Source organism: Manis pentadactyla, chromosome X, assembly GCF_030020395.1.
Source record: "Manis pentadactyla isolate mManPen7 chromosome X, mManPen7.hap1, whole genome shotgun sequence".
NCBI lineage: Eukaryota > Metazoa > Chordata > Mammalia > Pholidota > Manidae > Manis > Manis pentadactyla.
Genome location: NC_080038.1, coordinates 84,051,879 through 84,123,967, shown reverse-complemented (window position 1 = coordinate 84,123,967; position 72,089 = coordinate 84,051,879).

Here is a 72,089-nt window from a genome sequence, read left to right as displayed (position 1 = left end):
ATATCCTTTTTTCTTCATAGAAAATAGGTTTATTACTTTTCATGCATTCTGAGGACTATTGTTAGGATATTAATAAAGTCTAGACACATGACCACCACACACTAATTTTTTTGTTTGTTTCCAAACACTTATTTTATTAAACAGGGACTGAGGAGATAAAGTGTTTTAATAAAACCACAGCATGTTTTGTCAACTTACTCTTTTTTTTTCATTGTTTCTCTTTATACATTCTAACCTATGTAGCTTTCATTTGTGATGCTGTCTTCATTTAAATTATTTCTAAGGGAACATTTTTATTGTAGTAAAAATCATAAACTCAGTCAAAGATATGTAGATAGATTAAAATAAAAGGTATGGTCATAAAGAAGAGGGTAAATCTCATCAAGGTGTGTTTTTACAACATGGCAATCCTCTTTTAAGCAAACTAACTTTCAGTTTCAACTTCATGTTAATAATTATCTACACACAAACATCACAAAGTAAGGTAAAGTCTTCAAACTACAATATGCTACACAATGCATTCTCCTTGGCTTAGACATTATTATCTACATGTGTGGTTCAACAGGATATAACAGTTTATAGTTTTATGAAAAAGAGGTGTCCTTCTATGGGCTGCAAGAATGCATGAAGAAGAAATGTAAGATAGGTACTATCTTATTCCTATAGGATGAACTTTTCTACACCTTTTATAAGGCAAATTAGTATTTTAAGCCATCTTGCTGCATTTGATATATAAAAATAAAGTGGTTCTAATCTTTTGGGATATATATGATTGTGCTGATTTTTATAAATGAGTAAGAATATATGTATCAGTTATCTACAAGTGTTTATTAAGCAATGCTTGTGAGCTACCATAGTAGTGGTTACCACACAAAAGTTTCAATTTATTCTCCTAACTGAACTTTCAGTAATATTGAAGAACAACTCAGTGACAAGTTTCTAAAATTATACAGACACACACACACACATACACATATATAAAGGTATATGTATATATATGTATACTATTAAGCTGCCTCATATAATTCTGCTGTTCAAGCATTTAAAATGTCTTGTTTAAAGTACTATTTTAAATATCCAGAACTCAGCTATTTTTCAAAGATATCTAATTGGAACAAAAATGAGAATTTAAAAACAAGAAATAAACACAATAAAAGAGAATAACATGAAATACATCATTGAACAACAAAAAATTATGTTGCAAAGTCTAAAACTCATACACTTTGATTATAGAAGGTTTCTTCTATAATAGAGCATGATTTTTCTCTCAACCATTTGATAAGTTTTAAATTTGCATTGTGTGGAACTTACTTGAATCTTGATTAGACAATACAATTTGTAATAATAGAAGAAATCAAATATTATCCAGGTCTGAGATAATGTTCAAAATTTTTCTTAATGTTGTGGAGCTTGGTATGTGACTTTTTAATCTTATCTATTAGAAATATAGTGCAAATTTATGGTTGAAATGATACATCCATAACTGTCTTGGTTTGCTTAAATTTGATTAAATAAATAAAGTTAATCAAATAAGACTAAATTTATTCCAAAGTATTTGTTTGAAGGTATTCTAAGTGGGATTATTTTTCTTTATTTGCTTTTTGTATTGTTCATTTCTGTATATGAAAATGCAACTGATTTTTGTATCTTAATTTTGTATCATGAAACTTTTCTGAATTTTCCTATTATCTTTTATAGATATTTTGGAGATTCTTTGAGATTATATACATATGCATGTATATATAGTTTATATCTGCTGAAAAGGCATACAAAAAAGACTAAGCCAGGAATATTGAGCATCTCTAGTATCCAGATTATAGCCTTGAAATACAATTTTTCATTAGATGAAAGCAGGACTTTTTTTTGAGAAATGACTGAAACAAGGGCTTGGATGGGATATATATGATATTCTTAGAATATCTAGTCTAAAGACATAATGAGTGATAGGTATATACAAAAGAATGAAGTTGGACTCTTACCTTGCCATATATCAAATTAAACTCAAAATGAAATAAAGGGTTAAATGTAAGAGCTAAAATTTACAATACTTAGAAGAAAACAGGATTTTTGGTTTTCAAATGATTCCTAGATATGACACCAAAAGCACAAGTAATAAAAGAGGAAGCAGAAATATTACACTTCATCAAAATTTAAAACTTTTGTGCTTCAAAAATCACTATAGAAGAGGTGAAAAGACAATGCATATTTGCATTGCAAATCATCTATTTGTAAGAAATATTTGCAAATTTTAGATTTAAAAAGTGACTTGTATATAGAATATATAAAAGAACTCTTACAACTTAATAATAAAAAGAAAAATGACTCAGTTTTAAAAAATGGACAAAGGACCTGAATAGATATTTCTCTAAAATGATCAGTGTACCCATGAACAATGTTCAACATCATTGGTCATCAATAAAATGCAAATCAAAATCACAATGAGATACAATTTCACTTGCATTATAATGCAGACAATTAAAAAAATAACAACACCCAAAACCAAAAATAACAAGTGTGCTTAAAGATCTGAAGAAATTGGCACACTTATACACTGCTGGTGGGAATGTAAAATGGTTCAACTGCTGTGAAAAACACTTTAAGTGGATGAATTTTCTGACATGTAAATCATATCTCAATAAAGCTGTTAAAACCAGATGATGAGAAAGCTATCAAAAACTTCTAGAATTATTTCAGACTCAGCATCAAATTTAGTCTCCCACTTGCCAAACATAAATAGATCATTAAGATAAAGTATTATAATATGATGGCTGGATATGTCAATACAAAAATAAATTCCATATTGAACATAGACTTAATCATGGAGGCTAACAGTGAATTACCTAGAAAATAATATAGGAGAAGATCTGGATTAACTAGTGATAGGAGAAGAACTATTTACATTACATGGGAAGCCCTAAATATAAGTGAAAAACATTGATAAATTGGAATGTATTGAAATTAAGATGCTCTAGTCATCACAGGACCCAAGAAAGTGAAAATGTAAACAAAGATATTTGCAGCATATATAACTGAAAAAGCCTAGAATTCAGTATATATATACATATATATGTCAAAGAAGTTTATGAATCTATAAAAAAAAGTAGTCCAACATAAAAAGGAGGAGGTATGAATAATCTCCTCATGAATGAGGATATTCCAATAAACATATGATGTATCATCAATTTCATTTAAATTAGAGAAATACAAAAGTACATTGAGATATTAGTTACAATGTGTTCCAGGACCCCCAGTGGGTGTCTGAAATCATGAATAGTACTAAACCCTATGTATACTTTGTTTTTCTTATACATGCATACATATGGCAAAGTTTAATTTATAAATTAGTACAGTGAAAGATTAGCAACAATAACAAAGTAGAACAATTATAGTAATATACTACAATAATGCTATGCTAATGTGGTCTTTTTCTTAAAGTATCTTATGGTACTGTACTCACCCTTCTTGTGATTATCTGAGATGATAAATAGTCTATGTGATAAGATGAAGTGTGGCGAATGACACAGGCATTGTGACGTACTGTTAGGCTACTGTTGACCATCTGATGATATGTCAGAAGGAGGATCATCTGCTTCCAGACAGCAGTTGATCATGGGTAATTGAAACCATGGAAAGTGAAACCACAGAAAAGTGGGGACCACTGTGTATACTTGCCATAACAGCTGAAATTAAAAAACAAAGAAGCTATCAGAGTATTGAAAATGTGGAGCAAAGAGAACTCTCATATACTGTGGTGAGAGTTTAAACTGATATAGACGTGTTGGGAAAGTTTATAATCACCTGCTAACATTGATGAGATCTAAGGTGTATGGCAGCAACTTCAATTGGCAGAAAGAGATGTACACTAGAATGTTCTTAGCGGCTTTTAATAATAACCAAAAATTGTAAAAAAACACCAAATATCCATAAACAAAAATTGTGGTATACACATGGATATAATTACTACACTTACAAGCAGAGGCATGATCAAAGCTCACATATAAAATATTGAGAGAAACAAATGAGATACTAATTACATGCTGTATGATTGCATTTGCATTAAGTATAAAACACAGTGAAAACTAAATCATATGTTGTAAAACAGATGCTTTGCTGTTAAGAGTAAGGATACTCAAAGATATATTCACCATAACAGGCAGGATTTTTATTTCATATGAAGTAATTTTTTCTGGCAGGAGGGAGCATAAGGATTGTGAGAAAACACAAGTGGGGCTTCTTAGTATTGGCAATGGTTTAATTTTCTGACTTATTTTGTGGTTTCACATGTATTAATGAAATAAGTCAGTGAACTATATATTATAGTTTTTAATGTGTTGTGTGTTATGTACTAATAGATTAAAATAAAACAATTAAGTACAAAACAAATAAAATACATGCAATATTTTTTCTTCAGGACTTTCTTTTAACATGACAGAGAAAAACATAGCTATTTGACCTAGTAATCAAATGTCTTTTTATAATATGTTGGCCATTAATAGAGCATTGGGATTGAAATGCCTACAAAAGTTTAGGGAAGAGGAATGACTACAGGGCAAAAATACAAATGATGCATCTAAATATCCAGGTACCTAAATGTCTCATAATACTTTGGATTCAAGAGTAATATATTAAAAATAAATATTTCTAATTAATGTCTGAAAAATTCTCTTTAATAGTAATATGATGTGAAATTCTGTAAACTGTCCTTTACAAGGAGATCAATTAAAATTAATTGTATGTTAATTTATAGAGGGTGAAAAATATGGGAGAAACATATTTAAACAGCAGTAGCTGATTCTGCAGTCTTTAATTTTCCCAGCAGCAGGTTAATAATTCTTCTTTCCCTTCTCATTGACAAGGATATACCAAATAATTCTTAGCATATGTGTTTAAAATTGAAACATTTCCAGAATATCTCACCTGGCTTTGGTACATCTGCATATTAACAGGTATTCAGAGGTGGAAAGAAGTGGGTTTTAGTTCATTTGCATCTTTCCACAGGGGTGGAGAAGTTCACCTCCATATCAATGGTTAATTACCTGGGCAACAGAGGGCCTATCTGTACCTGAGAGGTGAGGGGGAGGGTCGGTGTTGTGGCTGCTTGAGCAGAAGAGAGAGATGAGCTGGACAGCAGTTTTGTAAGCAGTGAACAAGTTTTAAACTTTATTTCTCCCTTTGAATGATTTTGGTTTTTAGAGGTATTTTGCCCCGGGATTTCCTTTCCCCGGACTTAACAATTGGCGTAGTATTGGCAGGATTCCTGTGAACCCGAAATCTGTCATAATGGGTGCGACCTTTAGGATGGCCGCCCCTAGAAATGATGGGGAGAAGTTGTGCTCACACCGAGGGACATGTGTCTACACTCGTGTGATCATGGAGGTGCCACCACTACTGCTGGCCACACCGACCCCGGCCCATGGCCTGAGCCTAAGGCTGTTGCTTCTGCCACTGCTGCTGCTCTTGTTGCTGGCCAGTGCCTGGCCACAATCATGAAAAAGAGCAGAGGTCCGGTTCACCTTGAAGCAACTGGCTTCTGTGTACCATGTCTTGCTGGCTACAGAGGCCATTGCCAGAACAGCTCCAACCATGGTAGTAACCTCCCATCCCATCGCAGGGTGGGTACGAGACTGGACCCAAAGGCCACAGAGTGGAGTGGCACAGACACCTCAAAAGACAATGTGGGCCCATCAGTGTGGCTTGACTTTCACCTTTGAAGAAGTCAGCCAAGGAGTGCCCTGCATGTTGTGCAGATCAGCAAACCACCAAGAGGAGCCTAGAGCATCTCTCTGCAGTCTATGGTCAGTCACCAGTTACTGAGAGCCATCGAGGTACTCACTTTATTGGACATGCATTGCAAGGATGGGTGCAGCAATTGCAATTAGGAGTAAAATGGATGCGGTCCTGGACATTTCAACACATGGATCAGCGATGGCTGGCTCTTCTGGCACCTTGGAGAAAAGGCCTGGAAGCTGGCCTTCTGTGCATTCCTGTAATATCAGCAAATTGGCCCCCAACAATCACAGTTATTTGCTTCTATGGTCTTTTGTCCTGGATGCAACCCCTGGCTGCAGCTGCCGTGTTATGGCTGGAATGGACAAGCTTTGGACTTAATCTGCATGGGACTTTGAACCTAGCTAAATCCTCTGGCTTGAGAATTATGATTGTGTTGCTGTTGTCAAGAAAATAAGGTTTGAAAAGAGGCTTGACTGTCTAATGTTTGGTAAAAGTCTTGTGAGCAATCTAGCATGACTGTTATGAATGAGTAAACAGGTGTAGAAATGTATTTTGTGCTTAGTGAGATATTGTGCTGTAAAATACGTTTACTTAATCTGCATAGGCTGAATCCTCTGGTTTGAGGATTATCAAGATTTTATTGCCTGTTGCTATTGCATGTTACTAGATTGGTCAAAGAGGGGGATTGAGTAAATTGTAAGGTGAGATTTCTGGAGGGGTGGATTGTGGGTAAAATTGAAACATTTCCAGAATATCTCACCTGGCTTTGGTACATCTGCATATCAACAGGCATCCAGAGGTGGAAAGAATTAGGCTTTAGTGCATCTTTCCTCAGGGGTGGAGAAGTTCGTCTTCATATCAATGGGAAATTACCTGGGCAACAGAGGGCCTATCTGTACGTGAGAGGTGAGGGGGAGGGCCGGTGTTGTGGCTGCTTGAGCAGGAGAGAGAGATGAGCCAGATGGCAGTTTTGTAAACAATAAACAAGTTTTAAACTTTATTTCTCCCTTTGACTGATTTTGGTTTTTAGAGGTATTTTGCCCTGGGATTTCCTTTCCCTGGACTTACACATATTAGTCAAAATTTACAAGAATTTACAAATCTTGTGCAAATGGATTTGATTTCAATGGCAAGAATGGTTGCCCTTAAAGGAAAGTGCTTCCACTACCACACACATGATTTCTTGGAGCGTTGATAATTACTTGCAGTACTCCTTCTCAAAATGTTAGTCCATTTTTTGTTGCAAGGAAGTCAAGATAACATATTTCAGGCTAGTAACCCTGAACTAAGCTCATATCTAGGATGACTAGGGATGTAGGCTTCTTATTCTATCCATCAGTGACTTCTTATATCTAGCCAAAGTTTCCCTCTCTTATTTAGACAGAAATCATCTAATCATATCATTGGATATATATATAAGTACTTATCATTAATTTGTTTTTCTTGGTGAATGCCTACTCTTTTCCTTGTTAAGTTACTGTATCTTTATGGACAGTTCAGGAAACAATCAAAAAAAGTATTTAGATGTCCTTTTTAGAAATACCAATAAAATTGAAGGGAACTATTATTATAATGGATTAAAACTCTGGAGTGAAGTATTTTCCAAAGAAATATCATTAAAAAAATTTGATGACAGCATCACAAAGAGCCAATTTATGAAAGGGAAACCAATACAGGGCAGTGTAGTACTTAAAAGATAACAGGAGCAAGAAGTAACTATTATTATTTGGCCTCATAGCTCATGCAAGTGAAAAGTTACTAGGAGTCACTGTGGATTGGCTGTGTGGAGGGGCCTTTCTGACATAAATTGTGGTCTTTGGAATGAAAATTAAGTAAATGGATATATAAAAATGGTAAAACAGTAGGAGGAATGAGCTCAGTCTTATTCTTTCAATTTCATGTTGCTGATTCCAATAGCCCAAATCAAAGCGAAGCTAGAAGTAATGAAACACTTTAATGCAGTGCCTACTTGTCATCCTACCAGGGCACAGAGAAAAGAGGATAATGGAGTGGTGTGTGCCTAAAGGGGAAATTTGAATTTATCCTATACAGAATGCATAACTGGATCTAAGAGATCACATGATGTCAGTAATTTCTTTCCATCTCTTGGTCTTCTCCTCTGCATAATTTTCAGGAAGATTATCTCTGTGTTGACAGAGTGATTTCTCACTAATTTTCTTCTACTAGTTTATCAATCGATGCAGTCAAAGAATGTCTTTTTCCAATATGCTACAAAAAAACCCTCAGAGAAGACTCTCATTGATTATGCTTTGATCCTGTGCACATTTCTCAAACAATCACTGTGATAAATGAAATATAGTGCCATGCCTTTACATCCAAACACTGTAACAAGATCATGGCTAGGGCTTAGAGGAATTGGGGTCAGGGTAACTCAAACAGAAATATGTACACTGAGACAGAAAGGAAATTCTTCAAAACAAAATACATGAGCTGTTAACAAATTAAGGGGAAAATGATGTAGAGTAGGCAAAAAGAAAAAATACAGGCGGAGAAACATGGTGGCATGAGTAGGACAGTGGGAATCTCCTCCCAAAAACATATATACTTTTGAAAATACAACAAACACAACTAGCCCTAAAAGAGAGACCAGAAGACGCAGGACAGTGGCCAGAATGCAGCTACACCAGCGAGAACCCAGTGACTGGTGAAAGGGGTAAGATACAAGCCCCGGGCCCAGCGGGACCCAAGCGCCCCTCCACCCAGCTCCCGGTGGGAGAACAATAGGCAGAGCTGGAGGGAGACGGAGCCCAGGACTGCTGAACAACCAGCCCCAGCCACCCCCACCAGAGCACAGACACAGTGCGTGGGCGGAGGGCCCTGCATACTGGGGGAAGAGGGCAGTAAGACCTCTGAGAGGGTGCAGAAGCTGATGCCCCTTTGACAAAGAAAAGCGGGGCTTTTTGAAAGTCTTAAAGGGACAGGGACTTAACAGCTTGACGGAAACAACCCAGGTCAGAGTACAGCAGCTGGAAATTACAGGGAAAACCAGGCGCACTAACCCCCTGGGCAACAGCTCTGAGACCCCTCAAGGAGATAAACAGTCAAGCAGCCCCCCCATCCATTACCCCACCGGGCACTGCGAAAGCAGACAAGCAGCCTAAGACAAACTCTGCCCACAGAAAGGGAAATTTCTCCCTTCCGGCCAGGCAAGACACAAAGACCCACTCTACACGCAATTACTCAAAACAAGCCACTAGGGGTCGCAATTGTCCCAGTAAAGAAAGGCCAGTAGCAAGTGAAAATTTTGGCCCTCCCAGCTGACAGTCAACAGCACCTGTCAACATGAAAAGTCAAAAAAATATCATCCAGACAAGACTAACCCGGACAGCTTCGGCTTCTGCTACATCTTCCCCTGAGAAGGAATCTGGGGAGATAGATTTAGCCAGTCTTCCTGAAAAAGAATTCAAAGCAAAAGTCATAACCATGCTGATGGACTTGCAGAGAAATATGCAAGAACTAAGGAAGGAGAATTCAGAAATAAAACAAGCTCTGGAAGGACTTCAAAACAGAATGGACGAGATGCAAGAGACCATTAATGGACTAGAAAACAGAGAACAGGAACGCAGAGAAGCTGATGCAGAGAGAGATAAAAGGATCTCCAGGAATGAAAGAATTTTAAGAGAGCTGAGTGACCAAATGAAAAGGAACAATATACGAATTATAGGTATTCCAGAAGAAGTAGAGAGAGAAAAGGGGATAGAGAATGTCTTTGAAGAAACAATTGCTGAAAACTTCCCCAAACCAGGGGAAGAAATGGCCTCTCAGGCCACAGAGGTACACAGAACTCCCATGACAAGGGATCCAAGGAGGGCAACACCAAGACATATAATAATTAAAATGGCAAAGATCAAAGACAAGGACAAAGTATTAAAGGCAGACAGAGAGAACAAAAAGGTTACCTACAAAGGAAAACCCATCAGGCTATCATCAGACTTCTCAACAGAAACCCTACAGGCCAGAAGCGAATGGCATGATATACTTAATGCAATGAAACAGAAGGGCCTCGAACCAAGACTACTGTATCCAGCACGAATATCATTTAAATATGAAGGAGGGATTAAACAATTCCCAGACAAGCAAAAGTTGAGGGAATTTGCCTCCCACAAACCACCTCTACAGGGCATCTTACAGGGACTGCTCTAGATGGGAGCACTCCTAAAAAGAGCACACAACAAAACACCCAACATATGTAGAAGGGAGGATAAAGAATAAGAAGGGAGAGAAACAAAGAATCATCAGACTGTGTTTATAATAGCTCAACAAGCGAGTTAAGTTAGACAATAAGATAGTAAAGAAGCTAACCCTAAACCTTTGGTAACCGCAAACTTAAAGCCTGCAATGGCAATAAATTCATAACTTTCAATAATCACCCTAAATGTAAATGGACTGAATGCACCAATCAAAAGATACAGAGTAATAGAATGGATAAAAAAGCAAGATCCATCCATAAGCTGCTTACAAGAGACTCACCTCAAACCCAAAGACACGCACATACTTAAAGTCAAGGATTGGAAAAAGATATTTCAAGCAAGCAACAGAGAGAAGAAAGCAGGTGTGGCAATTCAGGTATCAGACAAAACAGACTTCAAAATAAAGAAAGTAACAAAAGACAAAGAAAGACATTACCTAATGATAAAGGGCTCAGTCCAACAAGAGGATATAACCATTATAAATATATATGCACCCAATACAGGAGCACCAACATACCTGAAACAAATATTAACAGAACTAAAGGAGGAAATAGAATGCAATGCATTCATTCTAGGAGACTTCGACACACCACTCACACCAAAGGACAGATCCACCAGACAGAAAATAAGTAAGGACACAGAGGCACTGAACAACACACTAGAACAGATGGACCTAATAGACATCTACAGAACTCTACATCCAAAAGCAAAAGGATACACATTCTTCTCAAGTGCACATGGAACATTCTCCAGAATAGACCACATACTAGGACACAAAAAGAGCCTCAGTAAATTCCAAAAGATTGAAACCCTACCAACCAACTTTTCAGACCACAAAGGCATTAAACTAGAAATAAACTGTTCAAAGAAAGCAAAAAGGCTCACAAACACATGGAGGCTAAACAACACACTCCTAAATAATCAATGGATCAATGACCAGATCAAAATGGAGATCCAGCAATATATGGAAACAAATGACAACAACATCACTAAGCCCCAACTTCTGTGGGACACAGCAAAAGCAGTCTTAAGAGGAAAGTATAGAGCAATCCAAGCATATTTAAAAAAGAAGGAACAAGCCCAAATGAATGGTCTAATGTCACAATTATCGAAATTGGAAAAAGAAGAACAAATGAGGCCTAAGGTCAGCAGAAGGAGGGACATAATAAAGATCAGAAAAGAAATAAATAAAATTGAGAAGAATAAAACAATAGCAAAAATCAATGAAACCAAGAGCTGGTTCTTCGAGAAAATAAACAAAATAGATAAGCCTCTAGCCAGACTTATTAAGAAGAAAAGAGAGTCAACACAAATCAACAGTATCAGAAACGAGAAAGGAAAAATCACGAAGGACCCCGCAGAAATACAAAGAATTATTAGAGACTACTATGAAAACCTATATGCTATTAAGCTGGGAAACCTAGGAGAAGTGGACAAATTCCTAGAAAAATACAACCTTCCAAGACTGACCCAAAAAGAAACAGAAAATCTAAACAGACCAATTACAAGCAACAAAATTGAAGCGGTAATCAAAAAACTACCAAAGAACAAAACCCCCGGGCCAGATGGATTTACCTCAGAATTTTATCAGACATACAGGGATGAAATAATACCCATTCTCCTTAAAGTTTTCCAAGAAATAGAAGAGGAGGGGATACTCCCAAACTCTTTCTATGAAGCTAACATTACCCTAATACCAAAACCAGGCAAAGACACCACCAAAAAAGAAAACTACAGACCAATATCCCTGATGAACGTAAACGCAAAAATACTCAACAAAATTTTAGCAAACCGAATTCAAAAATACATCAAAAGATCGTACACCATGACCAAGTGGGATTCATTCCAGGGATGCAAGGATGGCACAACATTCAAAAGTCCATCAATATCATCCACCACATCAACAAAAAGAAAGACAAAACCACATAAGCATCTCCATAGATGCTGAAAAAGCATTTTGACAAAGTTCAACATCCATTCATGAAAAAAACTCTCAGCAAAATGGGAATAGAGGGCAAGTACCTCAACATAATAAAGGCCATCTATGAAAAACCCACAGCCAACATTATATTGAACAGCGAGAAGCTGAAAGCATTTCCACTGAGATTGGGAACTAGACAGGGATGCCCACTCTCCCCACTGTTATTTAACATAGTACTGGAGGTCCTAGCCACAGCAATCAGACAATACAAAAAAATACAAAGAATCCAGATTGGCAAAGAAGAAGTTAAACTGTCACTATATGCAGATGACATGATACTGTACATAAAAATCCCTAAAGACTCCACCCCAGAACTAATAGAATGGATATCGGAATACAGCAAAGTTGCAGGATACAAAATCAACACACAGAAATCTGTGCCTTTCCTATATACCAACAATGAACCAACAGAAAGAGAAATCAGGAAAACAACTCCATTCACAATTGCATCAAAAAAAATAAAATATCTAGGAATAAACCTAACCAAAGAAGTGAAAGACTTATATTCTGAAAACTACAAGTCACTCTTAAGAGAAATTAAAGGGGACACTAACAGATGGAAAGGAATCCCATGCCCATGGCTAGGAAGAATTAATATCGTCAAAATGGCCATCCTGCCCAAAGCAATATACAGATTTGATGCAATCCCTATGAAACTACCAGCAACATTCTTCAATAAACTGGAACAAATAATTCAAAAATTCATATGGAAACACCAAAGACCCCGAATAGCCAAAGCAATCCTGAGAAAGAAGAATAAAGTAGGGGGGATCTCACTCCCCAACTTCAAGCTCTGTTATAAAGCCATAGTAATCAAGACAATTTGGTACTGGCACAAGAACAGAGCCACAGACCAATGGAACAGACTAGAGAATCCAGACATTAACCCAGACATATATGGTCAATTAATATTTGATAAAGGAGCCATGGACATACAATGGCGAAATGACAGTCACTTCAACAGATGGTGCTGGCAAAACTGGACAGCTACATATAGGAGAATGAAACTGGACCATTATCTAACCCCATATACAAAAGTAAACTCAAAATGGATCAAAGACCTGAATGTAAGTCACGAAACCATTAAACTCTTGGAAGAAAACATAGGCAAAAACCTCTTAGACATAAACATGAGTGACCTCTTCTTGAACATATCTCCCCGGGCAAGGAAAACAACAGCAAAAATGAACAAGTGGGACTATATTAATCTGAAAAGCTTCTGTACAGCAAAAGACACCATCAATAGAACAAAAAGGAACCCTACAGTATGGGAGAATATACTTGAAAATGACACATCCGATAAAGGCTTGACATCCAGAATATATAAAGAGCTCACACGCCTCAACAAACAAAAAACAAATAACACAATTTAAAAAATGGGCAAAGGAACTGAACAGACGATTCTCCAATAAAGAAATACAGATGGCCAACAGACACATGAAAAGATGCTCCACATCACTAATTATCAGAGAAATGCAAATTAAAACTACAATGAGGTATCACCTCACACCAGTAAGGAGGGCTGCCATCCAAAAGACAAAACAACAACAAATGTTGGCGAGGCTGTGGAGAAAGGGGAACCCTCCTACACTGCTGGTGGGAATGTAAACTTGTTCAACCATTGTGGAAAGCAGTATGGAGGTACATCAAAATGCTCAAAACAGGCATACCATTTGACCCAGGAATTGTACTCCTAGGAATTTAACCTAAGAATGAAGCAATCAAGTATGAGAAAGACAAATGTACCCCTATGTTTATCGCAGCACTATTTACAATAGCCAAGAATTGGAAGCAACCTAAATGTCCATCTATAGATGAATGGATAAAGAAGAAGTTTTACATATACACAATGGAATACTACTCAGACATAAGAAAAGGGAAAATCCAACCATTTGCAGCAACATGGATGGACCTGGAGGTTATTATGCTCAGTGAAACAAGCCAAGCAGAGAAAGAGAAATACCAAATGATTTCACTCATCTGTGAAATATAAGAACAAAGGAAAAACTGAAGGAACAAAACAGCAGCAGAATCACAGAACTCAAGAATGGACTAACAGGTACCAAAGGGAAAGGGACTGGGGAGGATGGGTGGGTAGGGAGGGATAAGGGGGGGAGAAAAAGAGGGGTATTACGATTAGCATCCATAGTGGGGTGGGAGAAAGGTGAGGGCTGTACAACACAGAGAAGACAAGTAGTGATTCTACAACACTTTGCTACGCTGAAGGACAGTGACTGTAAAGGAGTATATAGGGGGGACCTGGTATAGGGGAGAGCCTAGTAAACAAAGTATTCATCATGTAAGTGTAGATTAATGATAGAAAAAAAAAAAGCAGTTCCTGTGTGGTGACCTCCAATGAGTTCTACACAATGATATAAAGGGCATATAAAAGTGTAGGCAAAGGGTCTGTTTGTGTTTATACAGAGGATCAAAGCCTAATTCGGCTACCCCGTAAATGAACTAAGATACGGTATGAAAAAGAACTTCCAACATCAGCACTCTCGGGAAGACTCATGACAGAAGATGATCAGAAAAAAAAAAAAAAACCCCAACAAAGATCCACGCACTGCCACAGGTGTAGATGCACTCATCCCACCAGTTCCTGGACTTGCCATGGGAATGATGAAGGAGATATCTAAGCGGCCCTGTGCATACAGTAAAACAACAAATTGGACTGAATCTATACTGTTGGAACTCAACCAAGAATTAGGAGAAGTGCAAATTGTAGCACTCCAAAATCTTACAACCACAGACTATTTACTGTTAAAAGAACATATGGGATGTGAACAGTCCCCAGGAATGGGTTGTTCTAATTTATCTGAATTCTCTCAGACTGATCAAGTTCAGTTGGACATTATCCACCATATCATAGATAAGTTTTTACAAATGCCTAAGGTACCTAACTGGTTTTCTTGGTTTCACTGGAGATGGCTGGTAATTACAGGTATGCTTTGGTTATGTAACTATATTCCTATTATGTTAATGTGTGTGCACAATTTAATTAGTAGTTTAAAACCTATCCATGTTGAAGTTACTCTACAAGAAGGTATGTCAAAGATATAATCAATCTTCCCAGGTTTTCTTCTGCCTGCTACTTCTATAGCTTTTCTTCTTTCTACCTAATCACAACCCTTAAATAGAACTCGTGCCACATGTCGAATTTACCAAGTATCATAATTCTTCCAAGTGGTAAAGACACCTCAAGACAAATGCTGGGCATAGAAGCCACAGGGCATAAATATGCAAAGAAGTAAAAAGCTAACCTTTTCAAACAATAAGGCTTCTCTCTCACTTACCAACTTAACATTTCCCTGTATGGCCCCGGAAGATGACTGGTTAGCCAGAGACAGGTAAGATTCCTCAAGGGAGGAACAACCTAAGATAGGCACAGTCGCAGGGGGCCATCTGGTGAGAAAATGGGGAGCAGCAGAGGTGAGGCTTAGAACCTCCCCCCTCATGTTCTGAGAGAAATCTTCTGCATACATGGATGTTTATTGCCCTTGTCTAGCTTGGATTAACACATAGTCTACAGGCACACACCTCATCATCTACATTTGCTCTCTTACAACACTAAACTCTGTTTACTACCTTTATCTCGTATCTAACTACCACTTCAGCATTTTATTAAAAATAATAATAATAGAGAAATGTGGTATCCACATATAAATCAAGTTTAAAAGTCAAATGAACACTCATATTTGAACTGACTGTTTATAGTTCATAATGCATGAACAAAACTGAAAGCTTCTGTGATGACTGCCCTTGCACTGTTCACCATGTAACTTATTCACTATGTAAGAATTTGTACTCCATGTAAGAACTTGTTCGTTATGCATCAGAAGATTGGAGACTGACGAAAATTAGGCTTGGGGTGGATTAATGATTGTGCATTGAGTATTGATCCCCTATACAGAAAATTATTGTTGTTAACAACTATTTGATCAATAAATATGAGAGATGCCCTCACACACACACACACAAAATATATATATATATATAAACACACTTCCAATTGTAAAATAAATAAGTAACCGGGATGTAATGTATAGCATAAGGAATATAGTCAAAATATTGTAACAACTTGGTATGGTGATAGCTGGTACCTAGAATTATCATGTATATAAATGTTGAATCACTGTGTTGTACACCTGAAACTAATGTAATGTAATACTGTGTGTCAACTACCCTTAAATTAAAAAAAAATTAAATTAAATAAAAAAAAAAAAGAAAAAATACATACTTTGTATCTTCTAGTTTTGCCAATCTTGTGCTCAGTGTGCCTCAAATAAATATTCTAGAAATAGTAAGATTAGTTTATATTTTTAATGGGGTTTGTACATTTTCAGTTTCTTATGAAAGTTTGTTTAAATGGTAATAATTTGAGGTGTAGTTTGAGAACCAGTAATATAGTTATTCACCCATGGAAATTTTAAAAAATAATTAAATTAGTGGAAGCCATATTTGTTCTTAATAATAAGCTACCCAGTTTCAATCCCAGCAAAATGTTCTCATAAGGAGATTACTCTTTCAACAAATAACCATGCTCATGCCCTAAGGTTAAAAAGTAACTATTAACACCTAATAAAGGGGCTGTAGTAGACGCTTTATAAAGTACAAGCCTATGAGGAGTACAGACCTGTTTGGAAATGTGGGTTTCAACATGACACACAGATTTTCTCAACTTCAGTTGTGATTGATTTCTTTCTATTTGAGTCTTTAGTTTTATTTAGCAAGTATATTTATTAAGTACTTACTAGTACAAGTTATTTTACTAGGTACTCTAAGGAGAATAATTAATAGCATATACATATACACATATGTACACAATAGATTTAATAAAAACATTGAGAGAACTAAGCAAAATTTAAGACTGATCAAAGGGGCTCCATCTTAAAGAAGTTAAAATACTCTTACCCCATGACTGAACTCTTACCCCATGACTGTACCCTTACCCTATGACTGTACTCTTACCCTATGACTGTACCTTTACCCTATGACTGTACCTTACCCCATGACTATACTCTTACCCCATAACTGTACCAAGTATCAGCTACTAAGAAAAACCATGTCCCGCTTCAACCAATCAGGCTCAGGCAGGAAAGAACCCTAGGAGCATTACAAAAACAGGAAAAGAGAACTTACCTTAACAATCCAATCAGCTTAGAACAAGTAAAAGGTAAACCAATTCCAGTTCTGCCTGAGAGGAAACCCCCTAACTGCCCCTCTTGAATGCATAAAAATCCTATTGTAACATTCACAGGGGCTCCTGAACTAAGTCCCACTGTGTCGGGCTGGTTGGGCGCCCAAGCTCGAGCTTGTTCTGCTTTAATAAAAGCTCTTTGTTTTTACATGCTATCTGAGTCCTCCAGTGGTTCTTGGGACTTGCCGCAATTCAGGCATAACAACATGGTATAGGGATGTTAGTGAAGCAGATATGAATTCTCCTGTACATATAGACAAAATAGACCTAATCTTGACATTGAGAGTGAGCTGGGAGATACATTTTATGAACATTAAAAAATAAAATGAAATAAAATAAAATAGAGTTGGAAGGCCACAAAGGAAATAAAATCTACGCACTGTCCTCTTCTCTGAAACTGATGCTCTTGGAAGAACATTGAACTTTGCATTCTGCCAAACCATAAACATTCTGGACAAGCTTCTGCTGCCTGCAACAAAGCAGACTTTTTGCCTAACTATAGCATATACAGAATGCAGCAATTATGTATAGCTAAATGTAAGTTATAATAGCTTTAGCTATTCATAATTCTTTCAAGTAATTCATGTAAGCCCTCTCAGACTTCACCTTTATGCCTTTAAAAGCACCTAGTCCTGGGATTGCAAACTGACATTCAAGATGGTGGCATGAGAGGTGAGATGGAGAATTCCTCCCAAAACCACAGATAGTATGAAAATGTAGGTAATGATACAACTAAACTTAAAACAACAACAAGAAAGAAGACTAAACCAAACTGCACACAGACCTCATGGATAGAGCAGACCTCATGAAACAGGGTAACATATGAAAGCCATAATCAGGCAGGACCCAAGCCCTTTCCCCACCCCAGCTGAATGGAACAGGGGAGGGGAGAGCTGGACAAGGTTGTCTGGGCACGCTTTGCCCAGCTGGTTGGGAACTTTGAGGAGCTTCAGGTGCCCCATCCCCCTGGCTGCATACTTAGCTCTGAGGCCCCCCCACTGTGACACACAGCCTGCTGTGCCTTCCTCCTAGCCTGCCAAAGCCAGTTCACAAACCTGCAGTCACTGCGCTGGCATCAGGCAGGCCAGAGGGAGGCCCCACCTACAACACCTAGAGACACAAAGCACAGAGGATTACACATGTGTGCTTGGACCACTGACTATGACACTGGAGACAGACACTGCAGATGGGAATCAGGAAACAGTTCTTTCCTCACCCCAGGCACCAGCTCTGTGCACCTATGAACCCCAACCTCACTCTAGGGACTGAGCACCTCCAGAATCTGGAGCTTATGGGCACTAGTGGGCACCACACAGAAATATGAAACATCAAAAGAATATGGTTCATACCAAAATCAAACAAACCCCAGAAAGAGGGTCAAATGAAACTGAACTCACCAATCTTCCTGAAAGAGAGCTCAAAATAAAAATCATAAACATGCTTATGGAGGTACAGAAAAATATTCAAGAACTCAGGAACAAATTTAAGTCAGAGATTCAATCACTAAAAAACTCTGTATCTGAAATGAAACACAATGGAGGGATTTAAAAGCAGATAAGATGTAGTAGAAGAGATGGTAAATGGAATAGAAATTAGAGAAGAGGAATACAGACAAGCTGAGGCACAAAGAGATAAAAAAAATCTCTAAGAATGAAAGAATATTGAGAGAATTGTGCGATGAATCCAAACGGAACAATATTTGTATTATAGGGGTACCAGAAGAAGAAGAAAGAGAAAAAAGGATAGAAAGCATCATTGAGTAGGTAATTGCTGAAAACTTCCCCAATCTGGGGAAGGAGATAGTCTCTCAATCCATGGAGGTACACAGATCTCCCAACACAAAGGACCCAAGGAAGACAACATCAAGACATATAATAATTAAAATGGCAAAGATCAAGGATAAAGACAGACTTTTAAAAGCAGCTAGAGAGACAAAAAAGATCACATACAAAGGAAAACTAATCAGGCGATCATCAGACTTCTCAACAGAAACCTTATGGGCAAGAAGGGAGTGGCAAGAAATATTTAAAGCAATGAAGCAGAAGGGCCTTGGACCAAGAATACTATACCTGGCAAGGTTATCATTTAAATTTGAAGGAAGGATTAAACAATTTTCAGATAACAGAAAGTTGAGATAATTTACCTCCCACACACCACCACTACAGTGCATTTTGGAGGGACTCATATAGATGAAAGTGTTCCTAAGGCTAAATCGATGTTACCCAAGGGATAGACAAAGAGTATGGAATATGATTCATAACATACAAAGAATCGAGGAGGAAGAAAAAGGAGGAAAAAAAAAGAACCATTAGGTTATGTTTGTAATAGCACACAAAGTGAGTTAAATTAGACTGTTAAATAGTAAGGGAATTACCCTTGTACCTTTGGTAACCATGAATCTAAAGCCTCCAATGGCAATAAGTACATACCTATTGATAATCACCCTAAATGTAAATGGTCTGAAAGCATCAATCAAAAGACATAGAGTCACTGAATGGATTAAAAAACAAGACCCATCTATATGCTGCCTACAAGACTCACTTCAAACTCAAAGACATACACAGACTGAAAGTAAAGGGATGGAAAAAGATATTTCATGCAACTAACAGGGAGCAAAAAGCAGGAGTTGCAGTACTTGTATCAGACAAAATAGACTTCAAAACAAAGAAAGTAACAAGAGAAAAAGAAGGACATTGCAGAATGATAAAGGGCTCAGTCCAACAAGAGGATATAACTGTTATAAATATCTATGCACCCAAAACAGGATCACCTACATATGTGAAACAAATACTAACATAATAAAGGGGGAAATAGAATGCAATACAGTCATTTTAGGAGACTTCAACATACCACTCACTCCAAAGGACAGATCAACCAGCCAGAAAATAAGTAAAGAGACAGAGGCACTGAGCAACGTACTAGAACAGATGGATCTAACAGACATTTAAAGAACACTCCATCCAAAAGCAACAGGATACACATTCTTCTCAAGTGCACATGGAACATTTACAAAAATAGATCACCTACTAGGCCACAAAAAGAACTTCAGTAAATTCAAAAAGATTAAAATTGTACCAACCAGCTTCTCAGATCTCAAAGGTATAAAATTAGAAATAAATTACACAAAGAAAATTAAAAAGCCCACAAACACGTGGAGGCTTAATAACATGCTTCTAAATAATCAATGGATGAATGACCAAATAAAAACAGAGATCAAGCAATATATGGAGACAAATGACAACAATGATTCAACAGCACAAAATCTGTGGGATGCAGCAAAGGCTGTGCTAAGAGGGAAATATATTCCAATACAGGCCTACCTCAGGAAAGAAGAACAATCCCAAATGAACAGTCTAAACTCACAATTAATGAAACTAGAAAAGGAAGAACAAAAGAGGCCCAAAGTCAGTAGAAAGAGGGACATAATACAGATTAAAACAGAAATAAACAAAATTGAGAAGAATAAAATAATAGAAAGAATAAATGAAAGCAGAAGCTTCTTCTTCAAGAAAATAAACAAAATAGATAAACCCCTAGCCAGACTTATCAAGAAAAAAAGAGAGTCTACACACATAAACAGAATCAGAAATGAGAAAGGAAAAATCACTACAGACACCACAGAAATACAAAGAATTATGAGAGAAAACTATGAAATATTCTATGGTAACTAACTGGATAACCTAGAAGAAATGGACAACTTTCTAGAAAAATACAACCTTCCAAGGATAACCCAGAAAGAAACAGAAAATCTGAATAGACAATTACCAGCAAAGAAATTGAATTGGTAATCAAAAAACTAACTGAGAAAAAAATGCCTGGACCAGATGGTTTCACAGCTGAATTTTATCAAACATTTAGTGAAGACCTAATATACATCCTTCTTAAAGTTTTCCAATGAGTAGAAAAAGAGGGTATACTCCCAAACTCATTCTATGAGGCCAACATCACTCTAATACCAAAACCAGGCAAAGACACCACTAAAAAAGAAAATTACAGACCAATATCCCTGATGAACATAAATGCAAAAATACTCAACAAAATATTAGCAAACTGAATTCAAAAATACATCAAAAAGATCATCCATAATGATTAAGTGGGATTCATCACAAGGATACAAGAATGGTACAACATTCGAAATTCCATCAACATCATCCACTGCATCAACAAAAAGAAGGACAAAAACCACATGATCACCTCCATAGGTGCTGAAAAAGCATTTGACAAAATTCAACATCCATTCATGGTAAAAACTCTCCACAAAATGGTTATAGAGGGCAAGTACCTCAACATAATAGGCCATATATGATAAACCCACAGCCAACATTATACTTAACAGTGAGAAGCTGAAAGCTATTCCTTTAAGATCTGGAACAAGATAAGGATGCCCACTCTCCCCATTTTTATTTAACATAGTTCTGGAGGTCCTAGCCACAGCAATTAGACAACACAAAGAAATAAAAGGTATCCAGATAGGCAAGGAAGAAGTCAAACTGTCCCTGTTTGCAGATTACATGATACTGTACATTAAAATCCTAAAGAATTCACTCCAAAAGTAATAGACCTAATATCTGAATTCAGCAAAGTTGCAGGATACAAAATTAATACACAGAAATCTGAAGCACTCCTATACACTAATGATGAACTAGCAGAAAGAGAAATCAGGAAAACAATTCCATTCACAACTGCATCAAAAAGAATAAAATACTTGGGAATAAACTTAACCAAGGAAGTGAAAGACCTTTACCCTGAAAACTACAGGACACTCTTAAGAAAAATTAAAGAGGACACTAATAAGTGGAAATTCATCCCATATTCTTGGTTAGGAAGAATTATTATTGTCAAAATGGCCACCCTGCCTAAAGCAATCTGTAGACTCAATGTTCCTACAGCAATCTTCAATGAACTAGAGCAAATAGTTCCAAAATTCATATGGAATGACAAAAGACCCCGAATAGCCAAAGCAATCCTGAGAAGGAAGAATAAAGCAGGTGAAATTACGCTTCCTGACTTCAAGCTCTACTACAAAGACACAGTAATCATGACAATTTGGTACTGTCACAATAACAGACCAATAGACCAGTAGAACAGAATAGAGAGTCCAGATATAAACTCAAGCATATATGGTCAGTTAATATATGATAAATGAGTCATAGATATACAATGGGGAAATGACAGCCTCTTCAACAGCTGATGTTGGAACAACTGGGCAGCTACATGTCAGAGAATGAAACTGGATTTCTGTCGAACCCCGTACACAAAAGTAAACTCAAAATGGATCAAAGACCTAAATTTAAGTCATGAAACCATAAAACTCTTAGAGAAAAATATAGGCAAAAATTTCTTGGACATAAACATGAGCAACTTCTTTATGAACATATCCCCCCCAGCAAGGGAAACGAAAGCAAAAATTAACAAGTGGGACTATCTCAAACTAAAAATGTTCTGTAAAGCAAAGGATACCATCAGTAGTACAAAAAGACATCCTAGTGTATGGGAGAATATATTCATAAATGACATATCTGATAAAGGGTTGACATCCAAATTGTACAAAGACCTCACATACCTCAACAAACAAAAAGCAAATAAGCCAATTAAAAAATGCGCAGAGGAGCTGAACAGACACTTCTCCAAAAAAGAAATTCAGATGGCCAACAGGCCCATGAAATGATGCTCCACATCGCTAATCATGAGAGAAATGCAAATTAAAACCACAATGAGATATCACTTCACTCCAGTTAAGATGGCCAACATCCAAAAGGCAAACAACAACAACTGTTGGCCAGGATGTGGAGAAAGGGGAAACCTTCTACACTGCTGGTGGGAATTTAAATTAGTTCAACCATTGTGGAAAGCAGTTTTTCTCAAAAAACTAGAAATAGAAATACCATTTGACCCATGAATTCCACTCCTAGGAATTTACCCTAAGAATGCAGCAGCCCAGTTTGAAAAAGTCATATGCACTCCTATGTTTATCACAGCACTATTTACAATAGCCAAGAAATGGAAGCAACCTAAGTGTCCATCAGTAGATGAATGGATAAAGAAGAGGTGGTACATATACACACTTGAATATTGTTCAGCCATAAGAAGAAAACAAATCCTATGATTTGGAACAACATGGATGAAGCTAGAGGGTATTATGTTCATTGAAATAAGCCAGGCAGAGAAAGACAAGTATCAAATGATTTCACTTATCTGTGGAGTAAGAACAAAGAAAAAACTGAAGGAACAAAACAGCAGCCAACTCACAGAACCCAAGAATGGACTAACAGTAACCAAGGGGAAAGGGACTGGGGATGGTGGGTGGGAAGGGAGGGCATTATGATTAGCACACACCATGTAGGCAGGGGACACGAGAAAGGCAGTATATACAGAGAAGACAGGTAATGATTCTACAGCATCTTACTACACTGATGGACAGTGACTGTAATGGGGTATGTGGTGGGGACTTGTTATTGGGGGGAGTCTAGTACCCATAATGTTCAAGTAATTGTACATTAATGATATGAAAATAAATAAATAAAAGCACCAAGCCCTTTGCCTTCTTTGGAGGATACATTTGGGTTTCTTTCTGAATCTTTGTTCCCAGATTGCAATCCCTAAAACCTCAAATAAACACAACTGATTGTTTCACAGCTTTGCCCTCTTTGGTTGACAGCTATAAATTGAACCTCTGAGATTTCTTGAAGGAAATAGGATTTTTTATAAGTCTTACAAAAGAAGGGTGAGATTTTCAGAGAGCTGATAAATTCAGTATCCAAAGGGTTCTATACAAATTCCAACCTATCTAAGATGAACAATAAATATATGAAATGAATGTGTGCATATATGTATGAATAAATGCACAATGATATTGAAGAATGATATTTGTCAGGTAAAAAAAGATGGCATGAAAATATGGAACTGAGAAACTGGAGAGTATATTTAAAGAAAGTGAAGATTAAGACAAATAAAATATAATTTTCTTGCTACTTTAGATATAAGATGTTAATGACAAACTGATTTTATTCTTTGCTTTTTATTTGTTCATTAAGATAGTGACATTACCTTGGGACATTTCTTGTGTAGCTAGTTGTATTTTCCTCAATGCATTTATTCTCAGACTTTTCTCAAGAAAGCATGTGGATTTTTTTTTACTCTAAAATGAACTAGAAGCACTTATGCTTTAAATACTCCCTTAGGTTACTAATAATGGAGAGAGGATGTAATTGTACCTGCATTGAGCAAATTGCTATCTAAAATGGCATTTTATGGCAGACCAATCACAACTACCCAATTTCTTGCCTCAATATGAAGAGAAACACCAGCAAACATTTGAATGCCTCCCCATATCTTAAGACATAGGCTCCCATTTCTTTATTTAGCATATTGCAAATTGCTCTTGTGTTCTTGAATCATTCAACCTCTGTTATGGCAACACTATCAAAGTTTGGCACTTTGTATTAGTGAGAGACTAATTTCCCAAGAGGGGCTCTGGTGATTTAAACCTCAACATTAGCAAACTGCTAACTAAAGGCACAAAATGTCTCCAAATTGTTATCTTTTCATTATAAGAACATTTAAGCCTAGTTCCTTCAATTCCATGGACAATTTGTCTTCCCACTTCTCTCCAGTTCTCAGGAATTCCTAAGAACTTATTCACACTGAAAATCACCAAACCAATTTAATAACTATATAACATTCCCTACTAATTCTAAGGAACACAATAGCAAGGCAGGCATATATCGTGTTTTACCTTTATAGTAAAAGAAAAATAATTAGAGAGTAAACAATTGTATCAGGACTAAGACAGGCCATCAATTGTTCATGGCTTCAATATATATGTATTTGTATCTATGTATGTATGTATTATCTATGTATCTATCTTTTGTCTATCATCTATAACTATCAACTCTTTATACAGACCCTAATTCTTCTGTAAGAAAGAATTAGAATTTAAGATAGTCACATTTAGTGAGCTTAATAATTTTAGTCCCATTTTTTAAAACATTTTAATGGGTCATATATTCAATCAGTCACTATAAAACAAAAGTTTTAAATAAACAATTTAATTCCTTGATATGAGCCTCCACTTTGACACAAGATCTGCATTTGTTCCCACATCAATTAGTCTGAACATTTCTGTGGCTTTCACAGCATATTGAAAGGCATTTTTAAAGACTGCTTCTTTTTCTTGGTTTGTAATGAACCAATCATTTTTCCAGCTTTATTGAAAGATAATTGATATACGACACTGTGTAACTTTAAGGTACAAAGTGTGATGATCTGTGTGGGTTAAATTATAATATTTCTAGAATCTCTTGCCTGGCTTTAGTGCATCCGCATATCAATAGGTGTTTCCAAGAGGTGGAGAGATTTAGTTCATCTACTTATCAGTAGGTAATTATAAGGGAGTGAGAGGGTTTATCTGGACCGAGAGTTTAGTGGAGTTCTATCTGGACAGGGAGGTTTAGTGGAGTTCTCTTCTGCTGCAGCCTGGTCAAGAGAGAGAGACTGGATAACTACCTGTAAGAAAGAAATGGCTTTCTTAACTTTACTTCTCCCTTTGACTGATTTCGGTTTTAGAGGTATTTTGTCCTAGGATTATCCCCCTGGAGTTACAATCTGATACACTTATATATAGCAAAGGTGATTACCCCAATAGTAACTAACACCTGTATCACATCATATAATTATAATTTATTTTTTTGTGGTAAGGATATTTAATATTTACTCTCTTAGCAACTTTCAGTATATATAGTACAGTATTATTACTATAATCACTATGCTGTATGTTAGATTCCCAGAATTTATTTACCTTATAATTGGAGGTTTATATTATTTGACCAGCATCTCCCTTTTCTCCCCACCCTCCAGTCCCTGGTAACCAACATTCTGGTCTGTTTCTATGAGTTCAACTATTTCAGCTCCACATATAATTGGCATCATATAGTGTTTGTTTTTCCTGTTTATCTTATTTCACTTAGCATAATCCCCTCAACTTCTATCTGTGTTGTCACAGATAGCAGGACTGTGGCTGAATACTATATATATCACATCTTTCCAATTCATTGATTGATGTACACTTCGGCTGTTTCCATATTTTGGCTATTGTGAATCATAGTGCAATGAATGTCAGAGTGCAAATGCATTTTGAAAACTTGTCTACATTTCCTTTAGGAATGTACCCAGAAATGGAATTGCTGGATCATATGGAAATTCTATTTTTAATTTTTTGAGGAACATTGATACTGTTTTTTTAGCAGCTGCACCATTATACATTCCTACCAACAGTACACCAAGGGTTCCAATTTCTCCATGTACTTGCCAATGCTTGTCTCTTGTCTTTTTGATACTAGCCATTCTAATAGGTATAAGGTGACATCTCATTGTGGTTTTGATTTGCATTTCCTTGATGATTTGTGATGTTGAGCACATTTTCATATACTTTTTGGCCATTTGTATGTCTTCCTCAGAAAAATATCTATTCAGTTTTTCTTCCTATTTTTAAGTTATATTATTTGTTAGCTTGTTTCTCTATTGAGTTGTGTGAACTCTTTATATATTTTAGATCTTAAGGCCTTATCATATAAATGACTTGCAAATATTTCCTCCCATTTCATAGGTTGCCTTTTCATTTTGTTGTTGGTTTCCCTTGCTGTGCAGAATTTCCTGTGCTATGTGAATTATTTTAACCTTTGCTTATCTGGAAAACTTTTAATCTCTCCTTCCATTTGGAATGATAACTGTGCTGGGGAAAAAATTCTTGGCTGTAGGTTCTTCCCTTTCAATAATTTGAATATTTCATGCCACTCCCTTCTGGCCTCTAAAGTTTCTGCTGAGAAATCTGCTGATAGCCTTATGGTTTCTGTTATAGGCAACAATCTGCCTCCTTCTTGTTGCTTTTAAGATTCTCTCTTTATCTTAAATGTTTGCCATTTTTATTACTATATGTCTTGGTGTTGTCTTCCTGGGGTTCATCATGTTAGGGGCTCTCTGTGTTTCCAGAACCTGGCTTTCTATTTCTTTCCCCAGATAGGAGAAATTTTTGGCTATTATTTCTTCAAATAGACTTTCTACTCCTCTATCTTGCTCTTCTCCTTCTGGGACCACTATTATGGAAATATTGCTTTGTTTGGAGTTATCACACAGCTCTCATCATCTTCTCATTTTTAGTGATTGTTTTTCTCTCTTTTCCTCAGCTTGGTTCCTCAGCTGTTCTCTATCAAGGAGGAAGGAGCAGCAGGCTATGAATCACAACGGGGAGCCTTGGGGCTGCACTGCCAGGCAGAGGGATGGAGTGTCTGAAGTAATTGAACTGGGGAAAGTTTCCTACCTGCTCAGCTGAGTGTGCTGGGATGATTTTTTCCACCTACCCTTTCTCCTGAACAACTAGCTCTGTGTAATATTTGCCCCTTTAGTACCCCTTTTGCTGTTGGGAACTCTTTCAAAATGCCTGTTTTTCTTTTGTCCTGGAGTGGCTGCTTGTGGACACCAGTTCTCCACAAGCAGCTGGAATCTCAGTCTTTCCAAGTATTCTTCCTGTTTTGCTTTCCAACCCCACTAATCTCCAGAGTACCATGTAATGTGGGTTCGTGCTCCCAGAGAAGATCTTCAGGGCTGGGTGTTTAGCAACCCAGGGCTTCTACTCCCTCCCTGCTCCATTTCTCTTCCTCTCATCTGTGAACTGGGATGGGGGGAGGGCTTGGATCCCATCAGACAGCAGCTTTGCTTCTTTACCCATTTCTATGAAGTCTTCCCTTTTCCCCAAATGTAACTCCAGAGGTGAAGTATTTTCGCAGCCTGTGGCAAAATACATTTAAAACAGAAATCAGGCAAAAGGAGAAATAAACCAGGAGAAACCCATTTATTGCTTATAAGCAGTCATCTACTTCTGCTTACCGATATGTTTCATGACAAGGCTGCAAAAAGGGACCCCACTCAACCACTCCAGTCCAGGTATGCTCTCACTCCCCTTGTAATTACTTATTGATATGGAGATTGACTACTTCTCTCCACCCCTTTGAAACACCTATCGATGTAGAGATGCACTAAGGTCAGGTGAGAGATTCTGGATATATTGCAATTTTTCCCACAGTCTGCCCTCCAGAAATCTTCCCTCAAAATCTACTCACTCCCTATCTTCCACAATGGTCTCCGAGTGAGAAAACTTGAATAATATAAACAGACTAATAACATAAAATAACAACATCATAAAATTATGATAATCCTCAAGTGGGATTATTCAGCTAGGTTCAAAGCCCTATACTGATTAAGTCCATAGCTCTCCCATTTCACAGCCCCCAGTAGTTAAATGGGTAGCAAGTTCAGAACAATCATCATACAGCAGCTGCAGCCAGGGGTGGGTCCAGGCTACAGAGACTATAGAAGAAAATAACCTTAAGGGCAATAAGATACATGTTTTAATGACACTAGCATAGGCACATCTTGTCCATCAGGTAAGATGCATGCAAGAGTGTGGTCCTCTGATAGGTGTGGCAGGAATGGGATCTTGTCCTGGTCTAGTATACCAGACTTTCACCCCTCTCCCCATGAGAGTTAAGATGGACCAATATATATAGCTATGGGAGGTACATGCACTGGCCATAAAGATAAAACAAAATTTCCCCATAAGATGCTCTTACCTCCCAGATGTTTTGGGGACACCACTGTGATATTTGGAGCTACTCTGCTGTTACTCCAGGAACACACGGAAGGCCAGTTTCCAGGCCTTTTCACCAAGGTGCCAGAAGGGCCAGCCATTGCCATTGCTGGTCCATGTGTCAAAATGTCCAGGGACATGCCCACTCAACAGAGTCTCCAGGGTTTAATGCAGTTGGGGCTGGCAGCAGGATGTTGCTCTACTGGCCATATCCTGGCTTCAATAACTCCTCTTTGGTTTGCACATCCAGTTGCATAGAAAAGGCAGTAATGTGTGTTAGCACATCCATAGGGTTCAAGACTCCTTTTCATGGCTTCTCATTCAAATGCCATAACACTGTCCATAAGCAAACTTACCATGCCTGGAGACAATTTGTGTCCAACTTCAGGCCAGCCTTTCAGGCCAGACCAGTGAATTGCTAGTTCTACATGTGGTCTCTGGTCCCCACCACATCCCCCAAGGTTGTTGCCTTGACACACCCCTCAGTTAAACTGCAATGCCCAATCATCCTCCTCTATAGGTGATGGCCTAGGTGGATCCTGAGTACTGTCTCCAAGGAAGTCATTCAGGAACACAGGCCAGACATGGGTCTTTGACACTGGCCTCTGTGTCCTGGACCTCAGTGGCTGGAACTTCTGCTCTGGCTTTAATTGGTGCCTCAGTTCTAATAATATCCTATTGGGCTTCCCATCAAGTTTTTCTTTCACTACCCCAGCCTTTATCAAGTCAACCCACATCTGGGTCCTGAAGACCTTCCTGGGACACTTCACACCTGTCCTTTCAAACATAGCCAGTACTTCCTTCCATGCTATTATTGTTTCCACTTCCCCCAGATCTGCTTAAGTATGAGAAGCCTCACTTAGGGGTTGTCCTATGTGGGGGGCATGAAAAGTCACTAGGGACCCAAAGAGAGATGGGGGAAGCTGTATGGAGCACCAGATTTCTCATTCTTATGGTGAACAACTCATCAGGGCCCTGGGTATTCATATTATATATGATGTTTTTCATGCCCAACTCCTGTATCACGCGTTGGAGCACTGTACACGTTTTCCAGCTAGTGGGTAAGTATGGTAAATCACCCTGATTAGGCCAAACTTCCCTGATGGCTGCTATCAGCCAATCCAGAAACACCTGATTCCCTGAGGTGTAATTGACATTTTGCAAGCACTGCTGGAGGGAATGGTGAGCTGTTATGGAAACCAGTCTACCCATTTCAGAACCTGACATAACAATATTTTAGACCTCCATATCTCAGAGATGTGAAAGCCATGTAGGCAGAGGTTCTGATGGATTCTGCCAAAACCAGATCCTCCTTTCCACCAGCTCCTCCTGTGTATAGGGGTGGAGAATGGAGTGCTCCAAAACCTGGTGAGGGGGCTGTTCCTCCCCATGAGGAGCCTGAAGTTGCTGCATTTTTATTTTCTTAATTACAACAGGGGCGGCCTTTAATGCGCATGAAGCTGGTGGCTTGGGCCATGTCCTTAGCAATAATTCAGCCCTCAGCCCCGCCCCCTCATCCTCTGCAGACATCTCCTCTACTGTCCCTATGGCTGAAATCACCACTCTTTCTTCCCCCTCCCCTATGGCTTCCTGTAACTGATTCTCCTGCTGTTGCAGGAACTTGCTGGAACTAGGAGCAAGGAGTTGGGACATGAAGACATTTGGCAAGAGCAGTTTATTAGTGCTGGCACTGGCTCAGCATATTCATATCCAAAGACTGATCCTCGAGCACAGCAGGGCCATGCCTTTTATACATTCACTACAAGGGTAAAAGTGAGTCAGCCCACAGGAATGTTGCAGTGGGAGCTTTAAGTGTACTATAGGTTCAGCCAGAATGCTAATTATGTTTTAACCTCTCAATAAAGGGTACCTGGATACTCTATTGTAAACTAATGGACCTACATGACTATGATCAATAAGCTATTCCATATCACTGGGTCTCGGTGGGGGGTACATTTTTACATTGCCCCAAATTCAAGCACCCTGGTATTCCTCTGTGTTCTTCAAGCCTCAAAGTAACATTGTCCCTTTTCTTGGCTTGGCTTCCTACCACATTCCCCTCTTTGATGCTCATACCTCTTTAAAGGCTGTAGAGCATCATCTGGTTTTTAAATTACTCATCTTGGTCTAGGGGTTTATATTTCCATGATAACATTATCTAGGCTGCTGTTATCCTTTCAATTAAAGTTTTAATGGGTGTGGTGGCAGATCATAGCACTAAGGGGGCAAGACAAAAAATGACAAGGAAGATTCTTAAGATGAAGAGTATTATACCCATCAAGGTTTTGAATCCCCCAAAGGTCAATAACTAGCCTCCAAATTGTTTATTTGGACTCCAGTATTTCCAGGTTTGAACGGGGGCATGGGCTACTTTTTCCATTCTGTGAGTAATTTTTTCTATAACTTTCCCTTCATCATGTATTTGTGTAAACAGCAGCTGCTAAGATTAAATTTCCCACAGTTTCCTCCTTCAGAGGTGGGCAGGTAATCTAAGGCTACTCTTGTTCTCAATGTAAATTTTCATATGGCTTAATATAAGTTGACCAATTATTACCTATGGCCCTACACACAATAAAGGATACAGAGCAAAGTTTTTGTAGTGTCCTGTGTGACTTAGTAGCCTGTATTCTTCTGGGACACCTCTGTATTTTAGGAGTAGTGTACCCACAGTTAAGAATAACAGTAGCAGGTTATGCATCTTCAAGCTGCTGATGCCTCAAGCTTCTCCCATGTGCAGATTGGCCAGCTTTTGGAGTGATCAATGCAGGGCTGTAGTCCTCTGGTTTCTTTGGATTGCTGGGGACCTGTCTTTGGATAGTTAATTTGCAGGGGGACACTGCATCAGGAATACACTACCACTGGCTGGCAGGCTTCAGTCACCTGTGATGTATCTAGGAAGTGACTTCTGCTACCTTGATTGCAGTAGGGGTGGACAAAATAACAGTACAAGGTCCCCTCCAGAAGGGCATTAAGGGTGGTAAATTCCATTTTTTTAACCTATACTGAATTCTCTGGCTTAAAGGGAAGAGCCTTTTTAGTGAGGCTTACTGGAAAACTTTCCCAGACTCATTGGTTGAGGGAAGATAGGGTGGCGCTTAGCGCTTCCATTTGTTATTTTAAGGTGAGATTGCTTAGTTTCCTCAGGTCTCCTTTAAAGTCCTTAGTGAGAGGAGGGGGATGGCCAAAAGGGATTCCAAAAGGGGACAGCCCTGTCTGTCTATTGAGGCTCGATTTTCTTCTTAAAAGAGCTATTGGCAGTAATTGATTTCAATGAAGGTGGGGTTCCTGACACATTTGCTGAGTTGCTTCTTTAGGGTCCTTGTTCATTCTCTTTACTTTCCTTGAACTCTGGGGTTGATATGCTGTGTGTAGTTTCTAGATAATCTTTAGCTCCCTTGCCACCAGCTGTACTATCTCGGCCACAAAGGCTGGTCCATTGTCAGACCCAACAGTAACTGGAATCCCCACACAGGGAATAATTTCACTCAGGAGGATCTGAGTCACCTCCTGGGCAGTTTCAGTGTGGGTGGGGAACGATTCTACCCACCCAGAGAAGATACACACAAACACCAACATGTACCAACACCCACGGACATGAGGCAACTCAGTAAGATCTATGATTATTTTTTCAAAGGGAGTGCCTCCTGTGCTCTGAACCTGCGGGAGCATTCTTGGTCCTTGTCTTGCATTGTTCTGGGTGCAGACTTCACATTTTTCATATACAGACCAAGCAATGCTGGCTAATCTTGGAACATAGAAATGCTTGTCTAGGAAGGACTCTAAGGAGGTCCACACCAGGTGAGTCTCTTCATGAAACATTTATGAAAGTAGATGCCAGGGATTCGGGAATGACTATTTTCTCATTGTTTAACATTCACCACCCGCTGGTGTCATATTCTCTGGGCTCTGTCTCAAACCATGCCTTTTCATGCTGGGAGTAGTGTGGGTCCCAGTTAGGCAGTGGAGTTGGAAATAGGGCAGTTGCTAGGATTGTGAGTCGCATGTCATTCTTCTAGGCTGTGTACTTTGCCTCCTGGTCAGCTCTCCTGTTTCCTGCAGCAATTAGAGCATCTCTCTTCTGGTGCCCTCAGCAATGTATGACCGCCACCTTTTTAGAAGCCCACACAACATCTAGCAGCACAAAGATTTCCTTGCCATATTTAATGTCTTTTCTTCCTGAGTTGATTAGCCCTTTCTCTCTGTGTAGGGCCCTGTGTACATGAACAGTAGTAAAGGTATATTTGGAATCAGTGTAGATGTTTACTTGAACTCCTGCTGCCAATTGGAGTGCTCAGAAAGAGCAATTAGTTCCTCCTTTTGGGCAGAGGTGCCTGCCGGCAAAGGCTTGTGGAATTTATAGTAACAACCGAGTAACCTGCCAGTTGCTTCCAATCTTAAACAAAACTGCTGTGTCTGTGAAGTACTCTACCTCTGGGTCAGAGAGAGGCTGATCTGGTAAGTCTGGCCTACTGGAGAAAACTTCATGCATTATTTCACAGCAATCATGATCTGGGGTCCCAGGACTGACTGGCAGTAGGGTGGCTGGATTTAGAGTCCTCACTACCTCAAGGTGGAAGCAGAAGTTTTCACACAGCATTCCCTGGTATCTGACCATACAAGCATTTGTGAGCCAGTACTGTCCCTTACAGTCTATTAAGTTCAGTACTGCATGTAGCACTCTGATAGTTACTTACTGTCCCAGAGTCAACTTGTCAGCTTCTGCAGCAAGGATAGGGGTGATATCCAAGGCCTGGAGGCACGGCAGTCATCCTTGCCATCCTTGAAACACAGATCAAACTGTTTTGATAGATATGACACTGGCCGGTGCCAGGACTCCAACATCTGGGTAAGTACTCTAACCATTGATCTTGACCACACATGCACATACAAGAAAAATGGTTTTGAGGGATTTGGGGTTCCCAGAGTTGGGACATTGGTGAGAGTCTGTTTTATGGTTTGGAAGGCTCTCTCTTATTCCTTTTCCCAAAGTAGTGGCTCTCATTCACCCCCTTTTGTGGCTACATATAGGGGTTTCACCATAACTGAGAAGTTGGGAATCTAGATCCGGTTGAATCCTGCAGCACCTAAGAATTCCTAAACATGACACCAGGTTCGGGGGGGTGGGGATTGCAAAAACAGTCCATTTCCTTTCTAGTCCAAGTAGCTGCTGTCCGTGTGAGAGGTGAAAGCCCAGGTACTTAACTTTCTTTAGCAGGTTTTTGTCTTCTTTGATACTTTATATCTAGCTTAGCTTTCCATAGTAAGTGGAGGAGTCTCTCTGTTCCCTTAAGGCATACCTCCCTTGTGGGTCCTGCGAGTAGAAGGTCATAACTGGTCTGGGTGTTGGCTCCCTGTGACTACCCAAAAGACCTTGCCAATTATCTATTTAGAGAACCCTCAGATAGCCATCCGACCTCAAAGGATACCTAATCTATTTCACAATAAGTCCGGAGTTTTTCAGGACTAAGTTTGACACTATAATCATCTTTGAAACCCTTCTTGAAGTTCTTAAGCATGCTCTCTAAGGGGGTATGCTTACCCTGCTGACCACTCATACCTCCCTTTGCCTACATACACACACAAATGAGGTAGATAGATTAGTGATGTGCTTTGTCCATCTCTGGCCACTCTCTTTGCAGAGATATTTCAGGCACTTCTTGGCATTGGCGGGACCGTATAATTCCCAGTCAGGATCCCTGCAAGAGGCCTGCCCTTACCCATATGAGGATTGCTACAGAACCACAGATCAGGACTCACTTTCACTCTAGCCAAGCCACATCTCACACATTCACTATTCACCGGAGTTTTGCCACACTTACTTCTACCCTCCGCCCTTTTCCTTTCGGAAGTGGTTTCACCCCCCTCAGATGGGGCTACTCAGGCATCCCTTGGGAGGTAATCAGGCTCCATTTCTGTCTCTTAAGTCAGGTCTACGTTGAACCCGGGTTCTTACCAATAAGTTGGGTGATGGCTCCTCACTGGTTCTTGTGTCTCACCGGGTTCTGTTGTGCATTCGGGTTATATCCCTGATCCATCAGGAGGGGTGAGTCCCCTATGGAAGAATTGTCTGCTGGTGCCAGGCAAAATCACCTCTCCCAGTGTCCTGGGGACAGTCCCCTGAGGACAAAGGAGGTGAATACACATTCTCCGAATGCTGGACGATCCCCCAAGAAATGTTGCAGGAACTGTGGGAACCATGAACAAGGAATTGGGACACTGAGACATTTGGCGAGAAGCAGTTTATTAGTGCCAGCACTGGCTCAGCATATTCATATCCAAAGGCTGAGCCCCAAATGCAGCTGGGCCATGACTTTTGTATATATTCACTACAAGGGTAAAGGAGAGTCAGCCCCCAGGAACGTTGCAGTGGGAGCTGTTAGTGTACTATAGGTTCAGCCAGAATGCTAGTTATGTTTTAACATATCTCAATAAAGGGTATTCAGATACTCTATTGTAAACTCATGGGCCTACATGACTAAGATCAACAAGCTGTTCCATGTCACTGAGTCCCAGTGGAGGGTACATTGTTACACTGCTTTAAACTCAAGCACCCAGGTATTCCTCTGTGTTCTTAAAGACTTAAAGGAACATTGTCCCTTTCCTTGGCTTGGCTTCCTACTACATTGCTGTCTCCTTCCTCGCTTCTAACATATTTTCCAGGAGCACGAACTATATTCTCAATAACTGTCTCTCTTTCCTAAGGGCACCCTATAGGTCATTGCCCAGTTCCTCCAAGTGACACTGAGGTGTGTCTCTCCCTTCAATAACACTTTCCACTGTCTCGAGGAAGAGACATTCCAGAATCCCAGCTGCTATATGGCCACTCAGGACTTCTAAGCAGTTTTCTATCACAGAGGGTAATTCCACAGCTTTCAGTGTCTCCACCCTTACCCAATTCTGGGGAAGGCACCACCCCTCTAGTAGGTATTTTACCCTAGGCAATTTCTCCACTAGTGGCTCCAGATAGGTGCCTATCATGTGAAGCTGCACTCTCCACCACTGAAGCCACTGAGGCTTCCCCACCATCCATGGGGTGGGGTGGGGTCCCAGTTATCTCTCCACCATCTCTAGGGGCAACATGCCCAAGTGTTCCACCCACAAAGACAGATTTTGTGTTCACAGATTCTCCCAACTACCACCAGATGTAATATTTTCCTAGATTAGCACAAAATACCTTTGAAACCAAAATCAGTCAAAGGGAGAAATAAAGTGAGAGAAACCCATTTATTGCCAACAGTCATTCACTTATGCTATTCCATGCCTATCATGACCCAGCTGCAAAAAGGGACCCCACCCAACCTCTGCATTCCAGATATGCCCTTCTTCACCTTTGTAATTACCTATTGATATGGAGATGGACTACTTTTCTCCATACCTTGGAAACACATACTGATATGGAGATGCACTAAAGCCAGGTGAGAGATTCTGGAAACATTGCAATTTTACTCACACCAGAACCAGTCTGTTCTGCAGTCCTTGGGTGGTTCTTTCAGGATTAGTTGTATTTGCTGTATTTTCATGTTATATGTGGTTTTGGGGGGAGGTTTCTGCCTCACTTCTCATGCTGCCATCTTTTTGCCTCCTATATTGGTACTTTTTTATTTCATAGTTTGGGGCATTAGCTATTGTATTTCCGCTGAAGAAGATGAAGATTTCACTCTATTTTATGATCATCCTACCATACAAACAGACACATTTCTCATTCACCTATCTATGGATATAGTTTTATTGTAAGTTTAGTTAGATCAATATTTTAGCTTTTACCTGTGGTTATGTATTATTGGCACTTGTGACTCTGAATGCATTTTCTTTAATGCCCACTATTTTATTTTTTTTAGGAATTAATAATTGCTTGCTTATTTCAAATATTTTGTTTTTTTGAATTTAATTTGCTTGTGGTTGAGTGAATTATTCATATTCTCAAAGCTATGTTCTCTAAGAGTAATGCAAATCTCCTCCCAGTATGTTCAGACCCATTAGGTATTCTTTTTATTCTTTTGAAGAAATTCTACTGGGGTTTATGTTTCACTTCAGTTTGAACTATTTGTTTTCTAGGTCTGTTGCACACTTTCTTCCTGGGGTCATCTTTCACCACCATTCCTTTGTCTCTTTTGGGGTGATAACCTAAATCCTGGGTCACATGTCTTTTATTAATTGGATTTCTCTTTTGTTTTGGTGAAGCTTATGTTCCAAATAATTTTTTTGGACTGGAGCACATGGAACATTATATTTAATGGCTTTTTATATATAAATATATCTTTATACTACCCTAAAACTTAATTGATAGTTTTCCTAACTGTAGAATTTAGAATTCAGAGTTTTATTGTACTCTTTTCCTCAGAATTTTAGTCAGTTTTAAATTGCCTTCAACCTTCCTGAGGAACTGGTGAGAGATTGGTGTCAATCTGATTTGTGTTTCTTAATAAAAATCCAGTTATTTCATTCTTTCTGAGATTTACAATATATTCAGAATAACCTGTATATGAAAATTTCATGGTAATGTTGGTTGATATGGTCTATTTTAATTAATTGTGTTGGGTGGACACTTTCAATCTGGACACTCTTGTCTGGGAAATTTTCTTGAGTTTCTTCTTTGATGATTCCTCCCCTCTTTTTCTTATCTCATTTGGAAAATCCTGTTATTCAGATCTTGGACCTTTTGCACTGGTTCTTTACTTATAATTTCTCTCTCATTTTTCATTTCTTTATTTTTGTTCTACTTGCTGGGAGAGTTCCTCAACTTCATATTCCAATGATTCTACTGAGGTTTTCTTTTCTGCTTTCGTATTATTGCATTTTTGTTTTTTTAGATAATTATTTTTTATTGAAGGGTAGTTGATGCACAGTATTATATTACATTAGTTTCAAGTGTACAATGCAGTGATAAAACATTTATATACATAATTCTAGGTACCAGCTATCACCATACTAAGCTGTTACAATATCTTGACTATATTCCTTATGCTATACATTACATCCCGGTTACTTATTTATTTTACCATTGGAAGTCTGTCCTTTTTTTTTTTTTTTTTTTTGAGGGCATCTCTCATATTTATTGATCAAATGGTTGTTAACAACAATAAAATTCTGTATAGGGGAGTCAATGCTCAATGCACAATCATTAATCCACCCCAAGCCTAATTTTCGTCAGTCTCCAATCTTCTGAGGCATAACAAACAAGTTCTTACATGGAGAACAAATTCTTACATAATGAATAAGTTACATAGTGAACAGTACAAGGGCAGTCATCACAGGAACTTTCGGTTTTGCTCATGCATTATGAACTATAAACAGTCAGTTCAAATATGAATACTCATTTGCTTTTTATACTTGATTTATATGTGGATACCACATTTCTTTCTTTATTATTATTATTTTTAATAAAATGCTGAAGTGGTAGGTAGACACAAGATAAAGGTAGAAAACATAGTTTAGTGTTGTAAGAGAGAAAATATAGATGATCAGGTGTGTGCCTGTAGACTATGTGTTAATCCAAGCTAGACAAGGGCAATAAAACATCCACGGATGCCAAATATTTCTCCCAGAACAGGGGGGATGAGGTTCTAAGCCTCACCTCTGTTGATCCCCAATTTCTCACCTGATGACCCCTCTGCCACTGTGCCTGTCTTAGGTTGATCCTCCCTTGAGGAATCTTACCCGTCTCTGGCTAACCAGTCATCTTCCGGGGCCATACAGGGAAATGTAAAGTTGGTAAGTGAGAGAGAAGCCTTATTGTTTGAAATGGTTAGCTTTTTATTTCTTTGCATATTTATGCCCTGTAGCTTCTATGCCCAGCATTTGTCTTGAGGTATCTTGACCACTTGGAAGAATTATGATACTCGGTAAAGTTGATATGAGGCACGAATTCTATTTAAGGGATGTAATTAGGAAGGAAGAAGAAAATCTATAGAAGTAGCAGGCAGCAGAAAACCTGGGAAGATTGATTATTTCTTTGACATATCTTCTTGTAGAGTAACTTCAGCATATATAGGTTTTAAGCTACCACTTAAATTGCGCACACACATTAACATAATAGGAGTATAGTTACATAACCAAAGCATATCTGTAATTACCAGCCATCTCCAGTGAAACCAAGAAAACCAGTTAGGCACCTTAGGCATTTGTGAAAACTTATCTATGATATGGTGGATATTGTCCAACTGAACTTGAACAGTCTGAGAGAAATCAGACAAATTAAAACAACCCATTCCTGGGGAATGTTGACATCCCATATGTTCATTTAACAGTAAATAGTCTGTAGTTGTAAGATTTTGGAGCACTACAATTTGCACTTCTCCTATTTTTTGGTTGAGTTCCAACAGTATAGATCCAGTCAAATTTGTTTTTTCACTGTATGCACAGGCCAGCTTAGATATTTCCTTCATTCCCATGGCAAGTCCAGGAGCTGGTGGGATGAGTGCATCTACAGCTGTAGCAGTGCGTTGATCTTTGTTGGGATTTCTTGATGACCATCTTCTGGCATGAGTCTTCCAGAGAGTGCTGATGTTGGAAGTTCTCTTTCATATTGTATCTTAGATCATTTTTAGGGTAGCCCAATTAGGCTTTGATTTCTGTATAAACACAAACAGACCCTTTGCCTAAACTTGTATATGCCCTTTATACCCTTGTGTAGAACTCATTGGAGGTTACCTCACAGGAACAGTACTTTTTTTTTTTGTTTTGTTTTGTTTTGTTTTGTTTTTGGTATCACTAATCTACACTTACATGACGAATATTATGTTTACTAGGCTCTCCCCTGTATCAGGTCTCCCCTATAAACCCCTTTACAGTCACTGTCCATCAGCATAGCAAAATGTTGTAGAATCACTACTTGCCTTCTCTGTGTTGTACAGCCCTCCCTTTCCTCCTACCCCCGCATGCATGCTAATCTTAATACCCCCCTACTTCTCCCCCCCTTCTCCCTCCCTACCCATCCATCCTCCCCAGTCCCTTTCCCTTTGGTACCTGTTAGTCCATTCTTGAGTTCTGTGATTCTGCTGCTGTTTTGTTCCTTCAGTTTTTCCTTTGTTCTTATACTCCACAGATGAGTGAAATCATTTGGTATTTCTCTTTCTCCACTTGGCTTGTTTCACTGAGCATAATACCCTCCAGCTCCATCCATGTTGCTACAAATGGTTGGATTTCCATTTTCTTATGGCTGAGTAGTATTCCATTGTGTATATGTACCACATCTTCTTTATCCATTCATCTACCGATGGACATTTAGGTTGATTCCAATTCTTGGCTATTGTAAATAGTGCTGCGATAAACATAGGGGTGCACTGATCTTTCTCATACTTGATTGCTGCATTCTTAGGGTAAATTCCTAGGAGTGCCATTCCTGGGTCAAATGGTAAGTCTGTTTTGAGCATTTTGATGTACCTCCATACTGCTTTCCACAATGGTTGAACTAACTTACATTCCCACCAGCAGTGTAGGAGGGTTCCCCTTTCACCACAGCCTCGCCAACATTTGTTGTTGTTTGTCTTTTGGATGGCAGCCATCCTTACTGGTGTGAGGTGATACCTCATTGTAGTTTTAATTTGCATTTCTCTAATAATTAGCGATGTGGAGCATCTTTTCATGTGTCTGTTGGCCATCTGTATTTCACTTTTGGAGAACTGTCTGTTCAGTTCCTCTGCCCATTTTTTAATTGGGTTATTTGTTTTTTGTTTGTTGAGGCGTGTGAGCTCTTTATATATTCTGGACATCAAGCCTTTATCAGATGTGTCATTTTCAAATATATTCTCCCATACTATAGGGATCCTTTTTGTTCTATTGATGGTGTCTTTTGCTGTACAGAAGCTTTTCAGCTTAATATAGTCCCACTTACTCATTTTTGCTGTTGTTTTCCTTGCCCGGGGAGATATGTTCAAGAAGAGGTCACTCATGTTTATCTCTAAAAGGTTTTTGCCTATGTTTTCTTCCAAGAGTTTAATGGTTTCATGGCTTACATTCAGGTCTTTGATCCATTTGGAGTTTACTTTTGTATATGGGGTTAGACAATGGTCCAGTTTCATTCTCCTACATGTAGCTGTCCAGTTTTGCCAGCACCACCTGTTGAAGAGACTGTCATTTTGCCATTGTATGTCCATGGCTCCTTGATCAAATATTAATTGACCATATATGTCTGGGTTAATGTCTGGATTCTCTAGTCTGTTCCATTGGTCTGTGGCTCTGCTCTTGTGCCAGTACCAAATTGTCTTGATTACTATGGCTTTATAGTAGAGCTTGAAGTTGGGGAGTGAGATCCCCCCTACTTTATTCTTCTTTCTCAGGATTGCTTCGGCTATTCGGGGTCTTTGGTGTTTCCATGTGAATTTTTGAATTATTTGTTCCAGTTCATTGAAGAATGTTGCTGGTAGTTTCATAGGGATTGCATCAAATCTGTATATTGCTTTGGGCAGGATGGCCATTTTGATTATATTATTTCTTCCTAGCCACGAGCATGGGAAGAGTTTCCACCTGTTAGTGCCCCCTTTAATTTCTCTTAAGAGTGACTTGTAGTTTTCAGAGTATAAGTCTTTCACTTCTTTGTTTAGGTTTATTCCTAGGTATTTTATTTTTTTTGATGCAATTGTGAATGGAATTGTTTTCCTGATTTCTCTTTCTATTGGTTCATTGTAAGTGTATAGGCAAGCTACAGATTTCTGTGTGTTAATTTTGTATCCTGCAACTTTGCTGTATTCCGATATCAGTTCTAGTAGTTTTGGGGTGGAGTCTTTAGGGTTTTTTATGTACAGTATCATGTCATCTGCAAATAGTGACAGTTTAACTTCTTCTTTACCAATCTGGATTCCTTGTATTTCTTTGTTTTGTCTGATTGCCGTGGCTAGGACCTCCAGTACTATGTTAAATAACAGTGGAGAGAGTGGGCATCCCTGTCTAGTTCCCGATCTCAGAGGAAATGCTTTCAGCTTCTCACTGTTCAATATAATGTTGGCTGTGGGTTTAACATAGATGGCCTTTATTATATTGAGGTACTTGCCCTCTATTCCCATGTTGCTGAGAGTTTTTATCATGAATGGATGTTGAACTTTGTCAAATGCTTTTTCAGCATCTATGGAGATGATCATGTGGTTTTGTCTTTCTTTTTGTTGATGTGGTGGATGATATTGATGGACTTTCGAATGTTGCACCATCCTTGCATCCCTGGGATGAATCCCACTTGGTCATGGTGTATGATCCTTTTGATGTATTTTTGAATTGTGTTTGCTAATATTTTGTTGAGTATTTTTGCATCTACGTTCATCAGGGATATTGGTCTGTAGTTTTCTTTTTTGGTGGGGTCTTTGCCTGGTTTTGGTATTAGGGTGATGTTAGCTTCGTAGAATGAGTTTGGGAGTATCCCCTCCTCCTCTATTTTTGGAAAACTTTAAGGAGAATGGGTATTATGTCTTCCCTGTATGTCTGATAAAATTCCGAAGTAAATCCATCCGGCCCGGGGATTTTTTTCTTTGGTAGTTTTTTGATTACCTCTTCAATTTCATTGCTGGTAATTGGTCTGTTTAGATATTCTGTTTCTTCCTGGGTCAATCTTGGAAGGTTGTATTTTTCTAGGAAGTTGTCCATTTCTCCTAGGTTTCCCAGCTTGTTAGCATATAGGTTTTCATAGTATTCTCTAATAATTCTTTGTATTTCTGTGGGGTCCTTCGTAATTTTTCCTTTCTCGTTTCTGATACTGTTGATTTATGTTGACTCTCTTTTCTTCTTAATAAGTCTGGCTAGAGGCTTATCTATTTTGTTTATTTTCTCGAAGAACCAGCTCTTGATTTCATTGATTTTTGCTATTGTTTTATTCTTCTCAATTTTATTTATTTCTTCTCTGATCTTTATTATGTACCTCCTTCTGCTGACCTTAGGCCTCATCTGTTCTTCTTTTTCCAACTTCGATAATTGTGACATTAGACCATTCATTTGGGATTGCTCTTCCTTTTTTAAATATGCTTGGATTGCTATATACTTTCCTCTTAAGACTGCTTTTGCTGTGTCCCACAGAAGTTGGGGCTTAGTGTTGTTGTTTTCATTTCTTTCCATATATTGCTGGATCTCCATTTTGATTTAGTCATTGATCCGTTGATTATTTAGGAGCATGTTGTTAAGCCTCCATGTGTTTGTGAGCCTCTTTGCTTTCTTTGTACAGTTTATTTCTAGTTTAATGCCTTTGTGGTCTGAAAAGTTGGTTGGTAGCATTTCAATCTTTTGGAATTTTCTGAGGCTCTTTTTGTGGCCTAGTATGTGGTCTATTCTGGAGAATGTTCCATGTGCACTTGAGAAGAATGTATATCCTGTTACTTTTGGATGTAGAGTTCTATAGATGTCTATTAGGTCCATCTGCTCTACTGTGTTGTTCAGTGCTTCCGTGTCCTTACTTATTTTCTGCCCTGTGGATCTATCCTTTGGGGTGAGTGGTGTGTTGAAGTCTCCTACAATGAATGCATTGCAGTCTATATTTCCCTTTAGTTCTGTTAGTATTTGTTTCACATATGCTGGTGCTCCTGTGTTGGGTGCATATATATTTAGAATGGTTATATCCTCTTGTTTGACTGAGCCCTTTATCATTATGTAGTGTCCTTCTCTATCTCTTGTTACTTTCTTTGTTTTGAAGTCTATTTTGTCTGATATTAGTACTGCAACCCCTGCTTTCTTCTCACTGTTGTTTGCTTGAAATATGTGTTTAAATCCCTTGACTTTCAGTCTGTACATGTCTTTGGGTTTGAGGTGAGTTTCTTGTAAGCAGCATTTAGATGGGTCTTGCTTTTTTATCCATTCTGTTACTCTGTGTCTTTTGATTGGTGCATACAATCCATTAACATTTAGGGTGACTATTGAAAGATATGTACTTATTGCCATTGCAGGCTTTAAATTCGTGGTTACCAAAGGTTCAAGGTTAGCCTCTTTAGTATCTTACTGCTTAACTTAGCTCGCTTATTGAGCTGTTATATACACTGTCTGGAGATTCTTTTCTTCTCTCCCTTCTTGTTCCTCCTCCTCGATTCTTCATATGTTGGGTGTTTTGTGCTGGCTCTTTCTAGGAGTGCTCCCATCTAGAGCAGTCCCTGTAAGATGTTCTGTAGAGGTGGTTTGTGGAAAGCAAATTCCCTCAGCTTTTGTTTGTCTGGGAATTGTTTAATCCCACCTTCATATTTCAATGATAGTCGTGCTGGATACAGTATCCTTGGTTCAAGGCCCTTCTGTTTTATTGTATTAAGTATATCATGCCATTCTCTTCTGGCCTGTAGGGTTTCTGTTGAGAAATCTGATGTTAGCCTGATGGGTTTCCCTTTATAGGTGACCTTTTTCTCTCTAGCTGCCTTTAACACTCTTTCCTTGTCCTTGATCTTTGCCATTTTAATTATTATGTGTCTTGGTGTTGTCCTCCTTGGATCCTTTCTGTTGTGTGTTCTGTGTATTTCCGTGGTCTGTTCGATTATTTCCTCCCCCAGTTTGGGGAAGTTTTCAGCAATTATTTCCTCTAAGATACTTCCCATCCCTTTTCCTCTCTCTTCTTCTTCTGGGACCCCTATAATACGGATATTGTTCCTTTTGGATTGGTCACTCAGTTCTCTTAATATTGTTTCATTCCTGGAGATCCTTTTTTCTCTCTCTATGTCAGCTTCTATGCGTTCCTGTTCTCTGATTTCAATTCCATCAATGGCCTCTTGCATTCTATCCATTCTGCTTATAAACCCTTCCAGAGTTTGTTTCCTTTCTGCGATCTCCTTTCTGGCATCTGTGATCTCCCTCCGGACTTCATCCCATTTCTCTTGCGTATTTCTCTGCATCTCTGTCAGCATGTTTATGATTCTTATTTAGAATTCTTTTTCAGGAAGACTGGTTAGGTCTGTCTCCTTCTCTGGTGTTGTCTCTGTGATCTTTGTCTGCCTGTAGCTTTGCCTTTTCATGGTAACAGGAATAGTTTGCAGAGCTGTGATGAGTGACATCTGGAAGGTCTTCCTTTCTTGTTGGTTTGTGGCCCTCCTCTCCTGGGAGAACAGCGACCTCTAGTGGCTTGTGCTGTGCATCTGTGCACAGACAGGGTTTGTGCTTCCTGCCCGGCTGCTATGGAGTTAATCTCCACTGTTGCTGTGGGCTTGGCCTGGCTGGGGCAGCTACTCCAAAATGGTGGAGTCGCGTTGGAGCAGGAGCGGCTGGGAGGCTATTTATCTCCGTAAGGGGCCTCCCTGCTCCCTGCAGCCCAGGGGTTAGGGTGCCCAGAGATCCCCGGATTCCCTACCTCTTGATTAAGTGTCCCACCCTGCCCCTTTAAGACTTCCAAAAAGCACCCACCAAAACAAAACAACGACCACCAAAAAAAAGAAAAAAAATTTTTCAATTAAAAAAAAAAATTTTTTTTCAATTAAAAAAAAAGTTGGTCGCTCGTTTGTCTTTATTCTCCGGTGCCAGCCTCCGGCCTCTGCTCACCGGTCTTGCTGCCCTGTTTCCTTAGTATTGGGGTCCCTATCCATTTAAGACTTCCAAAAAGCGGTCGCGAAAACAAAACAGCAAAAAAGAAAAAGAAAAAAAGAAAATGGTCGCGCTTTTCTTATGTCCTCCGATACCCGGCCTCCAGTGCCCGCTCACTGTTCTTGCTGCCCTGTTTTCCTAGTATCGAGGGCCCTGCACTCTGGCCCGGATGGCTGGGGCTGGGTGTTCGGCAGCCCTGGGCTCCGTCTCCCTCCCGCTCTGCCCACTCTTCTCCCGCCGGGATCTGGGAGGATGGGCGCTCGGCTCCTGCCGGGCCGGGGCTTGTATCTTACCCACTTTGCGAGTTGCTGGGTTCTCTCAGGTGCGGATGTGGTCTGGATATTGTACTGTGTCCTCTGGTCTTTATTCTAGGAAGGGTTGTCTTTGTTATATTTTCATAGATATATGTTGTTTTGGGAGGAGATTTCCGCTGCTCTACTCATTCCGCCATCTTCCGCCCCTCCTCCGTATTATTGCTTTTTGAGAAATTCATTCTGTTTATTGATCCTTTTTTAAGTATCCCAGTTTTGTTTTATGGATGCAATATTTACTTCCCACTCTGAGGATATTAATGATAAAATTGTTTCTTGTTTAATTTCTCCTAGATTGTCTCTTTTTCTTTCAAGTTGCTCTTTGTTGTTTATTTGTTTCAATAATTGTCTTTCATACTAGATGATTTCCTAAAAAACCTGGGCTCTTGTCTGCCTGCTCAAAATTAAGAGGGGCAATAAAAAAGATGTTTTGTCACAGCATGTGAGGGGAGCTTATTAAGTGTTGTGTTCACTATATGGCAATATGACTAGAAAGTTTAATTGAAGAATCACTAGTGTCAATGTCATTCTGTTATTTATTTTAATTTTATTTTTTTCATTTGAACTGGTCAAATTCTCCAGGGAAAACTTTTTTCTCAATCTTCCTAGAGGTTATAATCCTCCCTGTCAAAGTTCTGGAAGCTGACTGAAGAAAACCATCTAAAGTATGTCAATATCCAGTAAGCGTAGGCAACTTTCATTTAAGACCACTTTCAGTATGTTAATGCTTCCATAAATTGTGCAATTCTTATAGTTCAGAGACTCTCTGTTTTACCCTCTTCATAGAATAAACTTTGCATTTCTGCATGGATGGTGAAGGAGCAGTAACCCACTTCTGTAACCTGGTGGAGGGAATTTGTAGGGGTTGTCTAATTTATTCTCATTTATATTTCAAACCAATCCTTCCAAAAGTATGTCATGTTAACAATTCAGGAACCTTAGGGAATTCTGTAATATAAGATTTCCTTACAGTTTTCCCCAAAGATTCATCTCCATTAGTATTACCTTTTTTACACCTAGTGGTAGCTCAATTACCAATCATCTGTCTGCTTTTTAGTTTCCACTTTTTTCTGTCTTCTTTCATTAATAAGTTTCTATGAGTTTATATCTTAAAAACATCTTGAATATAATATTGGTGGTGTTTGGGAAGTGAACATAGCTAAAATCATGTTTTCTATCATTAACTGAGTCAAGTTATATGATTTTCACAGAGCTTTCTCATGATATTCTTAGTTGAAACACCATTTCTGACTCTCTCCAATTCACAAGCAGTTAGTGGCTTCCAAAACAAATTATATCTCAGAATAGCCCTAGTTGTGTTTGCAGACAATAATGCAAACTTATTAAAAAATGGAAATTAATTTGTATTCTCATTGCACTCAAGAAAATTGCTGGAGAAAAGGTAGAGGGCTAACACAACCTAATTGTTTGAAAAGATGTATGAGATAATTTCCAAAGGATATCACTGAAAGTTGTTATGTTCAATGGATTGCCAAAGAAAAATGTCTTTTATCAACAAAAAATTTCTCCAAAAGGCAGCAAATACCTGTCTCAAGAGAGAAGCTATAACCACATATCGATTGACCCTGGAATATGTAGGTCAAGTCCAGTTATGTCTATGTTCCTATCTCATTTTCTCCTAGGACTTAAGAAAATTCCCCTATTTCAAGTAATACATATTAAAAAAACAAACAAAGCATAAATAGACTCATAAACAACAGGGAACAAACTGATGGTTGCCATGAGGGAGAAGCTTGGGGTTGCTGAAGAAATAAGGAAAGGGGATAAAGAGATACAAACTTCCAACTATAAAATCAGTAAGTCATGGGGATGAAAAGTACAACATAGGCTCAATAATATTATAATATCTTTGTATGATGACAGTTGATAACTACACTCCTAGTGGTGAACATTTCATAATGTATATAATTGTTAAATCACTATGTTGTACACCTGAAATCAATATAGTATCATATATCAACTACACTTCAATTAAAAAAAAAGTTGTAGCACAAGCAGAATTTCAACTCTCTCTTGGTATTTTCAGTAATAGAATCTGACAAGTGTGTGTCTTTTCAATCAGCAAATATTCCTTCTGCACCAAGCAGTATACTACTATTTCTCTTTCAACATTGATTGGATAAACACAATGTATACAGACAATGAGGTCTTATATACTTCTGACATTCAGGCATAGGGTTTGTATTGAATAGCCACTTAGGATTTAATACTGTAACAAAGACTGACATTGTATAGTATTTAGCATCTGCTGAACTGAAAGTAGATACAACCAGTTTCTCTTTTCTTCCTACTTTTGTTATTTTACTTGATCCCTTCCTATGTTAAGACAGATTTAACTTCATATTTCACTAAAGTAACAAAATTCTCAAATATTTTGGTTAAATCTCTTGATTTACTAAGAGTAATTTTAGATGGAATCCTAGCTGATTGAAGGAACACTAAATCTTAAGATCACTATACAACTACACTAGGAGAAATGAAAAAGGTCCATGGAATTTGTTCATTGGAACTGCTAGGAATCAGGGGCTGAAATAGGTTTCTTTAGGATCCACCTGTGGTGCAATCTAATACTGAGGCCCAATAACTTAACTCCCTGAGATACACTTAAAATATGATATAATCAAACAAAACCCCTAAAAGTTTAATGTCCTTTAACAAACTGTGGATAGAAGCACACATAGCAATTTCAGGGACTCCTTTGAAGCAACAGCAATGGCTTCCAAGACTTTGTGTCTTGGAAGAGAAGCACAAGGGTCATTCCTAGTCTGTGGCATGAAATAAACTATCTATTGTAGAATATGGAACATTCAAACATATAGCCTCATTGGTAACTGTCAAGATTGTGTACTGGTATTCCTAAACCAAAGGATCAGCAATTTGAATACAGACAGTTGAAAATGTTTGATCAATTCCTTTGCACATGGACCTTGAAACTAGGAAAATACATGGGAAAGGGAACTCTAAGAGTCTGCAATGTCACCTTTGGGATTTCCATAAAACAGCCTCCTGCCAGGTGACAGAGTGATGTGTTTATTGATTGCTAATGCTACTGAGTCTATGTAGGGAGCATGGGAAACCTTGTTACAATTTAACATCCTGAGTATGCTCAAGACTTTTTAATTTGGAATATATGATTTTCAATAACTGTGTAGAGACCAAAAAATATACTTTCTGTGGAGGCAAAAAATAAGTTTCCATCTGCCTGAGTATTTGTGGTCTTAGACTAGAGACTTGCAATTCTTTTTCCTCTCATAATGCAATGACATGCCATTCACCAGCTTCTCATATTCTTGTGGATGTACTCAGATTTTAGCAAATAAGAAAGCACAAATTTTGTGGATAATGAGGCAATATAACTTGTAATTTCTACTTTAATTATAAGCATATGAGTTACAACGGAGGGAGGCCTGCAAATGAACAGAAGTAACAGAATGGGGAAAATGTAGAGTTTAATACAATGGACAGGAAATCATTGCAGAATACTGGTACTTTTCCAGTGGTAATAATTTTTTTTGTCACATGCTTCAAAACTGATCATGAACAATAGTTTTACAACCTCATAGTTAAAGACTGCTACGCTTTACTAGGTTTGTCTGTTGCTTGTACTTAAAAGATTTGCCATGCTTATTAACTAATGCCACAAGGATATGAGTTAACAAAGACATTCTTCTAAAAAGGCAAACAGTTGATAGAATCTCAGAAAAGATGTAAATGGCCAAGTTACAGAGGCCTCCAGAACAGCCATTAGGAAAATACCATGCATTTTAAAGCTTTTCATAAGCGATGAGAAGTTTGGGGCTCAGGATCCCTATCACCCAAGTTCAAATCACACCTCCTCCATTAACTTGAACTACGTCTTTGGCAAATTAACCTATCTGTGCCTTAGTTTTCTCACTTGTCAAGATATTTATACTACATCATTCATGTTGCTCTTGTGAGAATTAAATGACTAATATTTATATAGCATATATGAAATATCTAGCATATATATGAAGTACTCCATAAATATTATTTATTATGTGTGATATTAATGCAATATTCCATAGTGTGCTATATGCCATGGAAATTGGAATAATGGCTTGATTTTTTGAAAGCATATATTTTATATGTATCTTCCCACCTAAACAAACCTAATAAGAAAGGAAATTCTATGCTTCTTATTTAAGAATCACAAGCAAAGAAGTTTCACCAGTGTGGAATAATGTGGTTTTGGACATCTGGGACCAAATGGCAAAGTGGGCTTCCAAGGCTTTGACACTCTAAATTACTATAATTCTATTTATTTAGAAGTGAGAACCATTAAAATTATTTTGAATAATGAGGAAAATTGTAATAGTTCTATGTCTCTAGAGTCACTTCATTATATATATTCATATTTTTCATATGTTGGTTACAGGCTCAAATATTATTCTCATAACAATAAAAAAGCATATGGCTTAGTCTCACCATGTTAGTAATAAATTAGCATTAAAGTGCATAATTTCTCCATTTCAAGATGCCAAAATGAGCCTGAAGAAATTATGAGACAATATTTCATTTTTCTACTTTGGGAAAACATAATGAAAGTTATTATTAAAACACACATTATTGTTCCCTTGTAAAATAAAGCATTTCTAGAAATCTCACTGTATGACACATACGAATGAAATGACAAAATATAAAATAATAGTGATTTGTTAATTTAGATACTGGAAACAAGAAAGTGAACATGCTTTTGCTTTAACAATGTATAAGCTCTTATATAGTTCCAAAATAAGATTAATGATATGAGATTCCTTCATTGCATAATATATTTTCTCAGAATCTAAGATATAAGGATTTTCAGATTTTAGAAAAGCACTTGTTTAAAAAATTGGAAGACAAAATTTTTTATGTCCTTTCATTTTATACAATGAGTCCCTTGGTTAAACTTTCCTAAACATAAGTAAAACACATTTTAACATCATCTGTTAACACTCAAAATAATTCTCAGTGCTCAAAATTAAACTTCATAATCAAAGAGATCTTTAATTCACTGCCACATTTTTTTGCCCATAGAAAATAATTAATTTGCACCTGGACAGTAAAAAAAATTCTACCATTCAAAATGAGGCAAAGTTTCATTTAGGAATATGCACCCATATTTATTTAAATTGCAATGCAAAATGAATATTCTCATGGAGTCATAGTTATCAAAACAGATTATCAGAGATTGATAATTAACTTCTCACAAATGTAAATTAGCATACAATATATGCACATTGGGCATTAATCAACTAATACCAAACAAAGTAACCACCCAGGATTTTTAGCTTAATGAAAGATGGAATCAAATAAAACTAATTAAAGAGGACATAAAAAATTCTGTAGGTGATTGACTGAGGAAGTTGGATTTTAATTATTATAATTTTGGTTTCTTCATTCAAGTTCTTCAAGTTATTATTTGAACATTTATGTAGTACATTAAATTAATATTCAGGCATGTTTAATGTTGTATTTCTTTCGTGTTTTTAATTCCTCTCTATTGCAATATTTTTTAAACAATCTTACAGATATTGCAAGTCATTCAATAAGAATGGGCAAAAACAGGGAAAGGATTAAAGATAGTGGCATGAGAGGTGAGACAGAGGCTTCCTCCTAAAAATGCATATAATACAAAAATATAATTAATAAGACTAATCCTGAAAGGGCAACAGGAAAGAGGGCTGTGTCAAACTGCATACACCTGGAGAAAAGAATAAACCTCATGGAACAGGGTAATGTACCAAAGCCATGGCCTGGCTGGACCCAAGCCCTTCCCCATCACACCACAGATCACTGGTGAGAGGAAGAGAAATGGTGCTGGGAGGGAGTGGAGGCTTGGAACTGCTGAATACCTAACTCTGAAGATCTGCTCTGGGAGCACAAACCTACATTCCATGGTGCTTTCATGGTACTCTCATGATTAGGGGATTGGAAAGCTAAGATAGGCAGAATACCTGGAGATACTGAGATTCCAGCCACTTGTGGAAAGCAGGGATCCATATCCAGCTGCTGTGGGAAAAAAGAAAGGAGGGCAGTCTGAGAGACATCCTAACAGCAAGAGGGCTGCTAAAGGGGCAAGGATTGCATTGAGCTTACTGCTCAAGAGAAAGGACAAGTGAAAAAAATTGTCTGGGGGAACTCTGCCCATCAGGTTGGGAGCTTTCATGATTTTCAGGTGCCCTAGCTCCCTGGCTGGCTACAAAGCTCCAAGGACCCCTGCTGTGATACACAGCCTACTCTGCCTTTCTCTCAGCCAGCCCCACCTGGCTTACAAACTGGCAAACCCTGCCTGGGTGTTAGGCCAGCCAGAGGGAAGCCCCATCTACAGCAACTACAAACACAAAACATAGAGGCTTATATCTGTGTGCTCAGCCCACTGGTTCTGGCAGTGTAGGCAGACAAAGCAGCCAGGAAACAGTTAACAGCTGTTTCCTTCCCCCAGGCACCAATACCACTCCCCTGCAACCCCCAACATTGCTTCATGGGCAGAGAAGTACCACAGAGTAGAGCTTTGGGGCACTAGAGGGTGCCATATACAAATATAAAATGTCAAAGAAACCTGGTTCAAAGTAAAATTATGAACACAACACCTGAGAAAGACTCAAATGAAATTGACCTCATGAGTCTTCCTGAAAGGGATTTCAAAATAAAAATCATTAACACGCTAATGGAGGTACAGAAAAATGTTCAAGAACGCAAGAATGAATTCCGGTCGGAGATCCAATTGTTGAAGAGCACAACTGAGGGTATTAAAATCAGATTAGATATGGGGGATGAGATTATAAATGAAATAGAAATTAGAGAAGAGGAATACAAAGAAGCTGAGGCACAGAGAGAAAAAAGGATCTCGAAGAATGAAGGAATATTGATAGAATGGTGTGACCAATACAAACAGAGCAATATTAGCAATGTAGGGGTACCAGAAGAAGAAGAGAGAGAAAAAGGAATAAAAAGTATCTTTTAGGAGGTAATTGCTGAAAACATCCCCAATCTAGGGAAGGAGATAGTCTCTCAGGCCATGGAAGTGCACAGATCTCCCAACACAAGGGACCCAAGGAAGACAACACCAAGACATATAGGAAGTAAAATGGCAAAGACCAAGGATAAGGACAGACTATTAACAGCAGCCAGGGAGAGAAATAAGATCACATACAAAGGAAAGCCCATCAGGCTATCATCAGACTTCTCAGCAAAAAACTTACAAGCCAGAAGGGAGTGGCATGATGTATTTAATGCAATGAAGCAGAAGGGCCTAGAACAAAGAATACTTTATTTGGCAAGATTATCATTTAAATTTGAAAGAGGGATTAAACAACTTCCAGATAAGCAAAAGCTGAGAGAATTTACCTCCCACAAACCATGTCTACAGTGTATTTTGGAGGGAATGCTATAGATTGAAGTGCTCCTAAGGTTTAATAGCTGTCAACACAGGTAATAAAACAACAGTGAAGAAAGTAAAAAAGTTAATTACTAAGAAAATGCAAAATTAAATCAACTATCCCCAAAGACAATCAAGGGATAGAAAAAGACAACAGAATATGATACCTAATATATAAAGAATGGAAGAGGAAGAAAATGGAGGGAAAAAAAGAACCTTTAGGTTGTGTGTGCAATAGCATACAAAGTGAGTTAAATTAGACTGTTATACAGTAAGGGAATTACCCTTGAACCTTTGGTAACCACAAATCTAAAGCCTGCAATGGAAATAAGTACATACCTATCGATAAGCACCCTCAATGTAAATGGTCTGAATGCACCAATCAAAACACAAAGAGTCACTGAATGGATAAAAAAAACAAGACCCATCTATATGCTGTCTACAAGAGATGAACTTCAAACCCAAAGACACACACACACACACTAAAAGTGAAGGGATGGAAAAAGATATTTCATGCAACTAATAGGGAGAAAAAAGCAGGAGTTGCAGTACTTGTATCAGCCAAAATAGACTTCAAAACAAAGAAAGTCACAAAGACAAAGAAGGACATTACATAATGATTAAAGGGTCAATCCAACAAGAAAATATAAATATATATGCATCTGACACAGAGCACTTACATATGTGAAACAAATACTAACAGAATTAAAAGGGGAAATAGAATGCCATGCATTCATTCTAGGAGACCTCAACACTCCACTCACTCTGAAGGACAGATAAACCAGACAGAAAATAAGTAAGAACACAGAGACACTGAACCAAACATTAGAACAGATGGACCTTACATACATCTACAGAACTCTACACTCAACAGCAGCAGAATGCACATTCTTCTCAAGTTCACATGGAACATTTTCAAGAATAGATCATATACTGGGCCACAAAAAGAGACTTGGTAAACTCAAAAAGACTGAAATTGTACCAACCAGTTTCTCAGATGAAAAAGGTATGAAAATAGAAATGAATTACCTAAAGAAAATGAAAAGTCCCACAAACGCATGGAGGCTTCACAACATGCTCCTAAATAACCAATGGATCAATGACCAAATAAAAATAGAGATCAAGCAATGTGTGGAGACAAATGACAATAATTCAACACCGCAAAGTCTGTGGGATGCAGCAAAGGCTGCGCTAAGAAGAAAGTATGTTGCAATACAGGCCTACATCAGGAAAGAACAATCCCATACGAACAGTCTAAACTAACAATTAATGAAACTAGAAAAAGAAGAACAAATGAGGCCCAAAGTCAGTAGAAGGAGGGACATAATAAAGATTAGATCAGAAATAAATAAAATCAGGGAGAATAAAAGTATAAGAGTTAATGAAAGCAAGAGCTAGTTCTTTGAGAAAATAAACAAAATAGATAAACCCCTAGCCAGACTTATCAAGAAGAAACGAGAGTCTAAACACATAAAAAGAATCAGAAATGAGAAAGGACAAATCACTATGGGCACCACAGAAATACAAAGAATTATTAGAGAGTACTATGAAAAATTATATGCCAACAAACTGGATAACCTAGAAGAAATGGACAATTTTCTACAAAAATACAACCTTCCAAATATGACCCAGAAAGAAACAGAAAATCTGAACAGAACAATTACCAGCAATGAAATTGAACAGGTAATAAAAAAACTATCTAAGAACAAAACCCATGGACCAGATGGTTTCACAGCTGAATTTTATCAATCATTTAGTGAAGACATAATAACCATCTTCCTTAAAGTTTTTCAAAGAGTAGAAGAAGAGGGAATACTTTCAAACTCATTCTATGAGGCCAGCAACACTCTAATACCATAAACAGGCAAAGACACCACAACAAGAGAAAATTGCAGACCAATATCTCTGATGAACATAGATGCAAAATACTCAACAAAGTATTAGCAAACGGAATTCAAAAATACAGCAAGAGGATCATACACCATGACCAAGTGCGATTCATCTCAGGGATGCAAGGATGGTACAACATTAAAAAATCGATCAACATTATCCACCACATCACCAAAAAGAAGGACAAAAACCACATAAACCACATGATTATCTCCATAGACACTGAAAAAGCATTTGACAAAATTCAACATTCATTTGTGATAAAAACTCTCAACAAAATGGGTCTAGAGGTCAAGTACCTCAACATAATAAAGGCCATATATGACAAACCCACAGCCAACATTATACTTAACAGTGAGAAGCTGAAAGCTTTTCCTTTAAGATCAGGAACAAGACAAGGATGCCCACTTTCCGTACTGCTATTCAACATAGTACTGGAGGTCCTAGCCATGGCAATCAGACAACATGAACAAATAAAAGGCATCCAGTTTGGTATGGAAGAAGTTAAACTGTCCGTGTTTGCAGATGACATGATATTGTACATAAAAAAACCTAAAGAATCCACTCCAAAACTACTAGATCTAATATCTGAATTCAGCAAACTTGAAGGATATAAAATTAATACACAGAAATCTGCTGCATTCCTATACACTAACGATGAAGTAGGAGGAAAAGAAATCAAGTAAACAATTTCATTCACAGTTGCATTCAAAAGAGTAAAATACCTAGGAATAAACTAACCAAGGAAGTGAAAGACCTATATTCTGAAAACTACAAGAAACTCATGAAAGAAATTAAAGAAGATACCAATAAATGGAAACACACACCATGCTCATAGACAGAAATAAGTAATATTGTCAAAATGGTCATCTTGCCTAAAGAAATCTTCAGATTCAATGCAACTCCTATCAAAATACAAACAGCATTCTTCAATGAACTAGAGCAAATAGTCCTAAAATTCATATGGAACCACAAAACGCCCTAAATAGCCAAAGCAGTCTTGAAAAGAAAGAATAAAGCTGGGGTATTATGCTCCCCAACTTCAAGCTCTACTACAGAGCCACAGTAATCAAGACAATTTGGTACTGGCACAAGAGCTCTACTACAGAGCCAGAGTAATCAAGACAATTTGGTACTGGCACAAGAACAGAACCATAGCTCTATGGACAGACTAGAGAGCTAACCCTATATGGTCAATTAATATACAATAAAGAAGTCATGGACATGCAATTGGGAAATTATAGCCTTTTCAACAACTGGTGTTAGCAAAACTGGACAGCTACATGCAAGAGAATGAAATTGGAATTTTGTTTATCCCCATACACAAAAGGAAACTTGAAATGGATCAAACATCTGAAGGTAAGTCGTGAAACCATAAAACTCTTAGAAGACAACATAGGCAAACATCTCCTGAATATAAGCATGAGTACTTATATTTCTTCCTGAGTGCATCTCCTTGAGCAAGGGAAACATTAGCAAAAAGGAACACATGGGACTACATCAAACTAAAAAATTTCTGTACAGCAAAGGACACCATCAACAGAACAAAAAAGCATCCTACAGTATGGGAGAATATATTTGTAAATGGCATATCCGACAAGGGGTTAACATCCAAAATATATAAAGAACTTACACACTTCAACATCTAAAAAGCAAATAACCCTATTAAAAAATGGGCAGAGGATATGAAGAGACAGGTCTCCAAAGAAGAAATTCAGATGGCCAACAAACACACGAAAAGGTACTCCAGAACACTAATCATCAGGGAAATGCAAATTAAAACCTCAGTGAGATAACACCTCACACCAGTAAGGAAGGCCAGCATCCAAAAGACTAAGAACAACAAATGCTGGCGAGGATGTGGAGAAAGGGGAACCCTCCTACTCTGCTGGTGGGAATGGAAGCTAGCTCAACCATTGTGGAAAGCAATAAGGAGGTTCCTCAAAAAACTAAAAATGAAATACCATTTGACCCCAGAATCCCACTCCTTGGAATTTAACCAAAGAATACAACTTCTCATACTCAAAAAGACAGATGCATCCCTACGTTTATTACAGCACTATTTACAATAGCCGAGGTATGGAAGCAACCTAAGTGTCCATCGGTATATGAATGGATAAAGAAGAGGTGGTACATATACAAAATGGAATACTATTCAACCATAAGAAAGAAACAAATCCTACCATTTGCAACAACATGGATGGAGCTGGAGGACATTATGCTCAGTGAAATAAACCAGGTGGAGAAAGACAAGTGCCAAATGATTTCCCTCATTTGTGGAGTATAACAATGAAGCAAAACTGAAGGAATAAAATAGCAGCAGAGTCACAGACTCCAAGAAGAGACTAGTTGTTACCAAAGGGGAGGGCTGTGGGAGGGCGGGTGGGGAGGGAGGGAGAAGGGGATTGTGGGGTATTATGTGTAGTACACACAGTGTGTGGGGTCACGCAGAAAACAGTGTAGCACAGAGAAGGCAAACAGTGAATCTGTGGCATCTTGCTACACTGATGGACAGTGACAGCATTGGGGTATGGGTGGGGACTTGATAATATGGGTAAATGTAGTAACCACATTATTTTTCCATGTGAAACCTTCGTAAGAGTGTATATCAATAATACCTTAATAAAAAATAGAATGGGCAAACACAGTAAGTATGCAGTTTGTGATTAGAAACTTTAACATACTTTATTTTGCAATCACATTCTGAGCCTAAATCTTCCCCACTATACTGAAACAGAGCACAGTCATAATGGGTAATAACAATAGGGAAAGTGAAAAGGAATTAGAACTTTGCTGCTGTGCTTCTTCTTCTTTGCCTCTACACATCTACATCCTCTTTCTCTTCTCCTCCTCCCCTCACTTGCTGATTTGGATTGGCACAACTGGGCTGGTGAAGCTAAAAGCCACGAAAGCTGAAAGCACCAAAAGGAAACAAAATTTGCCTCTTAGAGTAAATATATTTTGGCAAATTGTGTTTATGCATTTACTATTTCTGTTATTATTGTGATAGGTTGGTTCTGAATTTTGCCACATAGTTGAGGAACAAAATAAGATCTGAATGCTATAATGAGTGTATTTGTCAATATAACATAGGTTATACTCTAATAACAAATAGCCACCTTCCAAATCAGTATTCTAATGCAAGTTTATTTCTTCATAACACTATGTATGTCATATAGGTGAGACTCTATTCCATACTGGGAATCCAAGGACTCTCACTGAAGGAGGCTCTGTTAGTTTTAGCTGCACTATTTGAAATACCTGGACTTAGAGTTTGCATACAGTTCAATAACAAAAAACAATCTTGTTAAAAAATGACCAGAGGAAGCAAATATACAATTTTCAAAAAAAACACATTCGAATGGCTAATGAATACATGAAAAGGTGCTCAACATCATTAATCTTAGGGAAATGCAATGAGATATCGCCTCACATCTGTTAGAATGGCTATTTTAAAAATGACAAGAGATACATACATACTGGTGAGAATGTGGAGAAAGGCGAACCATTGTGACTGTTGGTAGGAATGTAAATAGGTTCAGTCACTGTGGACAGCAACATGGAGGTATCTCAGAAAATTAGGAAATAGAATTCCTGTATGATCCTGTCATTCCACTTCTTGGTATATATCCAAAGTAAACAAAATCAATATCTCAAAAAGATAACTGCATTCCCATGTTAACTGTAACATTATTCAGAGTAGCCAGACATAGAAACAACCTAAGTGTCCATTGAAAGATGAATAAATAAAGAAAATGTGATATCTACATATACACACACACACACACATATATATACATACATAATATATATATATTAGTGTATATCTATATACACACAAACACACACACACAAAAATGGAATACTACTCAGTCAAGGAAAAGAAAGAAATCCTGCTATTTGTTACAACATTGAGAGAATTAAGGGCATTCTGCTAATTAAAGTAAGTTAGAAAAAGATAGACACTATATAATTTCATTTATAAGTGGAATCTAAACAAAAGAAAACTAATAGAAAAAGAGACTATATTTGATTGACCCCACCAGAGTCAGGGCTGGAGAGCATGGGATTTGGATGAAAGCAGTCAAAAGTTACAAACTTACATATTAAAATAAGTACTGTGGATGGTATGCATAACATGAGGACTATAGTTAACACTGCTGTATGGTATTATTTGATAGATGCTAAGAGAGTAAATCCTAAAAGTTCTCATCACAGGGAAAAAAATACTTTTGGTAACTATATGACGTGATGGCTGTTAACTAAACACATTGTCTTAATCATTTTGCAAAGCATGTAAGTCAAGTCATTATGTTATACATGTTACAAGTGTATATAGTGCTATATGCCTATTATATCTCAAAAAAAATGAAAGATAAAAAGGATATATACAACATGATAACATGGGATTTATCACAAAAATGCAAGATTGTTTTAACATCCAAGCACAAATAATGTAATGCATCCTATCAATAAAAAAAAATCACATGATCATCACAATGGACACAGTAAAATAATTTGCCCAAGTCCAATATTCACTTTCATGATAAAAACACTCAACAAACTAGCAATAGAAGAGAACTTCCTCAACTTGATAAAAAGTATCTATGAATAACCAACATGTAACTCTGCTTTGCCCATAAGATCTGGAACAATGATTTCTACTCTAACTTACTTCTACTCGACATTGTACTGGAGGTTCAAGCCTCCACAGTTATGCAAGAGTATGAAATAAAGGAATCCAGATTAGAAAGGAAGACATAAAACTCTCTCTTTTTGTAGATGACATGATCTTGTGTAGAAAATACTAATGAATCTACTACAAAGCTGTTAGAACTAATGAGTGAGTTCAGTAAGGTTCAGGTTAAAGATCAATATACAAAAATCACTTCTATTTCTATACACTTGCAATGAACTATTTGGAAATGAAATTAGAAAAAGATCCATTTACACTAACATCAAAAGAATGAAATCCTTAGAAGAGTGATTAAGTTTAATTTCAAAATTTAACATGAAAACTAGAAAACATGGTTGAAAATATTAAAGAAGACCTGAACAATTGAGAAAACAACCATGTTCATTAATTGGAAGGTAACACTGTTAAGATGGCATAGCTGTTGCTGGACAGCTGCATCTGGGGAGGTCTCTCCCTGAGTACTTGGTGAAGCACTAGGAGAAACCTCTACCTGAATTGGGGAGAGTTCTTGACTCTGGATGAGAAAGAATTCTTGAACAGGTCAGGTGAGTATAGATAAGGAAGGAATTCACTGAAGCAAGAGTAGTAGCAAATGGCAGCCACTCTCCAGGCAGCTAAGAACATGGAGAGATCTGGGATGGGCCCTCAAAAGATGATACAGGGGTTCTTGTTTGTAGAGCCAAAGAATGAGTTTCACATACTCTCAAGGTAGGCAAGCAGGAGAGAGAGACATTTTATTTAGAGAGAAAGCAAAAGTACATAACTCCCTGTGCACGCTGGGAGGAGACAAGAGTGCCCAAGGTGGGCTTTGTTTAGGCATTTATATCTTAGGTTAAACTGAGTTGTCTGTTTCTTACTATTCTTGCCTGAATGCTTAAACTGAAATGCCAGTTCTTCACTGGTTCCTGCCTAAATACTGTCTATTGTTTTAACCAACCCCGCTGAAGATTTCCTATATTCCTAATTTGGTATTTTTATTCTGAAAAATCTTTGTGATTTTTCACTTTGCTTATTGTTTTACACAAAGTTTCAGTAAAAATTTCTTTGTATATTCTTACATTGTCCTGACTGCAATTATCCTGCTTTGCTTCTCCCTAGGGCTCTCACCCTACTCTAACTAAACCCACAGTACCTGCCTCATGGCTAGTAAGTGGAAAAGTAATTATTTGGACCCTGGAAGTATTGCTGTAAAGTAGTACATTCACCACTAGACTTCAGTTAAAAGAAAATAAAAAAAAAAAGGAACAGAAAAATAATAATTATAATTCCTCATATTTAAAGTTACTTTAAAAGACTAATACTTTTAGAAATGACTTTTTCTCCTATGTTGAAATGGAAATTAAACTGAGAATAAAAATACATTTAAGAAGCCACTACAATGAGACCGTTATATATTGTATTAGGATTCTCCAGGGAAGTAGAACGAACAGCATGTGTGTATACATATACATACATATATGATTTATTATAAGGAAATGGCTCACATGTTTGTGGAGGCTAAGAAGTCCCAAGATTTTCTGGGTAAATTAGAAAAATGAAGATCCAACATAGCTGGTGGTGTACTGCCAGTCTGAGTCCAAAGGCCTGAGAACTACGAAAGCAGTGTATTTCCAGTCTGAAAGCTGGCAGACCCAAGACCTGGGGAGAGTAAATGTTTCAGTGTGAACCCAAATGAAGGCAACAGAAAAGCTGATGCCCACATTCAGAGGACAAATTCTCCCTTCCTCAGGGGAGCCTTAATGTTTTATTAAGGCATTCAACTGATTCAGTAAGAGCACCCACACAAGGCAGAGCAATATTCTTTACTGTCTATTAATTTAAACATCAGTCTCATGCAAAAGCACTCTCCCAGAAAGACCTACAATAATGTTTGACCAAATGTCTGGGCACCCAAATACCTGACCCAGTAAAGTTGACACATAAAATAAGCCATCACATACATTAATATTATTGGGTCATGGCCAATGAATACCTAGAGTGAGATGCATTTATTTTAATAAATTAATTAGAAATCAATGAAAATTGAAAATAGTTGACCACATTTTAAGCTCAGGAATTTAAATAAAATAACAAAGCAGAAGAATGTGTGTGTTGGGGAGTGGATGACTAAGAGAGATTAAAGGCAAAATTAAATACAGATTTCACTAGAAGGATAGCTTGTAATCAAAATAAATTTTTTATGCATAATTAAAAAAAAAAACCTAAGGGCAGTAAACCAAAATATAGTTCATAGAAAAAATATGTATATATATATATATATATATATTTTTTTAAAATATATATTTTAAAGCCACTCTTGAGTAGTTTAATCATTGGGAAATGGGAAAGGGCACTATTAGACTACATTAGGAATGACAAGGGAAACAATCACAAATCTGTTTACTCAAAAATAAATTTCAAAATATGGAAGAATTGGATTAGTGGGAGGGAAACATGTGGTACCAAATGTGACTCAGAAACAGGTTGAGACTTTCATACATTGTCAGAAAATATAAACTCTTATAAGCTTAGAATAGAGGTGGTCAAGCACTACAAATGTCTTTAAGATGATTCAATTTTTAAATATAAAATATCATTGTATTTCCTTGTTATGTAAATATATACCTTCCTTGGACTATTTTGTTGAGAAAGGCTAAAATTAAATTTTTATGTAGTTTAAATTATTTGATATCTATATAATTAACTGTAAAATGCCCAAATTGAACATATATATATAAAATATAAATATATCAAGACATTTAACATCAATAATATGTGATTAGAAAGAAACCACTTTGTCTAATTATATCATAATGACATAATATTAGATCTAATAATGGAGTTAACTGAGTACATTTTATGAGCCTCTCAATCTAAAAAATCTAAGCACCCATCATTTTCTAACCCTTACACTTGGTGTCAGGTTTATCTAAGATCTGTGATAATGTGTGTTCTGCACAGAAAATTAGAAACAATTCTTGAATTTTAAATTGCAATTGAAACTTGCATGAACAGTACTTGCCATTTTGGAATTCTGGGAAAAATTAAGTTTATTTATCTGTCATGACAAAATCAGCAAGAGTGTGTAATGCTGGACCTTAGAGATTCCTCCTTTTGACTTGAAGCTTAATTTATTCATGACAATTACTCTCACTGTGTTCAAGCAAAAAACAGCAAAGAACAGCAAAGGTACTGTTCTTTCTGGAGCAGCAGGATATGCACTGTAAGAGCAATGAAATGTTAAGGCACATGTTTGCACTCCATTCACAACTATTCAATTCTTCTATAAGAAGGAAATAGGATTCTGTATGATTTTATTTACAATATTAAAATTTGCTAGGAACTTAGTAAAAAGTCTCAGGCTTCCTGAACTTCCAGTAATTCAAATGTATTTAGGGAGCTTAAATAATATATTTGGTGCTTTTTGGTAATGTTTTATTTTGTTTCAGTCTTGCTTCTTATTGAAAATGCAGGGGGAGAATATACAACTTATTTTTAAAGGTTTAGGGAAAAGTATATTGCTGACATTTGAAGCTTCCTGTATCTCATTTTACTCAGAAGGAATAAATTTTGTTTCTTCAAGAAAGCATTAAAATAATGTAGATCAAGAAAATAATTAATTGAAAACATAGATAGAAAATTTGTTATTTCATTATAAATGATTATTTAAAGTACAATATAGCATACCAGACTTAGCAGTTTAGAGTCTTGGGAAGAGAATACACCATAAATTGAAAAGTTAACATGATGATTGATAAACTAAATAAATAACAGCTACATAACTTAATAAATCTAAAAACAATAATTGAAAATAAATGTTTAAATCATGCCTTCATTAATAGTATTTTATTAAAAAACTTAATAAATCTGGTTAATTTTGAATGTGTAAGTGGGAATTGAACCTTTTTAGGTTCTGATAGGATATCATGTGGCAAAGGGACAGGCCAGTTAGGAACATTTACTAAGTAATTCTCATAGTTCCTTCCTCATTAAGACCCCTCTTGGCCTTCTAACAAAAGTTATCATGAATAAAGAGGGAAATGATGAAATTAACTACTTCCTATTTCCAATATTCACTTCTCCACCACTATCTGCCTTGAATCCCACTGTAACTGAAACTTCACGATGCCCTTTATTTCTGTTAGGGCCAGTCACTCTAAGAGGTCCTAGGTTCTCAGACTCTGCCCATATCCCACAGTCTGCTCCAATATGATCAAGCATGGCCCTTATTCTGCTCTCTTTTCATAACCTTCCCTAAGTCTGGAAGCACATTTTTTGTTCTTTTTGAGATCATTTTCTGGTCCACTGTCTTCAAAATGCCCTATACTCTTAATCTCTTTCATTTTATCCTTTTCTTACTCTAACAGAAAACTGGCTATTTCCTGAGGACACTTTGTCCTCACTTAGCTTTCCCATTACTTACTTAGATTTTCTCACATGTTCTTTTTATTTCCTCATTTAACACATTCTCACACTGAACTGATGAGTTTGCTTTCTACTTAACTAAGAAAATTGAAGCAATCAAAAGAGAACTTCCATGTATCTGTCTACGCTGACCTATCCACTTCCCAGCTTCTGCAACCATGTACTTAGAAGCTACTGAAATGGTGGCTGTTTTGTTTTGCTTTTGATTCCCACAGAGTATTCTTATTATTGGGCTTGTAGGGATGGTAAGTATCTTTCTTGCTCTTCCTTGCAGTTTTCAATTTATTTGATCCTGTATTAATGTCACTTGTTCCAAGACTGCTTCTATCTTAATATTTTTCAATTTAATTACACAGGAAGGTGATCAATATATATGATTTAATACAGAGGACTTTCAATACTTTAATTTGTAATCACCTGTAATAATAATATAGAACTTTTCACTACTCAACAGGTGATTACAAAGGGGTGGGGAGTGAGGGCACACCTGGACCAGAGAGATTTGGTGGGGTCATTTTTCAGCTGGGTCATGAGAGACACAAGAGAGCAGAAATAGATGACTGCTTTATTTATTTTATTTTATGTTATGTTATTTTATTTTTCTTTTCTTTTCTTTTATATTTTCTTTCCTTTTCTTTTATTATTTTCTATTTTATTTTAATTCATTATTTTATATTTTTGTATCAGTAATCTAAAATTACATGAGGAACATTATGTTTACTAGACTCTCACCTTCACCTAGACCCCCTCACATACCCCATTAGTCACTGTCCATCAGCATAGTGAGATGCTGTAAAATCACTACTTGCTTTCTCTGTGTTGCACAGCCTTCCCCGTGCATGCCCCCATATTATACATGCTAATTGTAAGGCCCCCTTTCGTCTTCCCCCCACTTCTCACTCCCTTCTCACCCATCCTCCCCAGTCTCTTTCCCTTTGGTAACTGTTAGTCCTTTCTTGGGTTATGTGATTATGCTGTGGTTTTGTTCCTTCAGTTTTTTCTTTGTTCTTATACTCCACAGATGAGTGAAATCATTTGGTACTTGTCTTTCTCCACCTGGCTTATTTCACTGAGCATAATACCCTCTAGCTCCATCCAGGTTGTTGCAAATGGTAGGATTTGTTTTCTTCTTATGGCTGAATAATATTCCATTGTGTATATGTATCATATCTTCTTTATCCATTCAACTACTGATGGATACTTAGGTTGCTTCCATTTCTTTGCTATTGTAAATAGTGCTGCGATAAACATAGGGGTGCATCTTTCTTTTCAAACTGGGCTGCTGCATTCTTAGGGTAAATTCCTAGAAGGGGGAATCCTGGGTCAAATGGTATTTCTATTTTGATCTATTTGAGGAACCTCCATACTGCCTTCCACAATGGTTGAACTAATTTACATTCCCACCAGCAGTGTAGGAGGGTTCCCCTTTCTCCACAACCTCATCAACATTTGTTGTTGTTTGTCTTTTGGGTGGTGACAATCCTTACTGGTGTGAGGTGATATCTCATTGTTGTTTTAATTTGCATTTCTGTGATGACTAGTGATGTGGAGCATCTTTTCATGTGTCTGTTGGCCATCTGAATTTCCTCTTTGGAGAACTGTCTGTTCAGCACCTCTGCCCATTTATTAATTGGATTGTTTACTTTTTGTTTGTTGAGGTGTGTGAGCTCTTTATGTATTTTGGATGTCAATCCTTTATCAGATCTCTCATTTATGAATATATTCTCACATACTGTAGGATACCTTTTTGTTCTATTGATGGTGTCCTTTGCTGTACAGGAGCTTTTCAGCTTGATATGGTCCCACTTGTTCATTTTTGCACTTGTTTCCCTTGCCTGGGGAGATATGCTCATGAAGAAGTCACTCATGTTAATGTCTAAGAGATTTTTGCCTTTGTGTTTTTCTAAGAGTTTTATGGTTTCATGGCTTACATTCAATCTTTGATCCATTTCAAATTTACTTTTGTGTATGGGGTTAGACAATGATCCAGTTTCATTCTCTTACATGTAGCTGTCCAGATTTTCAAACACCAGCTGTTGAAGGGTCTGTCATTTCCCCATTGTATGTCCATGGCTCCTTTATCGTGTATTAATTGACCATATATGTTAGGGTTAATGTTGGAGACTCTATTCTGTTTCACTGGTCTGTGGCTCTGTTCTTGTGCCAGTTACAAATTGTCTTGATTACTGTGGCTTTATAGTAGAGCTTGAAGTTGGGGAGTGAGATCCCTCCCACTTTATTTTACCTCCTCAGGATTACTTTTGCTATTCGGGGGTCTTTGGTGCTTCCATATGAACTTTAGGACTTTTTTTTCCAGTTCGTTGAAGAATGCTGTTGGTAATTTGATAGGAATTGCATTAAATATGTATATTGCTTTGAGCAGGATGGCCATTTTGACTATATTAATTCTTCCTAGCCACGAGCATGGGATGAGTTTCAATTTGTTAGTGTCCCCTTTAATTTCTCTTAAGAGTGACTTGTAGTTTTCAGACTATAGGTCTTACACTTCTTTGGTTAGGTTTATTCCTAGGTATTTTATTCATTTTGATGCAGTTGTGAATGGAATTGTTTTCCTGATTTCTCTTTCTATTGGTTCATTGTAAGTGTATAGGCAAGCTACAGATTTCTGTGTGTTAATTTTGTATCCTGCAACTTTGCTGTATTCCGATATCAGTTCTAGTAGTTTTGGGGTGGAGTCTTTAGGGTTTTTTATGTACAATATCATGTCATCTGCAAATAGTGACTGTCTAACTTCTTCTTTTCCAATCTGGATTCCTTGTATTTCTTTGTTTTGTCTGATTGCCGTGGCTAGGACCTCCAGTACTATGTTAAGTAACAGTGGGGAGAGTGGGCATCCCTGTCTAGATCACGATCTCAGAGGAAAAGCTTTCAGCTTATCGCTGTTCAGTATGAAGTTAGCTGTGGGTTTACGATATATGGCCTTTATTATGTTGAGGTACTTGCCCTCTATTCCCATTTTGCTGAGAGTTTTTATCATGAATGGATGTTGAATTTTGTCAAATGTTTTTTCAGCATCTATGGAGATGATCATGTGGTTTTGTCTTTCTTTTTGTTGATATGGTGGATGATGTTGATGGATGTTCAAATGTTGTACCATCCTTGCATTCCTGGGATGAATCCCACTTGGTCATGATGTACGATCCTTTTCATGTATTTTTGAATTCGGTTTGCTAATATTTTGTTGAGTATTTTTGCATCTACGTTCATCAGGGATATTGGTCTGTAGTTTTATTTTTTGGTGGATCTTTGCCTGGTTTTGCTATTATGGTGATGTTGGCCTCATAGAATGAATTTGGGAGTATTCCCTCCTCATATATATTTTTTTAAACTTTAAGGAGAATGGGTATTATGTCTTCCCTGTATGTCTGATAAAATTCTGTGGTAAATCCATCTGGCCTGGGGGTTTTGTTCTTTTTTAGTTTTTTGATTACCACTTCAATTTTATTGCTGGTAATTGGTCTGTTTAGGTTTTCTATTTCATTCTGGGTCAGACTTGGAAGGTTGTATTTTTTTAGGAAGTTGTCCATTTCTCCTAGGTTTCCCAGCTTGTTAGCATATAGGTTTTCATAGTACTCTCTAATAATTCTTTGTATTTCTGTGGGGTCCGTTGTGATTTTTCCTTTCTCATTTCTGATTCTGTTGATTTGTTTTGACTCTCTTTTTCTCTTAATAAGTCTGGCTAGAGGCTTATCAATTTTGTTTATTTTCTCGAACAACCAGCTCTTGGTTTCATTGATTTTTGCTCTTGTTTTATTCTTCTCAATTTTATTTATTTCTTCTCTGATCTTTATTATGTCCCTCCTTCTGCTGACCTTAGGCCTTATTTGTTCTTCTTTTTCCAATTTCAATATTTGTGACATTAGACCATTCATTTGGGATTGCTTTCCTTCTTTAAGTATGCTTGGATTGCTATATACTTTCCTCTTAAGACTGCTTTTGCTGTGTCCCACAGTAGTTGGGGCTTTGTGTTGTTGTTGTTATTTGTTTCCATATATTGCTGGATCTCCATTTTGATTTGGTCATTGATTCATTGATTATTTAGGAGCGTGTTGTTAAGCCTCCATGTGTTTGTGAGCCTTTCTGCTTTCTTTGTACAGTTTATTTCTAGTTTTATGCCTTTGTGGTCTGAAAAGTTGGTTGGTAGGATTTCAATCTGTTGGAATTTTCTGAGGCTCTTTTTGTGGCCTAGTATGTGGTCTATTCTGGAGAATGTTCCATGTGCACTTGAGAAGAATGTGTATCCTGTGGCTTTTGGATGTAGAGTTTTGTAGATGTCTATTAGGTCCATCTGTTTTAGTGTGTTGTTCAGTGCCTCTGTGTCCTTACTTATTTTCTGTCTGGTGTATCTGTCCTTTGAAGTGAGTGGTGTGTTGAAGTCTCCCAGAATGAATGCATTGCATTCTATTTCCTACTTTAGTTCTGTTAATATTTGTTTCAGGTATGTTGGTGCTCCTGTATTGGGTGCATATATATTTATAATGGTTATATCCTCTTGTTGGACTGAGCCCTTTATCATTATGTAATGTCCTTCTTTATCTTTTGTTACTTTCTTTTTTTGAAGTCTGTTTTGTCTGATACTAGTATTGCAACACCTGCTTTTTTCTCTCTGTTGTTTGCATGAAATATCTTTTTCCATCCTTTGACTTTAAGTCTGTGCGCATCTTTGGGTTTGAGGTGAGTCACTTGTAAGCAGCATATGGATGGATCTTGTTTTTTATCCATTCTATTACTCTGTGTCTTTTGATTGGTGCATTCAGTCCATTTACGTTTAGGGTGATTATTGAAAGGTATGTACTTAGTGCCCTTGCAGGCTTTAAGTTTGTGGTTACCAAAGTTTCCAGGTTAGCTTCTTTACTATCTTACTGTCTAACTTAACTCACTTGTTGAGCTATTATAAACATGGTCTGATGATTTTTTTTTTCTCTCTCTTCTTATTCCTCCGCCTCCCTTCTTCATATGTTGGGTGTTTTGTTCTGTGCTCTTTTTAGGAGTGCTCCCATCTAGAGCAGTCCCTTTAAGATGCCCTGTAGAGGTGCTTTGTGGGAGGCAAATTCCCTCAACTTTTGCTTGTCTGGGAATTGTTTAATCCCTCCTCCATATTTAAATGATAATCGTGCTGGATACAGTAGTCTTGGTACGAGGCCCTTCTGTTTCATTGCATTAAGTATATCATGCCATTCTCTTCTGGCCTGTAGGGTTTCTGTTGAGAAGTCTGATTATAGCATGATGGGTTTTCCTTTGTAGGTGCCCTTTTTTTTCTCTCTGGCTGCCTTTAATACTTTGTCCTTGTCTTTGAGCTTTGCCATTTTAATTATTATGTGTCTTGGTGTTGCCCTCCTTGGATCCCTTGTCATGGGAGTTCTGTGTAACTCTGTGGTCTGAGAGGCCATATTCTCCCCTTGTTTGGGGAAGTTTTCAGCAATTATTTCTTCAAAGGCACTTTCTTTTTTTTTTTTTAATTTTTTTTATTTTTTTTAATTTTTATTTTTTTGTACATAATTATTTTTCATTGAAGAGTACTTGATGCACAGTATTATATTACATTAGTTTCAGGTGTACAACACAGTGATTCAACATTTATATACATGATAATTCCAGGTACCAGCTAACACCCTACCAAGCTGTTACAATATCTTGACTATATTCCTTATGCTATACATTACATCCCGGTTACTTATTTATTTTACAATTGGAAGTCTGTACATCTTTGTTTCTTTGTTTGTTTTGTTTTTTTTGTGAGGGCATCGCTCATATTTATTGATCAAATGGTTGTTAACAGCAATAAGATTCTGTATAGGGGAGTCAATGCTCAACGCACAATCATTAATCCACCCGAAGCCTAATTTTATTCAGTCTCCAATTTTCTGAGGCATAACAAACAAGTTCTTACATGGAGAACAAATTCTTACATAGTGAATATGTTACATAGTGTACAGTACAAGGGCAGTCATCACAGAAACTTTTGGTTTTGCTCATGCATTACGAACTATAAACAGTCAGTTCAAATATGAATACTCATTTGATTTTTATACTTGATTTATATGTGGATACCACATTTCTCTCTTTATTATTATTGTTTTAAAAAAATGCTGAAGTGGTAGTTAGATACAAGATAAAGGTAGAAAACATTGTTTAGTGTTGTAAGAGAGCAAATGTAGATGATCAGGTGTGTGCCTGTAGACTATGTGCTAATCCAAGCTAGACAAGGGCAATAAAACATCCACGGTTGCAGAAGATTTCTCTCAGAACAGGGGGGGTGAGGTTCTAAGCCTCACCTCTGTTGATCCTGAATTTCTAACCTGATGAACCCCCTGCGACTGTGCCTGTCATAGGTTGTTCTTCCCTTGAGGAATCTTACCCGTCCCTGGCTAACCAGTCATCTTCCGGGGCCATACAGGGAAATGTAAAGTTCGTGAGTGAGAGAAAGGCCTTATTGTTTGAAATGGTTAGCTTTTTATTTCTTTGCATATTTATGTCCTGTAGCTTCTATGCCCAGCATTTGTCTTGAGGTATCTTTACCACTTGGAAGAATTATGATACTCGGTAAAGTTGATATGAGGCACGAATTCTATTTAAGGGTTGTAATTAGGAAGGAAGAAGAAAAGCTATAGAAGTAGCAGGCAGCAGAAAACCTGGGAAGATTGATTATTTCTTTGACATATCTTCTTGTAGAGTAACTTCAGCATGTATAGGTTTTAAGCTACCACTTAAATTGCGCACACACATTAACATAATAGGAGTATAGTTACATAACCAAAGCATATCTGTAATTACCAGCCATCTCCAGTGAAACCAAGAAAACCAGTTAGGCACCTTAGGCATTTGTGAAAACTTATCTATGATATGGTGGATATTGTCCAACTGAACTTGAACAGTCTGAGAGAAATCAGACAAATTAAAACAACCCATTCCTGGGGAATGTTCACATCCCTTATCTTCTTTAACAGTAAATAGTCTGTATTTGTAAGATTTTGGAGCGCTAAAATTTGCAAGTCTCCTAATTGTTGGATGAGTTCCAACAGTATAGATCCAGTCAAATTTGTTGTTTTACTGTATGCACAGGACAGCTTAGATATTTCCTTCATTCCCATGGCAAGTCCAGGAACTGGTGGGATGAGTGCATCTACAGCTGTATCAGTGCGTGGATCTTTGTTTTGGTTTTTTGATGATCATCTTCTGGCATGAGTCTTCCAGAGAGTGCTGATGTTGGAAGTTCTTTTTCATATGGTATCTTAGATCATTTTCAGGGTAGCCCAATTAGGCTTTGATCCTCTGTATTAACACAAACAAACCCTTTGCCTACACTTTTAAATGCCCTTTATACCCTAGTGTAGAACTCATTGGAGGTTACCACACAGGAACAGTACTTTTTTTTTTTTGTTTTGTTTTGTTTTGTTTTGTTTTTGGTATCACTAATCTACACTTACATGACGAATATTATGTTTACTAGGCTCTCCCCTGTATCAGGTCTCCCCTATAAACCCCTTTACAGTCACTGTCCATCAGCATAGCAAAATGTTGTAGAATCACTACTTGCCTTCTCTGTGTTGTACAGCCCTCCCTTTCCTCCTACCCCCGCATGCATGCTAATCTTAATACCCCCCTACTTCTCCCCCCCTTCTCCCTCCCTTCCCATCCATCCTCCCCAGTCCCTTTCCCTTTGGTACCTGTTAGTCCATTCTTGAGTTCTGTGATTCTGCTGCTGTTTTGTTCCTTCAGTTTTTCCTCTGTTCTTATATTCCACAGATAAGTGAAATCATTTGGTATTTCTCTTTCTCCACTTGGCTTTTTTCACTGAGCATAATAACCTCCAGCTCCATCCATGTTGCTGCAAATGGTTGGATTAGCCCTTTTCTTATGGCTGAGTAGTATTCCATTGTGTATATGTACCACTTCTTCTTTATCCATTCATCTATAGATGGACATTTAGGTTGCTTCCAATTCTTGGCTATTGTAAATAGTGCTGCGATAAACATAGGGTTCCATTGGTCTTTCTCATAATTGATTGCTGCATTCTTAGGGTAAATTCCTAGGAGTGCAATTCCTAGGTCAAATGGTATGTCTGTTTTGAGCATTTTGATGTACCTCCATACTGCTTTCCACAATGGTTGAACAAGTTTACATTCCCACCAGCA